This window comes from Amblyomma maculatum, chromosome 10, assembly GCF_055883805.1.
Source record: "Amblyomma maculatum isolate TAMU_Amacu chromosome 10, ASM5588380v1, whole genome shotgun sequence".
Taxonomy (NCBI): Eukaryota; Metazoa; Arthropoda; class Arachnida; order Ixodida; family Ixodidae; genus Amblyomma; species Amblyomma maculatum.
In genome coordinates, this window is record NC_139353.1 from 121,625,605 (window position 1) to 121,697,693 (window position 72,089).

At 47.2% G+C, this 72,089-nt stretch overlaps 1 protein-coding gene across 1 annotated transcript; it reads left to right on the forward strand.

Moving 5' to 3' along the window:
• Positions 1 to 6,393: 6,393 nt before the first annotated feature.
• On the forward strand, positions 6,394 to 37,378 carry LOC146177379 (endothelin-converting enzyme 2-like). The gene is made up of 6 exons (XM_084581539.1): positions 6,394 to 6,468; positions 10,507 to 10,682; positions 13,054 to 14,119; positions 21,256 to 21,687; positions 26,149 to 26,334; positions 37,183 to 37,378. Exons 1-6 carry the CDS (start codon positions 6,394 to 6,396, stop codon positions 37,369 to 37,371), a joined length of 2,124 nt encoding a protein of 707 aa, XP_084437665.1. The 3' UTR covers positions 37,372 to 37,378.
• The last annotated feature ends 34,711 nt before the right edge of the window (positions 37,379 to 72,089 follow it).

A 72,089-nucleotide genomic window follows, 5' to 3' on the forward strand; every position in this document is an offset into this window, starting at 1 on the left:
AAAATACTTCAAGTTAGGTCTTTAAAATATCTAGGAATCATTTGTGATAATCTTACATGGCAGCCGCCCATTAGCCGTATCCGCACAAAAGGGGCTCGCGCCTTGGGCTTTTTGCGTCGAATAAGTCGTCCTCGGTCGAAGAAATGCGTTTTAATGGTTTTTGTAATGAACGTCCGTCGAAGTTTATAGTTTGGGTCAGTGTTGTTTTCTGGGTCGCCAGCTGATAAAATTTGCCTGCTTGTTTTCTTGCTTCGTTTATGCCTTGGGCTTCTCAAATTTGTGGTCAACAACGTGGTTTTCCTTGACACGCGCGCAGCACCTTCGAAATGTAGATTACAATTGTTAACTGTTCACAGGTATCTAGGCTATGTGGATCTGATTTTCATCGATGTACATCTGTTTTTTGCTGTCAACCAACCTCCTTTTTCGGTGTCGATTGGCCTAAACTTCACACCCCGCAGGTACTTTTGCCCACAGGTTGACAGATCCTTTAAACGTTACCCTTCCAGAGATTGTTGCCTTGCACTCCGGGTCTTTTCTTGAAATTGTCTTCGTCGACATTTTCCCGAATAATGCTAAATATTATTCATCCTTTATTCTAAATGGATTATTAAATCTTTTAGGAAGCCTTCCTACTAGGTTAACAATAGCAACCGATGCATCATAGCGTATTAAAAAGCAGGTGTGGGTATATATTGTCCTCATCTAGGCTGTTTCCTTTCTGTGCCTCTTCCGGACTTCTCGCCAATTTTTGAAGCGAAGTTTCTGGCCAAGGTACTGGCTTCACGGAAATTAGACTCTTCTTTTTATGCAGTGCCTGTCATTATTGAATCTCTCTCCTTGTGGCCGTCCCTTTTTTTTTATAAGTGGATTCGGCGATCGTAAAAGTATTCCTATCCATGATTCCTCGACATTTGAGACTTTTACACATCATATATGGTACCAGGTGAGAGAAATGAGACTTAAAATGAATTTGCTGATGGCGTAGCAAGAACATCTCTTAATTACCGTTGTGTTACCTATCCTTTCGGCGACGACGTACATCACCGCAGAGAGGTTTCGATGAAGCATTTTATTAAACATGCAAACAGCAGATATTTTAAGATCTGATGAATACCTGCTCCTGAAAGTTCTTTAAGCAGGAAATTATGCCACTCACGGCAACTTGAGATTTTTCTAACAAGACTGCGCTGCCGTATCCTACTTCTAAATGTTTATCTTGACAGGCTAGTTTTGAACTTTCTCCAGCCTGCGCATTTAGTGGTGAAAAGGAATCATTAGATCATTTTTTACTATTGTGCCGTCGCTTCGCTGCGTTGAGAAGACGATTGATGGACAAGCCATTGAAACAGTTTAGCCTCTGTTCAAGTATAACGATATTTTTATCATTTGGCGCTGCCATCCTTGGCCATTCACAGGTATGTTTTCACCGGCACGCAAAAAATTTTACAGAAATTAAATTGTTTGCCTCGCTAAATTTTTGTAATATCACTTGTTCTGCAAACCCTAGTGGGCGTAATGAATTTTCATTTATTTAATTTTTTTTCACATTTTTGTTTCTTTTCCTCTACTCCCGCATTCAGTTTCTTTTTAGAAATGTATACATCAATGGCCTGCCGTACAGACGTTCTGTATTATTTTACTTACTTGTTCTCTCTGAGTACTTCGTCGTTATCACAGTTAACACAACATTGGCATGTGCGCTCGAGCCGCAGGCACAGAAGAAGAAGAAGAAAGCACCCTTCGCCACGTCACCATCGCTCTTTTCGCTCGTCCCAAGGAATACATCAAGCTTACAGCTTTCCGCAGCCCAATGTCGTACAAGGCGTCGAGGAACGCAAGGAGTGCAAGGCTGAACTCTCCCGTCGCGGAAGGTGTGGGAAGCGACAAGCCCCCCACAGTCATTGCGACTGACGCTTCACCCGGAGAAGCGCCTCCAGCCTCGCAATTGTCCTCCCCGCCTGGGCCGCAGAAGAAGGAGGTCACAAAGGATAGCCAGAAGCGAGGCGGCAGACAAAAGGACCCCAAATCCCTGCCGACGGCTTTTCAGATAAAGGGTGCGCCGGCGGCGATATCTACGCAGAAGTCCCCAACCGTTTCTCTGCCCTCGGCTTCAACGCCCGCAGCGGTACGTGTGGTGCATCCACGCGCCTTGTTTCCTTTAAATCGCTGTGTTACGATTCATTAACGTTTTAGCTTGTTTTACATTTCGATGTTTCATCGCGTGGTGTCTGCCAATGCTCTCGTTCCATACAATCAAACACTATAACGACTTTAAAGCCATGGCAGTCGAGGCCATGGATGAGTTCCAATGCTTATGATGTTCAGCAGCTGTGGTAGAACTCCAGAGATCGCGACCGCCGTAGAGAACGGTTCAAAAGGCCCGAAGAAACATTTACTTCAATCATACGATCTGCCTTCAGTATAACGCCTTCCTGGGCAAGCTGGTGCACGTTGAGCATTAAAAATTTAGAGCTTGTGCTATCTTGGCCGACGCACACGTCCGTCCGGGTACGGTTGTTTTTCGTGCTCTAAGTTTATAATGCTGAACATGATCAGCCACTTGTTTAGTCCCGCGTGCACATTCAACACAATGCCTTATGTTTGATCTACGCATCCACCACAAGATGCCCGTCGTTGAATAGGCCCAGCCTCAGATAGTTCCGGTTGGACATAAAAACAGGGATGAATGGAGCTCTTAGTGCGCGCTGAAGAACATTACGAGTGCTAGGCTAACCTGTAGCCGTGTATTATGTTGCTCATTTTAGGCAATAGGTATGCTATTTCACGTAAACTTTAATTTGCCAAGCAGCTACTTTACTGCTTAACATTCTGATATCCCAGTGCTACACGTGACCTTACGATACGCTTAGGTAAGCTTCGGCGTAAACGCGGTATCATTTGTTGAGCTCTTTGCAGTGAATAAAACCGTAGACTTTAGAACTATGGTTACCACCCACCGAAATCCTGCAATCTTTATCTTGCGTAGAGTAAGCGTCGTATTGCATGTACAAACAGAACCTTAACGCAATTAGCCAGCTCACACGAAGACAAAAGACAGTACACAACTTTGATGTAGAACTTCCGTCAGGAGCTGCCGACTCGGGTAGGTAGTTTCCACAGGATGGCCATTTTTATTCACACTCGGTAGCTTAGATGCCTCAGAATACATGAAAGCGCAACATTTTAGGCTCTATGCGTACAGATAATTTCCCCAGGCATTCAAAGCACAATCAACTCATCTCAGTCAGAATTATTGAAACCACTTGGCCACCTCAGATGTTTACGGAATCTTTATTAGAGCCAATACCTTCTTCACACACAAACACGAAAAGATTTACCCCGTTAGTGTGAGGAGAGTGTGTTTTCCTGCTCAGGGGTCAAATAAAGCCGTCGAGCTGGAATTCCAACCAGACGCCTCCGCCTCTGCTCGCGGAGGGTCCTCAAATATGACTTCTATGGCCCCCTGAGCAAATGTGGCGCCGAAGTACTGCGACGCGTCCGAGGCACCAAAGCAGGGGACAACCAGAGAACCTATGAACGCGCTAAATGGCCTGGTGAACACCGGCCTGGATGCACCCTCGGTGGGCTGTTCTTGGCTGCTTGGGACCAGCAGGGCGGCGTAACTAGGCTGCATATCCTTACTTTCGTGATATTAGCGATATCATTAAAAGTACGCCTGGGAATCGACCATATTGCCGATATTCTTGGAGTTGTGCTCTACCCAGTGAGTGTAATTTACTCGGTGTGCAATTTTTCGGGTGTGCCAGAGTTTTACCGTATTTAATGACACTGGTTTCACCCTGCGTAAGCTTTACTGCAATGCTGGAGTTCTTCTACGCTCCAAATAGGATCGAAGTCATTGTCACTTACAGCTGCGTTATACGGCTTACCATTCCAATGCGATAGCGCTATGAGGGACGTCTCAGGGAAGGGCTCCGGAAATGTCTACCTACGCGTGCGTAGCGCACTGGACAGACGCTTTGCTTTTCGCCCTCAATCTAATGTGACTGCCGTGGTCGGGATTGATCCCTCATCTTTGAATTACAGCCGAGCGCTCTAACCACTAAGTCACCGCGGGCGGGGGCCGTTGAAGGCATCGATTTATACATATACCACAGTACAAATTCTTACCTCGTCATATATCCACCGCCTTGAAGGTAAAACGAAATTTATGAGATGATTTCTTGCTTCTCTTCCTTTGATGAACTTCAGGATATTTACCCAATGTGCTCTTTTACTAGTTTTGCATTCTCTTTACCCTTTTTGGAAAGTTATAGTTGACCACCTCTCCAAATGCAGCCGCTTGAAGATTTTAGTGTCTCAACGCACCTTGTCGGCTATTCTGGGAACCTGATTTTCATGCACCCCTAGATTTCTCAGTTCGTTTTGAGGCAGCCTAGTGTTTTAGATCTCTATATTTCCGTGTCTTTCAGTAACCTTATCCTTAAACTTTAACAGTTGCTTCTATATATTCGCAGTGCTCGAGAATACAAGAGGGAGAGGCGTTTTTAATAATATTGTTTTTCACACGTAATAAAAAGTATCGCGCACTCTTCAATATTTTGGCGTGCAAGAAGCTTGCATGTTAAACCACCGTTACAAAAATGTTCCTGTTGCTAGATCGATCTGTAATTGGGCGCAATTCACTCTTCGGCCTTTATCACAGGGCGATAGACATTTTCTTGAATCGGCACTCTCCGATCAATTTCGTAGTTGAATAGCATACTTTGCGTTAAATGCAGAGTGCACGTTTTTATGGGCACAATTGTTCTCTTTCACGCTGCATGCACAACAAGAAGTAATGTACACTGACATCACGAAATAGGCTATCCATATGTCTTCGTTATGTCTGAAAACGCCATAAACTTCATGCGATAATGTGCAACGTCGCATAGTATTGATGCCGCTACACAGACAGCGGAGTGTTTGGTATATCATACCGCCCTTCGAGAAAATACGGCTTCGCCTCCTGCCTCGCGGCATTAGTTTTCACGCGCAAACAACTCTGACAATCGTTATCGCATGTGGCGCATGTTTTATGTATAAGGGCAGCACGTTACCATTTCATAAGCACGGCCCTCGATATAGCCATGTCCGCAAAGCAAGTATTTAAGTTTGAGAGGAAGAATTAGCTTTTTGCATCTGTATTGCTGCAACTAGGTTTCTGCGATGCATGACGTGCCCAACTGTCTTTCCTGGTAGCTCATATCAAATCATTCTAAAACAGCCCAGTTAGGATAGGGAGTAAACCAATTGTCCCCAAATTCAAGGAGAGCAAAGGGAATCTATTAGTTTGGTTTGGTTTGTGGGGTTTAACGTCCCAAAGCGATTCAGGCTATGAGAGACGCCGTAGTGGAGGACTCCGGAGATTGCGACCACCTGGGCATCTTTAACGTGCGCTGAATTAATTAATTTTTGCTATCGATCAATGAAATATTTGAAATATAATCGCTTTGTGCTATAGATAATTGAATACGCAGCAGAAGACGATATGCTTGCACGCGGCCAGTATAGGCTCCGCTCGCCCGGCATCCGTATGCCACATACGAAACTCCACCAATAAAGCTATGTTGGCGACAACCCAACCTCGTGTTTTCGTCGATATTTACGTTGCATGGCATCTAATATTTAAAATATTCACCAGTAAAAGCATCACCCGTGGCGGTGGTGATAGGGCGCCATGTAATCTCTCAAGTGCATCTGCGAACGTGATCATTAAGCGCAGCCATCTGATGTGCTGAAGCCCTCTAATACTACGTATGTATTACGACAGCCAGAATCATGCCGCTATTGAAACGATTAACGACACGAGGGAAAGGAAACTGAAAACTTGTTATATCGATTCCTGTGCATTATAACGAACCCCTAATTTTTCTTTACCGCAGTCTCGGTGGGTGAGCCTAATATCGCGATGAGATGCTTAGGCAACCTTTTTAACCTAAATTCCTGTACCAGGCACAGCTGCCTTAGCGCTTTACTTAATCACATGCTCTATGATTACCAAAGCTACAATTCACTGTTTTTTCACTGAGGTGGCTAGTATTAAACGAATTACCGAATGCGAGATTCTGAAATCCTACAATTTTTAATCTTTGCAACTAAGTTGTAAGAACCATTCTGGATGCTTAAGACTCAAGGTCGCTATTGTATGCATAGGCTGCGAGCACGAGTTAGGTCCCCTGCTTCCATGATTGCGGCATCATCCTGTGTGTACAGAGAACGCTCACCATCAGCTTGTTTTTGCAGGAGGCCAATAATGCCGACCAGCAAGAGCAGCCTGCGGATCCGGGTGCCTGCGCTTCCGCAGGGACGTCCCCACAGCGCAAGCAGTCTACGGCCCGTCGGTCACGTGCGACATCAGTACAGTCCACTGCGTCGAAGGCAGCCAGCATGCAGATGAAGGAGGATTCCATAAAGGCACTGAACGAGCTGCTGACCGCAGGCAAAGAACCCGCATCCAACAAGGTTAGCTGATTTTGTTTGTGGAATAGCGTGAATAGGACGAGGGACAGAAGAAAGAGTAGACGACGCGGGCACTTGCTACCAACTGAAGGTTTACTTGAAAACTTATGAAGTATATAAGGAGAAAACGCGCGAAACAATACATCAAGGATTAGGCTGCAAATAAAGGCACTTATCAATGAACGCTATCTTATTATTCTGTAACGTAACGGGCGATTTCGTCACACTCGTGTAAGGGTTCTTAGCTATGCAGTAAGTTTCAAAAATCTTCCTTTCTGCCTGGTTGTTGCGGTAATATTGGATTGTTTGGTTCTTGGGTGGAAACGTGTGGTCTGCAGTGCATTAGAAACTGGAGACAGCCTCGTTCAGGAGAGAAAGGTGGCATTGCAGTGTGTAACACGCAGATAAGTTCACGGACTGCAAAAAAGGTGTCGTTTACAGGGTTCCTTTGGCTTGTGGAAAGATATATTATGTTCAAACCGGGAGGTGTATCAATATCAGACTGAAAGTGCACGAAACTTCTCTTGCTGTGAAACAATCCACCTCTTATAACCTCTTAGTGCACTGTCGTGACTGCAGTGCAGTGGTAGGCGAATATGTCTACCTAGGACAGGTAGTAACCGCAGATCCGGACCATGAAAAGGAAATAACAAGAAGAATAAGATTGGGATGGAGCGCATTTGGCAACCACTCACAGATTATGACTAGCAGCTTACCGGTATCGCTAAAGAGGAAAGTATACAACAGTTGCATCTTGCCTGTACTCACCTATGGGGCTCGAACGTGGAGGCTAACGAAGAGAGTTCTATTTAAGTTGAGGACAACTCAGAGGGCTATGGAACGAAAAGTGGTAGGGGCAACATTAAGAGATAAGAAGCGTGCAGAATGGGTCAGAGAAATAACTCAAGTTACCGACGTTCTAGTGGAAATTAAGAAGAAGAAATGGGCATGGGCAGGACATGTAGTGCTAAGAGAGGATAACCGGTGGTCGCTAAGGGTAACAAACTGGATTTCAAGGGAAGGAAAGCGTAGCAGGGGGCGGCAGAAAGTTAGGTGGGTGGATGAGGTTAGGAAGTTTGCAGGGGTGATGTGGATACAGCTAGCACAGAACCGGCTTAAGTGGAGAAATATTGGAGAGGCCTTCGCCCTGCAGTGGGAGTGGGTATAGTCAGGCTGATGATGATGATGATGACTGCAATGATCTTAAAGATAAGCCTTGCATGCCTGACTTTCATAACACAATTCAATACTGCAGGAACAACCAGGTAGGCGGAGAGATTGTCGAAGCTTCATCATCATCAGCCTTAATATATCCACTGCCTGGCGAAGGCCTCTCCTATATTTCTCCAATTGAAGCTTACTGCAAAGCTAAGAACCGGGACACGTGTGTAGCAAAAGCATCCGATAGGTTAAAGGATAATGAGATAGCCTTCACCGATAAGTGCCTTTTTTTGCAGCGTAATCATTGATGTTTTGTTCTGCGCGTTTTCTCCTTATATCGTTAATGTGTTTTTCAATAAATCTACAGTTCTTAGAAAGCGCCCTGTGTTGTCTACTCTTCTGTCCGTTGTCTTGTTAGCGCTATTCCACAAAGAGAACTACTTCCAACTCGCCCAATACTGCTACTGTTGAAGGTGAGCTGACATTTGGCCGGTCGGGCACTTTGGAGCACCAAAACTGCGCCAAGAGTTTTTATTACCATGGGTTGATGAAGAACTTCGCTAATGCAGTCGAAAAGCAGAAAGGAGGGAAGCGACAGTTTTTTTTTTCGGGATCTATGGGTAAAATTCCGGGCCTGGCGAGTCGCTTGATTGGACCTAGTTGTATGGCCTAACTAGAGTAACAAAGTTTGCAATGTCTAACTGCGACTATCTGCGTTATTCGGACAGGCCACCACAAACACTGGCGCCTCAGCCACAAATGGCAAGCTAACAGTGATGTAGCAGCAGATCACATGGAAAGCAGTAAATCTTGATTAGCGAGGCTTCATGTAAGCACTGCCATCGTGCTGTTCAAGCAAGTAGCAGAAAACGGTTTTACAAACACGGTTGAAACGCGATGACTCTAGCATTTATCCTTTCGCAAAAAAAGTAATACCTGGCTGAAAGAAAGCTGTGCATGATGGCCAGTGATCAACGAGGATCCCGTATATGGCATGAGCCTGGAAAATCAGGCTCAACACAATCATTTACATTTTTGTTTAGAAAACCCCCAGGCTATCAGGATGCCATTTTCACCTGCTGTGACAGTTTTCGTGGTGGTAATTCACTGCCTCGCAGCCACAACTTAAGACAGGCAGGAGCGCCAGATATTTTACGATGAAGTTGTAAGAACATGAAGTTGTAATGGTTAATGATAGTGCCATGTGGTGGTGACCAGGGTCGATGTCACAAACGAAGAGTCGGTGATTGCACTGAAGAAACTCTTTATTGGGCTGACTTGCGCACCCAAAAGAACTAAGCAACTCGGCGGCGGCGATCGCAACAAACGTGCTCGTCGATCGTCGAACAAAGAATGTCTGTCACTCTCGTCAACGCTCAATTTAAAGGCTGCTCAGAACAATCTAGATAACGTCGCAAACAGCTACCAGCACAGGCTGGAACATTGTAGAAAGACACACGAGTGTCGGGATAGATCTCGGTGCATCTTACGCTACAACGAAAACTGATAAAGGTGTGACTCGCGGCATCGAGCATTAACAAACAATGATTACTGAACTGATACGCGATCCAGAATCAGAGTGATAAGGCCGTATGCCGGCGGCTGTGAAGAACAACAAATACAGTTTTCGAGGTTTCGCGGCAATAGTAATGATGTTAAGATTTCGTAAGTTATTCTTTCGAGTTTTCAAGTGCAAACAATTTGAAGTTGCTAGTAAGAAGCCAGTATTATTTCCAGCACCCTGACATTTATGACAATTTGTCATAAATCTTGAGCCATAATTGACGATTCCGTAAATGAGTTCATAAACTCTCATAACGGAATGTAAAAATTGGTTATTTTCCTCTCTCAGTGATACCTAAATTTTCATTCGGGACCTGTCAGTTGTCTCTCAACTTTTGCTTAACTGATATTTCGAGAGGCAGAAAACATAAATGTTCCACGTTTTTTTCCAGCATTTACCTTTGCCGGTGAGCAGAAAGCAATGAAATAGAACGTGCAACTAATATTTTGCTTCTTTTTCTGTTTTTTTCCATCTTTTGATGATGTAGTGTATTTTTGTTCACTGTCTCATGAGACACCGTGAATGAATAATATTGTATTATTAGATCTTGCCATACTTTGTTTTTGCACCTGAGTGGCAATCGTACTAATGGGGTTGTCAGCAAATAATACGCGACAGCCTGCAAGGCTAGCTGAGACGAAAAGTCAGAAAAATGCGTAATTGAATAAAATAATTTTAATACTAAGGGTCCGCACCAAAGCCCTCTACATTGCGTGGGAAGGGATACACAGGAAGAAATTTATTCTTTATTGCCTGGTTCAACACATTTGCAGTACGTGCTTTTCGGGCAGGTAAGATTGTTTAGTGGTTAGTACCTTGCGTTGTTGCAACGGAGGGCCGTTGGTAACAAGCGTACTAGATAGCAGGTCGTACACGCGTTCGACTGCGCATGGCTAGCCAATGTGTTTTAATGCGTTTGCTGATGTTACAGTGATTATAGTATAAAAACCTAATTATTATGTCAGACTGCAAAATATGGCAACCAAGATGCGGTGATGAGTGAAATCGTGTCTGATCTTAAGGAAAAGACTAAGCGTTCTCCTAATTTTTGCTCTGACTATTCCCTGTATTTCACAAGCCGCAGTATTGTGTACTTTTCAATTTGTATAAATAGTTAGCTTGAAGATAAATAATATTTGCAATATTACTGGTCCGTGGTGCTGATACAGGCCTTGTTTAAAGAAAAAGAAATAAACAAGCGAGGCATTCTGTATGTATTATCCGTCAAATGTCTCTGTCGAATAACTTGTCTTCCATGTCTAATTCAATCCGTGTCACATGGTTCTCGTTCTGAGATCTCTCAAACTCTACCGCAGAACGCGCCCTCGCCATCGGCAGCTTCTAAACGCCACTTAAAAGCGTCGATGGAGGCCAAGATATTCGTCACCATTTTGGTTGTGGGCGCCGTGGTGGCATTCACGTTAATCCTGCGGCGTAGACCAGTCCCAATCTCAACTCTGCTCTGCACGACAGAGTCCTGCGCCCGGCACTGGTGAGCGAGGGTCAACTTCATTCAATCCTAGTTTTCCCGACTTACAGCTTGGCACACAAACTCTGGTCGATGAACAAGCAGGTAGAAAGAGTATATAAAATATCGTTAGCACAGATGAGGTTCATGCAATGCTAATTGCGGGCACATGTTACACTGTCTTTGTTCAGAGACCCGGTTATAGTTAGCTATGAAATTGCAGATCAATGAGAATAGAGCTGGCAGCATTGAAAGGTTCCGAACCCTCACGACGAGGAATGGTAGCTTTCACAATAAAATGGGAGGGCTTCAAAGCTGCTCAACACTGCTATGACATTTATGTATCGGCTAATGCCTGAAACATCGCATGAGGCGATAACCTAGGGCACTTAAAAAGCCAATGCAAGTTATTGGATTGGAAGCGTTATAATATTTCGGCTCTGCACCAGCGACATAGGCACACATGAGTAAATGAGGCAAGATTTTTGAGAAATCGCCTCCCAACTACCTCCGCCATCTATCGATTTCTTCCGACCTTACTCAAACTCGCGACTCCAGGCTTTGAAAAATATCCGACGTAATATCAGCGCCTGTCTCATTCCTCAAGTTTGAGGTCGCGTTGCAGTCTGAGGTGACCGCAAAGCATTCTAGTATTTTGCACTTCTCGGTACAGTCAGTGTTGAGTCCTCAGGCAACGGGCAAGAACATAGGCTTGGCTCTCAAAGCAATAAAGTAAAGCAAAACATTCCAAGGTTATGTTTTGAATTGCAGAGCGCGTGTGAAATATATTGATATAACGGTAGGAAGCGCGAACCGTAGAAAGGGGCAGACTCATGCTAAAGGAAAATGAATTATGCACTGAGCAGTAGACATCGTGGGCTATATCGATGGCCACCACTGGATACGCTGCCGCGAGAGCAACGTGTGTAAACACGGTGTTTGTCGTCATTACTACCTTCCGTGTAAAGCTTTGTGCTATTTCAACGGTAGTCCTTCCGAGGCAATGTAGCGTGCGTATCACTGTGTCACACTGTACGAAGAGCTCGCTAAATTCTGAGAGGCGCACAGAAAATCGACCCTTTAGATGTACATCTCTTTTTACACTTTCTCATGGCCTTTTGATAGCAAGCTATTATGCCGTAAAACATGTGGGTGAAATTACAGATATCTTTAAAGAAAATTTCTGTACCAGTACAGAGAAAATCTGTTCTACTTCATTGACCGAAATACGTTCACGAAAAGACATTAATTTTCTGTTATCCAGCCGAAACCTTGAATCGAAGGCAAATAATTCGATATATTTTTGCCATCTGTTCTATTTTTTACCGTAAACTTATTTTTACTTATATAATAGATAATGTTTTAGTAGAAAGCGAAATGGTATGACAGCACCGAAGACGCAGTCCGATGATCGCATGCGCAACAAGTTCGATTCAAAAGAAGATAACTAGGGGTTGTACATTGAGGTCAGTTGTTGTTTGGCTTTCCAGTTTCGGTGGCTAGACAAGGGCTTTTGCGAGGCCAGCCGTATGGGTGCCATCGAGTATTACCAGCGCCGAGAGATATTCGTGAAATGTAGGTGGCCGGGCGTTCGCCTTAAAATAGTGTTCATTGAAAAACTTGGCGCTTAAAGAAATTTTATTGTTGTTAGAGGCAGAAAACGTGGGATGAAAGACAATTAAATTGTATTTGCATCATTATATTCACTGCCACAGGAAGAAAAACAGAAAAAAGAAACAAAAAAACGCCATATAACAGAAACGTTTTGTCAATTTACTAAGATATTCTATCAGTAGCAAAAGAAAAACTGTAAAATCACAGAAAAGTTAAAAAACAGAAAACGTAGCAGAGCAGAACATTTCTGGCAGGGTAGCTGACAGAAAATATCTGTATTTTTCAACAAAACCTTTTTACAGTGGTGCTCTGACATATGGAAAACGTTTCGGTATGTTTCCTTACATGTTGTTCTAGGGTTCCTGCTTACAACTTGTTTCCAATGCATCTTGTGCTCTTATCTACTTCCCTTTAAAGTTACGTTCCATAGTTTTGATATCTTTCTTGGATTATTGGTGGTGTGTCTGCGCCAGGGGAGTACATGGGGCATTCTGAAGATCCAAAACTATGTTGAAACTTTGTGATTTTGTATATTCCTCGAGGGCACTAAGCCAAAGTTTGCCCCACTTAGGCGGTAGAAGTAACACAGAATTTTACTTACGTCATGAATTCGTATTCCCCTTTAAGCAGAGTAGCTAAATTACACCTTTCCTGTACATTTCTTTAACTTATCGAAGCTATTCTTCCTTTTTCTGGGAAGGGAAGCGCTCGAGAAAGATAGTGCTTCTCAGCACAGGGAAAGATGCCCGAGTTGAGACGCAGAGCTTTGTGTTTTTGGCAGGGCGCTAATCGAAAGCCAGCTGGACAAAAACATGGATCCATGTAAAGATTTTGCTGCCTACGTCTGCGGCCACTGGACACCCCGTAAGCAGTTCGCAGAGCTGTCCCGCTCTGCTCTGACAGACATGGTGATGACGTGGCAGGCAAATCTACCAGACACGCTACTCGGAGGTGTTGCCCGACTTCCAGCAGGGAGGAAAGCGCTTGCCATGTTCAACAGCTGCGTTGCGCAGTCGGGCTCGCAAGTTGGCGTCTTCAAGGACTTCATGAGCAAGCGCGGTCTCACATGGCCGGAGGATCTAGAAGATGTCGAAGGATTCTCTCCACTGGAAATTCTGTTTGACCTTGCCTTCAACTGGAACGTCAACCTTTGGTTTTCGCTGAACCTGCTTCCACCGGCGGCGGATGACAGCCAGAAGCGACGTCTATTCTTCGCCCCGAACAACTTCATGTTGGAGTGGAGGACTGTCTTTAAACAAATACCCAGGCAGTTCTTTGACAAGGTCTACCGAGCAATGTTCAAGCTTTACGCTAACGACGCACATGCAACGCCTTCTGCTGATGAAATCACTGAAGCCTATAACATGCTTGGCTACATCTTCGACTTGTTTATTTCATCTAGTTCAGGCAAGGCTAGAGTGCCTGCGGTATTGCCACTACAGAAATTGGACGACATCACGCAACTCACCAACACGACCTATTTAAAATGTGTCATCGACATCAAGCTTGCGATTAATCCGCCTTTCACAATGGAAGATCTGTGGCTCATGACTGACGTGACCGTGATGAATGCGACACTGCAAATTTTTGGATCATTCAACGACAGCCGTATTCGCCGAAATTTGGCATGGCTGTTTCTGGAGGCATATGGAGCAGTAGCCAACCCTGATACCATCCTGCTTGTCCTGCATGGAAGTCAGAGTCACGCTCAAGACATGCGGCCTTTGTTCTGCGCCAGCCAGGTTGAGGCCAGCTACAAGCTTCTGGTGACCGCTATGGTTGCAGTGATGCATTTCACTGATGAACAGCGTCGGAACATTGACTCCCAGTTGGTCAGCATTGTAGAGGTAAGGTTGGATACTTGTGAAATTTCAAGGTTGAATTGACAAATTTGCCGCGGAACGAAAAAGAACCAAAGTACGTGCTACAGTTGCTCAAGAGTGCCTTTTGTGCACACACGAAGTTGCCAATAGTGTCTATGCCACTAAGGTTCTTATCACTAATTTCATTATAAGCGATTTCATATTGAGATTTGTTACCATTATTGTCCTTATCACCAATTTCTTATTTAAAATCTTTATCACAAAATTCTTTGCCGCTAATGATCTAATCACTGCACATATTTTTGTTTCCTCTCTGGACAATTTATGCCCTCCGTTTTTGGCGACATAACATAACCTATTAAGGCTTTCGCTTTAAAATAATTATCAGTTGTGACAAGCACCTTGCGCATTGCTCCAATGGTAAGGTTAAGCTTATTGAAAATGGGCCTTGTATAGTGGAGGACCAGGTGCAGATGTGTCAAAAAGGCTAAAGTATGCACGTGAAGCCAGGAGTAAAGTAACCTTCTTTTTTAAATTGCACACCGAAATCTTTCTGGTTAAAACATTTTTGAAGGTAAAGGATTTTTACCCTGGGAATCGCACTGTTTGATATGCAGGTAGCCAGGAACAATTCAGTTCAGTTCAGAATTGAAGGAACAATAGACAATGTTTTTTACACTGTTCGGAAGGGGTATATTTTTGGGATGACTGCAATAAATGCTAATGAAAGATTTTCCACTTTACCCACATGGTATTCGGTAGTTAAGCGTAGAAAATGAGAATGGGGTACCTGTTGATTTAATTATGCTCTTGGGCCTGCACTGTAATGGCGTTCAAGAATGGCTGGTTGCCATTGTGATAAATACGCATGGCCTTCCCTAATTTATTTTCTGGAAAGCGTGGACAGGGTTTTGGCAATACAGAAAGCTGCTGCAGAATCTCCCAAGTGGATCTCAAGACTACAGCCATTGTTCTGTATGCGTGAATTAAGGCGAAAGCATTTTATGGCTAATGCTGCTGTCGTGGCCGCAGAAAAAAGGAAAAGAAAATGCATGGGCCTGCTATCGGCTCTGTAGCAGAGCCACCTCCTCTGCCGTGTGCGGACAGAAGAGAGAAAGTAGAGAAGGGAGAAAAAGAAGAGAAGTATGCTAGCCGCAACAGCCGCCGTCCACCACCTTAACGGTGGCGGGTGCAATGATGGCCTACAGCAGATAACGTCCTTCCGAGGCGGGATGACGTCATAGAGGTCTCGATCAATCACAGAGTGTGCGCGAATGTGTGCCTTATATGGCCACATGTCAACTAATGATCAAATACTAATAGTGAATGAATATTTATTGAAACACATAATTTATTACTAAATAATGGCTAATTAGGTATTTCGTTGATGAACTGAATTATGAATAGTTGTTTATTTACAAAGTTAGCAATCTATTATTTTGTCGAATAACGACTACTGATTAATTAATCAATAATTCATACCAGTTGCGTAGCAGAATGCGGCACTTTGGCTTTCGCATTTCGTTAGTAGCTAAAGTTCATCGTAATTTTTTAGTGAGTCATATGTAAATAGCGCATGTAATTGGGGTTTCTGTTAGTTTTGTTGATTCTGTTCTCCTGAAAGGCAATGTGTCATGACCAGGCATTAAAGAAAAATTTGGGCGTGGTGCAGTTGCTAAAGCACTGGACGGGTGATCCAAAGGATTTAGGTTCGATTAACAGTGCAGACAGGGTTTATCAATTTATTTTTAACTCTCGCTGTGGAAAGCATGGCACCTCTGCTGCCAACCTTTTACTGACAACCTTCTGCCTACAATGATGACGAATTACCTTATACTCTGCAGTAGTGAAATGCGACAGCCTGACTATTGTTGCTTCACATGCATCGCGCGCCCCCTCATGAACACAACGAACGTTCGTTGAACGCATCAAACTTCACCGGTGTTTTTTCTTTCACATGAGAGGACAGGCGAAAAATCTGTCACTCGCGGATTTCCGCTACTATCACCCTTACAGTAAACTATCATCCTTACAGTAAACTATCATCCTTACAGTAAACTATCACCCATACAGTAAACTATCATCCTTACAGTAAACTATCATCCTTACAGTAAACTATCACCCTTACAGTAAACTATCACCCTTACAGTAAACTATCATCCTTACAGTAAACTATCACTCTTGCAGTAAAGTATCATTCTTGCAGTAAACTATCATTCTTACAGTAAAATATTTCCCTTGCAGTAAACTATCAACCTTACAGTAAACTATCACCATTACAGTAAACTATCATCCTTACAGTAAACAAAGAGAACTATGACATGCGTTTCATGATCCCGGGCATCGCGCTGCTGGTTAAAGCGCTCGGCTGGGGATCCGATGGATGGAGGTTCGATTCCCGGTGGAGGTAGGGTTTTTTCTGAACACGCAGTCAGGATGGATTTACAAGTGTAATCCCGGGATATGCCGCGGAATCTCGCAAAAGAGTGGGACACTTCTCGCGGATGCACGGACGTACGCGCTGACGAGTAACTAGCCATAAAAAGGTTTCGCCCTAAAAACCGTGGCACCGCCAATACTGATCAGAGCGTCACAGAAAGAGTGACAAGCCCGCATGCCAGCGTTGGCCCTAGGCAACAATTACTAAAACAATGGGCTGCATCTTTCCGCATTGGATATTTGCTTTGATTACTTTAGAGGGAACTCATAACCGCAAAAATAAATAGGAATTTTAGCATCAACACAACACGCGTAATGGGACTTGAGGCACACAACAAGCAATATGTCTGGAACGGGCGGCACCGCTGCGATTCTTCCACGCCGTCGAAGATGACTTTGTGGTCGTTTTTCAACACGGCAGACATCGGCGGAACAGTTTTTCGCTCTCACGGCGACGCCATATCTGCGTCGAATCGGAGACTTATCTTCGGTTTGTCATCTGCGTGGGTTCGTCGTAAGTTGTAGCATAGCTCATCGGTGCGTTGTTAATCTTTAATGAGAAACCAGGCGAGCCGCCAGGCTTTGCGGCTCAGGTATATAGCTTTGTCATGTATTTCGGTGTAAAAGACGTGAGACAGCACTGCTGAGAGTGTCATAGTGATCTCTAAACAAGCCGGAATGGAATTAACCGGGTGAGCGTCTGACGCCGGAGCTATAGGCAAAGGCCATGTACATAGGGATAATATCGCTTGTCTTGTCGGCATCGAGGAATAGAAACTCTGTCCACGATAGTTAATGGAGACAAATCTTAAGTCCTTTTGTCTGGAAATGGTAAAGTGTTGCTCAAGTGTGGCTTGGATGACCGCAGTCTAAGAATGGATGAGCCTAGTCATTGAAGGTTAGGTTTGGTTTTCGGTAGTCTAACGTCTGGGCGACTAAGGCTATGAGAGACACCGCATTGGAGAGCTGCAGATATGAAGACCACCCGATGTTCTGTAATGTGCAATGAAATCACACGTTAGGCTCCAGTTGGTCGAAATTTTCGAAGCCCTCCACTATGGCCTCTGATAGGCTGAGTCGCTTTCGGACATTAAACCCCCCTTCCAAACCAAACAATTTACGGGTAGGCTCAAATTTTATTGGTCTGTCCGTGATTAGAATTTCTTGTATGTCGAGACTCAAAGCGAAATGTTCAACGAAGAATGTTGTCTCTCTTCCTCAAGTACCATAGAAAGCACTTTTGCGTCCGCATACCAGGTCGATGACTACAGTGATCCGCTTGTTTTACGTTGACGAAGTTGGGAATGGGCCGATGACATCCACCCCGTTTAGTTGCAAGGGCATAGTTTAGTGGTTCAACTTGTCAATTCGTGGCCGTCTTACGTCTCTAAACCATGGCACGATTACGCATAACATCTCACGTAGATGGCTAATCGTGACTGATGAAACGTTTTCAGAATCTGTGCAACGTTCGTGGTAACCAGAGCCTGTTTGAGCTCTTCATGGAAAACCTGCAGAATATGCGTGTAGATGCTTTATCGCCTGACGACTCACCATCACGTTGGGCCCGAGCTTTTTCACGAGTACTTCGTATTTTAAGGAGAATGTGTACAACTGATGATGTTCGAACACTGCAGAAGGCGAACGGCTTAGTATTTCAGGAAATGAACTGGATGTCGCAAGTCGCTGTGTGAGCACTGCAGGTATGCGAAAGGAATGGTGGTTTCAATTCCGAGAGGTATCGTTGTTGTCTTCGTTCGGCGGTGCATCCACAGGACATTAAAAATAGCAATCTGCTTTGGATAGCTCGCGGAGGTGTAGACCAAAGTGGCGTCGAATTACTGAAGATTCAGGGTTCTTTGAGCAAGCTGGGCTTGGGAGTTTTCAAATTGGCGACCAAGTAGGGCGTATGACGTTCGCTTACCACCTTGAATGGTCGCCCGCATAGGCATGGACTTCAACGTCGAAATGAGATTTTTTCTCGGTTTTCAAATAGTTGGTTTTGGCCGTCGTACATGATAACATAGTGCAGTCTACCACTATTCTGTACGAGGGATGTAGTACCTAGGTTCAAGATTCTCGCGTCGGCAGTAGTTTCCCGAGAGCGCGAGGGGGGGGGGGGGGGGGGGGGAGGGGGAGGTCGTGGCAGCGGGGATTTGGTTCTTGAAGTCTTTCGGTTGCAGCGGTTCAAAGTTAAATGAATCTCCTGACTGTTTAGGGGGCAGAGGTTCAACCATGCGTCAGCAATTTAGTTTCTTACAAAGCGCTTGGAATAGGAACACTATCCGATGATCTGCCAACGGCGTGTCGTTAGGGCGGGGGAACTCGACTACAGTGGCTGTATTCAGGGGATCGGGATAGATACCGTCTTTGCTAATGATGTTAACAAAGGATAGCAGATGTTGGTAAGCAAACTAAGGTTGTTTAGGCCTCAGGTTGAGCCCGCACGGCTTTGCTGCGTTAAGTAGGGCCCTCAGCCTACGGAAGTAATTATCGAAAGTCGTGGTGAAGAAAACAAAGTCTTCTAGATACTCTGCACAGCTTTGCCATTTTATGCCCGACGAAATACGCACATTATTCAGTGACCCTCGTGCAGACCAAAGACAAAATTGCATTACCTAAAAATCCTAGATTTCATCAGGCTTGATAAATGCTTTCTTTTTTCGATCTCTTCATCGATGGAAAAGAACGCAAAGAAGAGTTTTCTATCATGAATAACCAATAAGCCCAGACTGCGCGAGTATTGCTACTCGTCGAGTTCTAATTACTATATAGTAGCCGCTAGTTCGGTCCGCCGCTGAGGATTACTGCCTTTGTAGAGTCGGCCCGGCATACCATCATCGCGGAATATCGGGCGAATTGATTCTTCCTATCGTTGCTCGATTAGCTGTAATCCACACTGTACCGAAGTATGCCGTCATTCTTCTTCACCGAAGTGACTGACGCACAAGGACTTTTCGATGTAAGGATGCGTATGTAACGAAGCATATTTTCCTATTCAATTTCAATTTCTTTGCGTTCTTGCGATGCAAAGTGGTTACAGCCTTTTGCCCAGTGTCCTGCTCTTCTCATCTGTTCACGTTCGATGTTGTTTAGTATTTCGGCTTGAGATTGTACAAAGTATAGAAGATCATCGCGGCATTAAAAAGATTGCTCAGCTTGTTAAATCATTATTAAGCCGCACCCATGCTCCTTTCTGCAGCAACTAATAGATTGCAATAATATATGTCAAAATGAAGCGCCGCCTTAACAAATTCAATTGGTCTTACCTGTTTGGGTTGGGAGTAGCAAGCTTCCAAATACGCCTTCCAAATTTGTCATATGATGTGATGTCGTTATATAACATAACAAATTGAAGATTCTGCGCTCAATCTTGTAACTTGTCAGTACCCGCTTGCCAGAGCCATTCGACAGGTATCCTGAGAGCTTAAGTATAACAGGCGAGGACTCTTTAAGAGATGCGTGAACGCATTGGGGTCAAACCACTCTTCACAAACATGTAAGCAGATCGCCACGAAATTAGGGGGAGGGCCAGAGCGAAGACGTTAGGCAAAAAGTATCAGGGGGATGATATTGCCGCCTAAGTTTGTGCAGCAAAATGCAACATTATGAAAGGAGGCTTTCGTGCTGACCGCGATGAGCATCTACCACAGGGTAGCTGCTACGGTGGCCGCGGGCTGAGTGGAGGAGGCAGAAGAGGCCGCAACACTCCTAGGAATTGTTTGAAACAAAACCAGCTCCATTCTCAGTGATTCCAAAATGGCCCTCCGAAACTTCACTAGGGGTCGTATCTCCGCCACTGCATTCAAAAGTGTTATCGCGTCGCCAAAAGATAGAAACGTAGTGGATCTAGTGTGGGTCCCGCTGACTGGGGCGTCCCGGTGAACGAGGCCGCTCAATAATGTGCTCGAGGTTTTGTCAGCCGTGCTGGTGAGGAGACCTCAAACGCGGATGTCCGACGGGGTGAGCCACTTGATAAAAATCAGGCCATTACGACTTATTACAAAAAGCTCAGGGCGAGCCTGTCTCCTCTGCATGCTCGGCTTAGCCGAGAGCACGCTACCACGTGGCGGCGGCTGCAAACGTGGTAGCCACCAAACCACTAGATGTATGCCAAAATCTTTCCCGACACAGTAAATTCGTGCTGCCAACTGTGCGGCGTGCCTGCCACCTTAGGCCATATCATCTGGGACTGTGCGGAGGATGCGCCTCCGGCAGACCTTGTATCATCTCCCTCGCTGGAACACTGGCAAGCTGTTCTCGGAAGCTGGGACTCAGACGCCTAGTCCTGGGGCTCGACAAGAACGCAAGAGGTCGCTGATAGACTTAAACTGCGAATCATGAGGAGGAGCTGAATGCAACTCAAGGCAAAATTCATCTAAACTGCTGACAAATAAAGTGTCTCTCTCTTTCTCTACAGCGGCAACGCCGGAATTTCGACAGGGCACGGATTTCAACGTTATCGCGTAAGAAATAAAATTCATCATTTGGTTTTACGTGATGCCGGAGCGCGTACAAGAGGCTATACGGAAGCTCTGGCGAAGATATCTGTCTCCTTTGCAGTCGTTGTGTAGGAGTCATCCTCGTCTATTGAGATTCTAGATAGTTTCACACGTGTAGAGTAGACTGCACATCAAGAACTTTGTTTGGACTACACGTTATTGCGTTCTGCCACCTCGTACATGCAGTAAATCATACATGTGTGCTTTGTTTTTCCGCAGATAGCTGCCGAGAAGGCATCGGCCGCACCATGGCTGGACAATAGAACCCAACATGTCGCGGCCGCGAAGCTCCGGACTGTGCACAGCGTGCTATGGCCGGACAAAAAATTTCTCACCGCTGAGGGTCTCGAGAAGGCGTACGCCAAGTTTCCCGAGAGGGCCCCATCCTTCGCCCATTTCTGGATCGAGACTCGTCGGAGCCTACGCGGCCTCATTGGCTCTGACGCCGGCTTGGAGCAGCTGAGAATCGCGGAAGGTGTAGCCCAGCCATACGTCCAGTACGTGCATGTCCTGAACCAGCTGTCCCTGTCCTTGGGAGCTCTGGCCCCGCCTTTCTATTACAAGAACGGCACAAAGGCAATGTTCTACGGTGGCCTGGGCTATCTCTACGCGAAGGAGCTGGTCCGTGCTGTGGACAGAGAAGGCGTAAAAGTAAGTCAGCCAGCAAATGCTTCCTGGTGTTTCTTTTCGTGATGTATCTGATTCCGCCCTCTGTGTCATTTTCTATTAATATTTTGCATAAAATGTTATCGTAAAGTTTTGTAAATTCTTTTTCGCCATATACGTGACCACTTATTAACGCATAGACTTGTAAAGCCATCATATTGACGGGCAAATACTTTCAAAGCATTGATGCTATGTGACAGCTGTCGTAACGGCGTCACAAGGTTTTCCATTGCAAGAGGAAGTAATTTGATTATTTTAGTTCTATTTGTGGCATTTTTTGCATGTTTGGCGCATACTGCACGAGACATGTGCGGTCATCTCGGATGGGAAGCTCCGCCGCGCCCTAGAACGATGTTACTGGCCTAACATGCGATCACCTTTTGACACATACGCGACCAGTTGCACACAATGCCAGGGCCACAACTGCACTAAAGTTGCTCCCACTGGGCAGTCGCTCCCTGTACAACTCCCCAGCGTGCTGTATGGTCAGTCAGCATCGACCTAATCATCATCATCATCAGCCCGATTATACCCACTGCAGGGCGAAGGCCTCTCCCATATTTCTCCACTTAACCCGGTTCTGTGCTACCTGCATCCACTTGACCCCTGCGAACTTCTTAATCTCATCCGCCCACCTAACTTTCTGCCGCCCCCTGCTACGCTTTCCTTCCCTTAGAATCCAGTTTGTTACCCTCAGCGACCATCGGTTATCCTCTCTTCGCACTACATGTCCTGCCCATGTCCATTTCTTCTTAATTTCTACTAGAATGTCGGTAACTTGAGTTATTTCTCTGACCCACTCTGCACGCTTTCTATCTCTTAATGTTACCCCTACCATTTTTCGTTCCATAGCCCTCTGGGTTGTCCTCAACTTAAGTAGAACTCTCTTGGTTAGCCTCCACGTTTCAGCCCCATAGGTGAGTACAGGCAAGATGCAACTGTTGTATACTTTCCTCTTGAGCGATACCGGTAAGCTGCTAGTCATAATCTGCGAGTGCTTGCCAAATGCGCTCCATCCCAATCGTATTCTTCTTGTTATTTTCTTTTCGTGGTCCGGGTCTGCGGTTACTACCTGTCCTAAGTAGACATATTCGCCTACTACTTCCAGTATTTCGCTACCTAATGCAAACTGCTGTTCCTTCCCAAGGCTGTTGAACATTACCTTAGTCTTCTGCATATTGATTTTCAAGCCTACCTTTCTACTTTTCCTGTCTAGGTCATCAATCATTATTTGCAGTTCATCCCCCGAGTTGCTTAGCAAGGCAATGTCATCAGCAAATCGCAGATTACATAGGTATTCTCCATCTACCCTTATCCCTAACTGCTCCAATTCCAAGTCTCTGAATACTTCCTCTAAACAAGCTGTGAATAGTACTGGGGAGATTGTGTCTCCTTGCATAACACCTCTCTTTATGGGAATTTTGTTACTTTCTTTATGCATAACTATGGTTGCTGTGCAGCCACTATATATATCTTCCAGCACTTTCACGTACGGCTCGTCTACCCCCTGATTTCGCAATGCCTGCATCACCGCCGAGGTTTCAACTGAGTCAAATGCTGAGACAAAAGCATCGACCTATTAGGTCCATTTCCAAAACCTTGCTTTGAAAACCGCTGGATTGTCGTTTGAGCATATCCTCTTGCTCGGGCCTGCGAAACAGCCGCTACCACATCGGTTACAGCTTATCAAGTGCCCCTATTTCTGCTCCGCTCTGTCATCTCACGCCATGAACCCCTTCGAATCAAATAGGTGACTGGGGATATCAGTTTCCTGCGGATGTAGCTGAGGAGTTTTGGGTCTATGTGCGACGAAGTTTTGCCACTTCACACCCTAGCACCCGCAACAAATGACTTGACGGAGCGCATAAATATCACGTATACCAATATGTCTTCAGTGTACGTAACTGCAGACCACAACTGAGACATCATGTTGCTTTTTACTTAAGCTTTTATTACTGTGAAGCATGAGACACGAGCTGCAGCCCTTTCTTTTGTATGTCAATCCACCTTTATACATCCTGCACAACTTGCCGTTTTCATCAAGCGATGATGTTTCCGTTCCGGAGACCCTGCACCTTGTCAAAGAAGCAGCGGACAATTGCTTCGCATGGAAGCTTTAAGACATGCTGCGATGAGCGCCGTCGGCACGTCACCTTTGCTTGGGGAGAAGTTCCATGGATTTGGCGACTGCTGCGGCGACGTTGCCTCCTCGAGCTGATTGCTGAATGCATCTGACTTCAATTACTCAGTTATGGAAAAAGAGTGTTTGGCCATTGTGGTGGGCACTAACAAATTGCCGGCCCTGCCTGCATGGTTATTAGTTTGACGTCGTCACGGATCACAACGTGTTATGTTGGCTTTCCTCTCTTAAAGACCCGTCCTGTTGCCTCGCACAATTGGCTCTCCGCTTTCAGCCATTTCACATCCGCTTATATATTGCTCTGGTCGTAAAAACATGGACGCCGACACTCTGTATTGTTCTTCCCTATCTAGTGACACTGCTTGCTCCACGGTGACTGATTCCGCCCTCTCATATCTAACCATCGCTGATATGCCTGCGGGGCAGCGCAAGGACCTCTGCCTCGCAGCTCTTATCGACATCGTGTCCTCCTCTCCCAACGCTGCGCCTTCTCGGCTTTACGCCATCAAGCACCACACTTTGTCATACGAGACGGCCTTCTCTATCGCCTAATCTATATGCCTGATGACCGACAGTGGCTTTTCGTTATTCCCGACATTTACGATCTGAAATTAGGGCCTCTTCGTGCCGATTTTCAGTGGGCCAATCCTGGTAGGGTCAAAACGTTTCGAAGAATTTCTCACCGTTGCAATTGGCGTGACGTGCATAATTATACTCGTAAACACGTCCGCTCCTGCATCGCCTGTCAGCGCCACAGGCCATCCACATCCCCTGCTTCTGGCCAGTTGCAACCACTTTCACACCCGGCCAATACGTTTGATCGTCTTGTCGTTGACTTGTACGGGTAACTTCCCTGCATGGCCTCTGGGAACCGCTGGATTGTTGTCAGCATCGACCACCCCACCCGGTATGCCGAGCCCGGCGCCCAATCCTCCTATACTGCCCGTGATGTTGCCCTTTTCTTGCTACATCATTTTGTTCTTCGTCACGGCGCGCCGCATGAGCTGCTGAGTGACAGAAGCCGCTCCTTCCTTTCCAACGTCGTTGAAATTCTACTGACTGAATGTGGCATCATACATCAATCCACCAAAGCCTATCACACTGAAACTAACGGGCTGACTGAGTGCTTTAATCGCACTGTCGAAAATATGCTCACGACGTAAGTTGCCGCTGATCAGACCAACTGGGACGCTGTTCTTCCTTTCGGGACGTACGCACACAATACTGCCACTCTGTCAACAACCGTCTTTAGCCCTTTTTTTCTCCTTTATGGATACGAGGTGTTCACGATGGACACTATCTTACTATATAGTACTAACTCCTCCGAGTGGACTCCCTTTTCAGACATTGCAAAGAATGCGGATGAAATGTCGCCAGTTGACCCAGACTTTTACATTGGATTCTCAAGACCACCAAAAACGTCGTCACGATATAAGGCGCCACACGTTTTTCCTACAGGATCTCTCGTTTGGCTCTGGGTTCCTGTAGCCCCACCAGGATTGTCATCAAAGTTTCGAACCGAGTACCACTGACCCGTACGGCATTATTACCAAACCTCCCCTGTAAATTATATCATGGAGCCACTCACTCCCTTTTCGGACATGCTTCACCGAGGTCGCGGAGCTGTGCACGTGAGCAACCTCAAAACGTACTGCCACCTGCTCTTCTTGCGCTCCCCATAGGTCGCCAGGGTGGCGCCTCTTCGCTCTTGCGAAATTGTAGTGAACTATGTGAGGATATCACGAAGACAATGATGAGAACGAAAGTGCCCCTGCTCGAGCTCGTATGTGTGTGCCTAGACTTACTTTGTTCTTTTGTTCGCCATGCAGTTTACGGAGGGTTATAATCCCTGCTAAAGCATTGAGTAAAAGCTCACTACAAACGACATAATTGCGCAGCGCTACATAGAAATAATACTTAGTGAAAATGCGTATGTTTTATAAGGTTATACTGTTGTATAAACTCCTAATTGCTTCCACCTCCGTTACTAAGACTGCAGGCACAACCTGTCATCTGCTCGATTTTATTTGGCATTGCTTGCAAATGTTTCTCGATAGCTTGTTTGGCTCCAATTCTTAGATGACGCTACTCTTCTTATTATCAATACCATCATTTCACACACTGCGCCAATACGTATAGCTATCTTACGTGAATCTGGAAGTCAGTTTTCTCTTTCTAATCGCTAAAAAACTTAAGTTGTGCTAAATAGGCTACGTGTGATAGTGCGTAACATTGTATTACCACCAATCAGGCGGTAATAAGGGCCAGTGATTGGGGATAAAATGAAACCATACATTCTCTTGCAGGTGGACCATAAGGGCAACATTGTGTCATCGTGGTTAAGCGAAGCCGTGAAGGTTATTTTTGAAGATCGCGTGCTGGGCTGCCTCCCCGGTGGCAATCCCGACTTGTTTCCAGAAATTCCCGCGATGGAGGTGGCGTTCGCCGCTTGGAAGCGGAACCTCAAACATGATGACGTCCGCCTATCCGAAGTAAGTAGCTTCCAGTATTGGACTCACAAGGGGGCTGGAAAGCATTGTAAGAGATTGTACATGATCTGCTCGTGCATGATTTTATGAATCCTTGTGAAGTGAGGAATTTTGGAATCAGTTATTCTGAAAAGTGGCTTTGCTTTGTCACCGTACAAAAACGAGAGGAGAATATTGGCCGTCTAAAAAATAGAAATTATTTATATTGTAAGGTGAACCAGTACTTGTATACTGTGAGTGCATTTTGTTTCTAAACTGTAAAGGCCATCATCGAACCACAGCAAGCAGAAAATGGAGTGCGTGGCGTACTCTTTGCCGATTCGAAAATCGAATATCGGCTACATTGATCTATAAATTTTTACTTCGCAGTACGCCATTTTCTTCCGCAGGCAAATGCTTTGGCAATGATGCAAATTGATTTACTTTCCTGTTCTTACTACTCTTCTGAAGCGTAAAATCTACTGCATCAATTGAAAATATCAGGTGCATTGGTATAGCCGGCTACTAATTCGTTCCTTCGACAGTAACAATTGACCGATCCCAATTGCCGGTTTCACGATGCCACCACTGTCGCCGTGCATGCTGGTACATTTAGTCAACCGGTCGCTCCAGCCGCCTGGAAAGCCTGCGCGCCGTGTTTCCGAACTATTTTAGCTCGTGTGTATGCCGGAGCTGATAGGGAAAATTCGCCTGTCTTGATCCTAGGCACTATAACAGCACATAGGACATACATTACTCTAGCTTTATGTATTTAGGGGATAGCCTATACAGCGCGTTCATCCGAAAAGCCGTCGACGTTGTTGAAGTATAGTCGAAGTAACAGTTGTCTGCACCGCTTGTTGGAAATAAGGGGAGTGCGTAAAAAAACCATACCATGGTAACTTTTTGTACTCGTTGTTGTGTGATAGGCGATGACGAACTAATTGGAATCAATGTGATTATTTTAATAAATAAGTAAATAAAAATTTTGAAAATGGGTGGTTCAATAGCATGAAAACCCACAGAATGAAAAGCCAATTTGGTGGTGCTCACTTAGAAAATAAAGCGTAATTAACCACATAATAGGTTGAAACAACTGAAAATTGAAAACTTGTGTGTCCTAATCTTTGAATGAAAAGCCAGTGCGTGATGTTGAAAATTTGAAAATGAACATTCAGAATGTGTAATTAAATGGAGATGAAAAGTGAAAATTCAAAAAAGGGGGCTTCAAAGGCACAAAAATTGTCAGAATGAAAAGTCAATGCTTGATCATGCTAATTAATAACATGTAGTGTGCGATTAAAATTTTTAACAGTTGAAAAGAGTTCAAAATTAAAAAAAAAAAAAACGGAGTTATTTTCATTTTCAAGGGGCTCAAATTCTGTACCTTTTTTGCTTGACCATGCTAAGGAAGAAAATTGAGAGTGTAATTGGTATATTCAGGGACTGAAATAATTCAAAGTTCATGAATTTGAAAAAGTGGCTTGAAAGGTGTCAAAAACTCGGAATGAAAAGCCAACGCTGATTGTGCTAATTAAGAAATTTAATGTCTGTAATTAGTTAATACAGTGAAATAAATAAAAAGTAAACATCCTGAAAAGAGGGTCAAGTGTTAAAATGTGGTGATTTCTTAACGGCGCTAAATACAAAATTAGAGTGTGTAATTGGTAAAATAATTATTTAAATAATTGAAAATATTGTGGTATTAGAAAAGGCGGTGCAGTGATGTCAAAATCAGTTTGACACCGTTGAATGCGCGTTTTCCTTTCATACAGTTATTAAAATTTTTAGTTGATCGCTTACACTTTAATTTTCTCATTATCGTCATCAAGCATTGACCTTTCCTAAGTGTATTTAACCTTTTTCATACTTTTTTCAGTTTTTCTTTTATTTCGAATACTAAGCATTGAATTTTGGTTTGAGCACGTTTGAACACCATTTTTATATTTTTAATTTTTATTTCAATTATTTGGCCAATTACGCACATTAAATTTGTGTTATTTGATCATCAGGCATTGGATTTTTATTGTGAGTTTTTTACAAATTTTCAACCCTTTTTTCCAGTTGCTCATTTTATAATTGGTTGTTGCAATTATTTGATCAGTGACATAATCTAAATTTTTTATTAGCATTCTCATGCATCGAATTTCATTCTGAGCATTTTGACACCTATGAACTCCTCTTTATCCAATTGGTTCATTTTGTTTCTTTTTTTCATCATATAACAACAATAACTAAATAAATAATTTCTTTAACTCGACATCGCCTATCATACACCAATCAACCACCAATCACGAGAACCACAAATTACGATCATACGATTTTTTCCACGTAGCCATCGATTATTTCAGACACACGCTTCACAAATGAACGAGGCCATTGGTTAAAAAACTCAGAAAAAAGGACCCTTAAAATGCTTGCTTTGCATGTACCAGTCACTGTAAATTGGTGAAATAAAGACAATAAATTTTTCCCGGTGGTGAGGTATGAGAAATGTGCTTTGAATGCCTGTGGAGCGGTGATTGCAATAGTGCATTTGCACGTGGGCGCGCTGACCAGCCGACAGCCGACAACAAACATGGCGGTGGTGCAATTTCCGGAAAATTGGGGCATGCGCAGATCGATCAGTGGGATCGGTCAGTTGAATATATCAGGTATTTCGGAACAGTCGGCTCTTCTTATTTAGGAACATACATTTATGGTGTGGGGATTACTCAGCACCATATTTCCAGTACTCGTGGAGAGCAGACAATGGATGATGTTGAATAGTGAACGTTTAAGCTAATATTCAAAATTTCCAGCAATCTGCTGGCAACATGCATAACAGTGATACACATTTACATTTAACGGACGACTTAAATATCTGTACATTAAACTGTGACTCGACCAGCTATGCATAGATTGACTTACTGAAAAACCATAGCCTTCAGAAGGTGAGTAATGCTCCCAGGCATTGTTCAGTGACTAGCAAAAGAAAATTAGGTCATATTATTACTAATTCCCAAAGCTTTTAATTCATAACCGGAACCGTAGCATGTGACATTTGAGGTCTCCTGGCTATTTTTGTTCTTGAACTAAGGTCACGCCCACAGGTCAAAGCAGATGGCCATCTATGTATTGTCCTTATCACAGTATTACTGGGAAGATATTGATACTCTTAAATCAGTCAGTACCAAATGCATATCATTCGCATATGCCCTGGTAGAGCTTATTAAAGCAGGAAAAGCTCATTGCGTTTTACTTAAAAGGGACTAAAATCAAGCTGTGAATAATCAATAGTCTTTTGGAGTCATTCCGGCACAAGAACATTATATTTATGAAAACAAAACAACTCATAACAATGCTTTGCTGGAGGGATACATAGCGTAGAAAAACATCAGCTAAGCTTTTATTCCAACTCAAGAAATGTTATTTTGAAGCTAAGGTAACACACTCCGCGAATAAGAGCGCTACGACGGGGAAAGTTATCAGGCAGTCTTCAGATAATGACTCCCGACCAAAAAATATATACTGGAAGTAGTCTTCTGAGCACCGAAACAAACCATGGTAATAATAAGCTACATTTCCCATAAAATGAGTGCAGTTCATCTTCATTGTTTCTCAGCCTCATCAATGAAGCAGCTGTAGCCTCGATGTTAACACTACAACACACTTAATTACTCGATCATGCTATTTTAGTTAAAATTCTCGATACAATTTTAGGTCACGTAACGCCACCAATGTGCCATATAAATAATGTTTTCTTCTAGACAGGCGACTTCCATTCAGCCCTAAACATTTCGAAATAGTACCGACATTTCATAAGTATGATAAGCTAAATGTAGAGAATTACCATCCAGTATCTAATATATCACCTACGTTTAATGTTGTGGAAAAGTTTCTTTAGAGACGTCTAAACATTTTTTTCTGAAGAATAATATATTAAATGGCTCTCAATATGGGTACACATAGGGAAGATCGACTGAACCCGTTTTAGTAAAAGTCACATAAAATAACCCTTAAAATGCGGAACAATTCTTTCCACCATTGGCATATTCATTGATTTTACCAAAAATTTGAATAGTCAAGTCACATGAATGTATTAAGATATGATGAAAGAGTTGTCCCACTGAACCTACTAAGAGTTTCTTGACTGACAATAGGATGCGGTCTTCAACGGAAATGCATCAGAACGATTGAGCGCCAATACTGGAGCGCCCTAGGATCAATAATAGACCCGCTTCTTTTCTTGACATATATTAATGACTTTTCTATGATATCTCATGTAATATTTAACTGTATACTCCTGAAAATGAAACTGTGCTTGTTGAAATGGCTGAAGAAGCATTGGCCAAATTGTCTTCATGATTATATGCCAAATCCAACAAACAGCAATTGTATGATCTTTTGTGCAAACAATACTCGTCTGTCTAAAAGGTGCAACCTTTTCTAAATACCTCCTGTCCAAAAAAGGTAATGAAACAAATTTTGTTGGAGCTACCATCGACCACCAGTTAACATGGCACTCACATGTGCAGCAAGTATACTGAGAAGTTTATAGAAATTTACCAGTTCTAACGTCTTTGTTCATTCATTTATCGTTTATGCACTTGCTGTTAGTTTAACGTACGGAAATAAGCCTTTTCCACTAAACGTTGTGCAGTACACTGCACTGCTTATGATATTTTTGAATGAACGCCCATTCGTTCATTTCGCATATCCACTACTGAATGTTCGACCCATTGAACACAGCACTCATCACCGCGTTCCCTGTTTAATGTTTCAAAATGCCGAGAAATATATTCAATTTTCTGTCAGTAGCAATTCAGCAGCATAGTATTATTTAGACTACACGCTCATTGGCAGCTGCGTTACTATCACAGATTAGAACTAATTACAGTGCGTTCCCATTTACATATACTGCTCTTAAACATTGTAATACTCTGCGGCCAAGCATAGAAATAATCAATATTATTGTTGGCTCGCGCAAGGAACACCGAGACGAGCTGGGAGTCTCGTTGCCAACTGATTTATTTTTTTTTATGCACCGACCCCTTCAAGAATGGCCGGTCGTCTTCGGTCGGCCACAGTTGGCTATGTTCCACTTACAGCGCAATGGGCTAGCTGGGGCCTACTGCGGGAACACTAAGCTATCAAGGTTTTAAAGGCGCATTTAAACATAATCTTGTTATTAACATGATTCTATAACTTCTACTTTGTTAATGCATAATTTCTACTCTCGAAGTCCATTCCCATTCACTGCTGACAGCTTGCATTTATTTATGGAAACAATAATAATCCGAGCCCCTCTCACATGTATGAGTTGAGTTATGGGGGTCCAATAGACTATCAACCATGTTTTATATTGCTACGAAGATGACGAAGCAGGCAGTGGCGCGGGGCAGAGCGCTTACGCCAGGCCCGATGGCCATTAAAGCATAATTCATCGTCTTGTCATCATGTCGTTCTGTTTCTGTTGTGTCGCCATGTTACATCGCTTGTAATGCCACCTCGTAACATTTGGTTGGAGGTGCGGTTCATCCCCATCCTCGCCTTGGACCGTCTAAGCCAACCGTACGCCGGGTCCATCTGCCAAAAGCTTATGGAGATCGCCGCCCAGCTCTGCCCCATCCCATTTTGCTCAGACCCGACCAGCCGCTGTCCCCAACCTCGTCCCCAGCCGTGACCACAACACACGACGACCAGGAAGAGCCCAAAACCGACTCTACCGACCCTACCGACCCTACCGACCCTACCAACCCCACGACGAAGCGACTTCACGACCACTCGAGCGAAGACAGCACCTCCGCTCAAGCCGTTCGGAGCGTCCATGAGCCTTGGTTTCGGCAAACGGTGAAGATTGGACTTGATGCTCCAGTGCAGGCATTCTTCCCATCTTCGCATTCATTGTGTTGTCTAGCGTTTCATGTCCCAATCCTGTGTCTTTGTTCATCGTCACGTCATGCATTGGATTTCTAGCAATCGATGGGGATGATCGGTCGGTGGCCCCGGGTAGTGCTACGAAGATGACGAAGAGGCCAGTGGCGCGGGGCGAAGCGCTCGCGCCAGGCCCGCTGGCCATTAAAGCATAATTCATCGACATGTCATCATGTCGTTCTGTTTCTGTTGTGTCGCCGTGTTACACCCCTTGTCATGTCACCTCGTAACAATATATACGTGTAGTTTGTAGAATTATGAAAACGTAATTTCCTTCGGAGCTATGGCTGAATGAATTACGACTATCTTTCACTAGAAAATATATATTAGAAAAACCCCTGCTCTAAACAGCGCCGCTGCGCCCCAAGCACACGGAAGTTTCTCTGTCAGGATGGTCTGCAGCAGTGTACAGAGACGAGCGCTACGGCGCTCGTCGCTGCACGCTGGAGCTCACAACAGCTCGCAGGAGACACGTGGAGCTCACAACAGCCATGTGATTGCGAAATTAATAAAATTCGTGTTCGACAAACACTATCGTACCGGTCGCATTTCAGTGCAAGAAACACGACAGGTTCGTGTGTGCTGTGTTATTTAGTGCGCGCTAACACCCGCAGTGGTCGTAAATACGCAAAGCTCATCACTACGTTATTCTTCATAGCCCGTGTTAAATTCGGACGTTGGCAGAAAAAACATGTTTTACGAGGTGCATTTATGTTAACCAGACCGCTAGCGCCCCGGAAAAAAATGTGCATGCGATCATGGATATGCGCGTGGCCATTGTACTTGAATCTCAATTTGGTTCAATTTTTACTAGGTTAAATTTTGCGTGTCACGGGCTATTTTCATTGAGACCATCGATCTGGGCACGATCTCTTCTGTTGAGCAAGAAAAACCGACACACAGGAGTTCGAGCTGCCATGCATCTTTCGCGCAAACAAGCCAGCTGCTGCAGAGAGGCGCGCGGCATTGCGCATCACGAAACCTACAGCGCTGTCAACGAAGGCGCATTCTTCTGACAGTATGCTCCAACACGGCACCTGAAGTGCTCTTTTCACACTCCCGTTTTCGTTTGGTCTCCCCGTCTCTCTCTCCCTGTCAAATGCTTTCTTATGCCTCTCGGCTGAACGCACGGCAATTTTGCTAACCCTTGCATTTCAAGATTGAGCCTCTTTGTTTACGTCTGCTTACTTTCGTCATAACAGTGCCTGTAGTTGAGTGGTTATGATGTGAAATATTTGCGCCTTTTTGCAAAGTGCATATATTAGGAACTCTTACCAATGAGCTAAACTGTGACCTATGTTTTAGTATTTGCTATTCGCATATTTTGAAGGGGTAAAACAACCACACGGAAAAACACACACGGAAGCAAGTAAACGACAGGACAAGCGATAACGCATGTATTTTATTGCATTCACACCAGCAAATATATATGTAAACGAACACATGCACAGAAAAAAAAGACGTCAAACACAGCAGTTTTTCGGAAAACACGTTGAAGATAATCAATTTTTTCCTTAAAACGTTTTATTGACGTATCACTATCATACTTTTTCCTCCTCTTCGGGCCAGATTTTGTGGTACTTTGCTATCCAGGCTACTGAATTCAAAAATAGCACATGTACTGCATACGATGAAATCTCGGGTATCCTGTATATGATATGGAACTGCAAACAGCACTCAGCCAAACGGAGTGGGAGGCAGAGCTGGCCCACACGGGTCTCTCTGAGCAGCGCAGCCTGTACACCAGGGCCCGGGAGGCAGCCCAAGCAAATGGTATCCTGGACTGAGGAAATCGCCTGCGCAATTCCATTAACGAATCAAAGTTTACTCTCTCTCTCTCTCTCCCCCCCCCCCCCCCTCTTCCTCATGTAATACCCTTCTACTAGTTTTCGCTCCGTCTTGACACGACCCCTGTACAGTATCTTAATCTTATTCAGCCATGGCTCACACGCCCCGCAGTTTGCGCGACGATCAGCTAAATTGGTTCCTCCAGCTAATAGCACCCGCAAATTATTTCCTACTTTGTGGGTGATGCAACAAGCAGTTTGTCCTATATAGGCCTTCCTGCACGTCAATGAAATCGCATGAATAATTCGTACACCTGTTGACAAAGTAGTTAGCATGCTTCTCACTGCAGGCACACCTTTTTGGTTCCCATACGAACTCGGTAACCAAAGTCGGGAAAGCTTCTTTGGTACTGAAAATGGTAATGGAACGCCATGTCGGCTTGCTACCTTCTTCACATTATGAGCAACCACAGCAGGCTTGAACGGGTGCCTTCTGGTGAGCTCGCTCTCAAACCCACGGCGTGCCTCGTTTTTCGAAGATGGTCCTCCGTCAGAGATAATATGACCTCTCAGTGCTGCCCGGTTTACGTGCATATCAAAACTAGACTCCAGAACATTCGAGCACCACTTCGTAAGAGGATATCCTCTTCACAGACTCGCGATAGGTCTCTTCAGGGTTTTGAGTGCGGAGACTCGTAGCACATAAAGTCTTTCTTTTCTAGCCGAACCTTCTCCCAACATACATGTGCCTCCTTAAAACATCTAAAACTGCATCGAACCCTGTTGAAAGAGTTCGTGCCTAAAATACAGTCCCTTCCCTCACTGCGTATAACTGTCCGAAATTCTATCCACGGTGTCCAAGTACCTAATGCGGTCAAGGCTTCCACGTAATAAACGTTTTCAACACGTCCTTTAGAGAAAACCAATGAAGAAGTCTACGAGCCGCCCTACCATTTGGCGCTCCAAAGATGGGTTGGAAAAGAGCGCTACCTTTTCTAACATAACCTACGACTGCTTCATTACTACAAGGAAGGATGCTACGTCATGCTGGCGTGAGGGAATTCCAGAGAAGGGCGGAAGATGCTATCCACAGAAATATTAGGGCAGTGAAAACTAGTGCAGAGTGAAATACCTAAGTTTGCTACAGGCCCATGACCTTTTCAAAGGCAATAATTCAAAAAGATCGTGTGTATCGTCTGTGGCGATGCTCCAGTGGGATATATATTCTATGTTGATGTAAATTTGTTTTGCTCTCTGCCTAAATGTGAACTACTGATTGTAGTCAGGTGTGCTATAGGAGAAGGCAGAGCGGTAAATTTTACGAATTTGTTGGGGTTTACTTACTAAATATTCTTTAATTGCACCTTGGAGCTACTTTTATCTTTTTTCGAGATAAAACTTGTCTGCGGAGACAGAGTATATGTATTGGATCCTGCGTAGCATATATTTTAGTAATCTTATTTTAGCTTCTGTTGACCATGCGCTGAAATAATGTCTTATTGGCATGGTAGTGTTGAACGGATTTACTTGGCTGAAAGATTTTGTTGTTCTTCTGAACAAACTAAAGTGGCTCACGTACATTCATGCAGTGGGCAGTATTTTTACACCTTCCAGCAGAGAGGGAAGGAAATGGCTTCTACGCACTCACTCTCTTTACACGGGTCGATGCAGTTTTTAGAAGTTGTTTTACTTTTGTGTTGTAATACCTATTTCGTGAATAAGGTCCACGGCCAAAAAAGGGCTTATTATCTACGAGTCTGTGGCGGCAAAAACAGTGAAGAGGTCTGTCGCGAGCCTGTCTGAGATCCGCTCTCAGGAATTCGTGCCTCTATACTATGCAGTCTAGTTTTGATAAGCAAGTGGACCTCGTAGTTACGGCCGGGGACTCCTGCGCGTTCACTGTGTCTGTGACGGAGGCCCTCTTTTGAGAAACAAAGCAAGCCATGGATGGGAAAGAGCTCGCTGGAAAGAAACACGTTCAAACTTGTTTCCGTAGATCACAAGGTTGCTCACAATGTGAAGGTGCCAAGCCGACATGGCATTGCATTTGTGATTTTAGCACCAAAGAAGTCATTCTGACTTTGCTCACACATTTTGTTTGCAGAAAAAAAAAAGAATCGCTGCATAAGAAGCAGGCTAAGCAGTTTGTCAGCTCCTGTACGGAAGATGCCTTTGAGATTCCATTTGCATGCGGGAGGGCCTATATAGGCCTAACTGGGTGTTGTGTTAATGAACGGGCAGGGGTCATTTGCAGGCGCTACGGGAGAGAGGGGCCAATTTAGCGGAGCATAACGAAAACTGCGGGGCGTGTTAGCCACGGCTGAACATGATTAAGATACTGAGCAGGGGTTGTGGCACGTGAGAATTGTTAGAGCAAATGGGGAAAATGTGTCGCGGAGACATCTATTAGCTGCTGAGGGCAGCAATTGATTATCGTTTGTTTTTGCCCAGGAATCCAGACAAGAGGAGGTATTGAACCTCTTGAGGGAGTCTTAATCTCGCAGTGGCACACACATCGTTAGATTGCGCTTTATTAAAAGCAGATGGATTCGACGTTTTTTTCCTCGCATCAGTTTACCAATATATTTGCTGTCGTGGCGACAATTAAATAACCTGATATTTGGCACTTGTCCAGTCGTTTCCTTCCATGTGTGTTTTACAGTGTACTTGTTTTTCTCTCTCCAAATAAATTTTCCGTCTAGCCCAGATACAAATTTTGCTAAGTTACTATTCACGAAGGTAGGACGCTGTAGTATATGTTCTATCTGTGGAGTCAACACAACGTATGTCGTTGTGACCTCGGGTCAGGAAACGCTTGCACCAAAGCGGGGTTTTACCCCATAGCTTAAATTTTGTTTCCTATCTCAAATTCGCTTCCATTCTTGATTGAGACAGAAATTCAGGCGCCGGAATGTTGCGATCTCTGTAACGCTCTCACAGAAAACTATGTCTGCAGATATCGCTGTAGCGTAGCCAAAGCACGAACAATTGATTCTAGAGGGCTATACAAAGCATATTCTTTGTTATTCGGATTGACAGAATAAAGACAAAATACAGCTAGAAACGACTAAGCGGTTGGCATATTATGAGCATATGCCTGAACTTTTTATCTACCTTTACTCCAGCTGAGTACCTGAGTGTAGCTGAGTGTACTTCCTGTCTGTCGCAGACCATGACCGAAGAGCAGGTCTTCTTCATCACCGCGTGCCTCCTAAGCTGTTCGCAGACGCCCGCTGACAACCTGTACGGCGGCGACTGCAACAAAGCGGTGGCCAATTTCGCGCCATTCGCGGAAGCCTTCCAGTGCCGTCCAGGATCCATCATGAACCCAATTACCAAGTGCACCTTTTTTGACTAATCGCCAAGCTGCCAGCGTCATCTAGCGCTTCATCTCTTTTTTTTTCTTCCTGCATGGTTTGATACAATAGTGGCAACGTAGCGTGTTTTTGAGGTTGTGAATGTCACGCGTACATTTAAGTTTTTACAATCTTTTTGATATGAACCGTCATAACCTCAACAGACATCGTCATATAACGCTGAATCTTCATGAAGTGTTGTTTCTCAGCCACTTCGCACTACGCGGATTTCCGATGTTCATTTTAGGATCGTTTTCGGAGCACGTGGCGTTGGGTTAGCAACGCATTTTTATTGTCTATACTTTCTACGCAGCGGCCGCATCTGACTTTACGTGAATGGCTGTACGCACGAACTGGTGTGTTTTTCATGAATTTCTCTTATACCATTTATTGCAAAGCTTTCCAGGTCGCTTCTATATGCAGGTATTGAAGTGTGAAAGTGCCAACGTGTTGACCAGCCTGTAGTTGAACCTTTAATGAAGAGGGGGCGCGGATTTATGATGTTATTGCATTCCAGGCACATGTTCTGCTTCTCATATATTGCATGTGTAGCGAATACGCGTTTTGTACAAAGGCTGCTCCCCTGAGTCGAAACAATGTTAGCAACTTCTTGTGAAACATTCATACCAGACCCGATGTAGCTGGACGTTTGAAGGAATGATACCCGTTCTCTTGGACTATTCGTGCTGCTGCGGTTAGGGTTGAGAACATTGCTATCTGTTCATTGGTGAGACTTCAACGCGGACTGCGATCAAGACAATGCAGGAGTGAATGCAGCTTTGTGAGAAGCCTGCACAGGATGATAGAGCTTATCAGCTGCTTCCGCTTTGAAGCCTGATAAAAACAGTTGCGTGCCGCACTACTGACAGTCGCTTTACGGGGGAGCCTCTTTTGCCCTTACACTGAAGATTGTTTCATCCTCTTAAATGCATTAAATTTGTCTTCATATTTCACTTGCTTCTTTACGTAATGAAATATTATGAAAAAATAGTGAGATGCACAAATTGTTCGGAAGTAAGTTCAATAAACAGCAGCTCGCATTACACTCTTTCCTGTAGGCCCATTGTCACTGTGGTAATACGGGATACACAGTAGCTACGACGTGGTGCTGGCAATCGATGACGTACTTGTACTAGCCTTGGCGTCACTCTCTTTTGTTAATGACGTCATTGAGGTCGCATGACGCATTAATCGCGTGAGGGAAGTCATGATAAACCATCGTTGAATATTGTTTTTGTTTGCGCGGTATTTGCCATGAGATCCAGCATAGGAGCCATCTTTCGGAGTAGCCGCGTATCCTACTGAGTGTCGATGCGCGTTCTCGTCAGCTAACCAGAAGATCTACGTGTGTGCGTACGGTCTGCTGCCCGCTGTTAATAATAATAGTTGGTTCGCAGGAAGGGAAAGGCGCAGTATCTGTTACACTTGTTTCTGTGGACACCTGAACTGTGCCATAAGGGAAGGACGGAAGGTGGGAGTGAAAGTTGAAAGAGGAGCCGTAGTGGAGGGCTACGGAGTAACGTCGACCACCTGGGAATCTTTAACGTGCGCTGTCAACGCAGAGCACACGGAGGCCTCTTCGTTTCGCCTCCATCGGAACTCAGCCGCCGAGGTCGGGTTCGAATCCGGTCACTCCGGACAGTAGCTGAGCGTTTTACCACTGCACCACCCCGGCGGGGTCTGCCTGGTGTTTGTTTCACGATTCTGCTGCGTTATAATGCGAAAACATTGCTTCGCTATGTTTACAGATTTAAGTGCGCAAAATCGTGTCCGCAGCAGTTGTGAGTAATTGAGAAGTGGTAGAGGTTAATGAGGGGTGTCAATCGATAGAGGGTGACGTATTGTTGTGTCCGAAAAATAATTAGGCGAATAACTTATTTAGGTAATTAGAATAACTGGTTTACAGAAAAGGAAAGGCGCAGTATCTGTCACACCTCTTCTGTGGACACCTGAACCGCGCTGTAAGGGAAGGAAGGTGGGAGTGAAAGTGGAAAAAGAGAAAGTGCGCTGCAGTGGATGTGACTACAAGGATGCGAACTCGTGCAACCAGAAGTGGAGCCGGAAAGGGGCACAGGAAGGAATCGGCGCGCGATTTGATAGTACCAAAGACTGAAATGGGTAAACAAGAAGTGAATTAATGTGACCTAGAGAGGATGACGTCAGGCAACCTGTAGTATAGCTGAAAAAGGGCATAGGAAGGGATAGGCGCGTAATTTCAAAGTACCAGACTAACATGGGTAAACATGAAGTGAATTAAGCAGCTAGAACCAACCAGAAGCAACCAACAACGGCATGCGTGCTTTCGCATTATTCAAGTGCAGATTCTGCAGTGCTCATTAATTGTTTTTTTCCATATCTGCTTCTTACAAAAGAATTATGAGCCAGCTATCATTCCATTCTGGAATAAATGAAAATATGACATTGTCCGTCGGCCTTCGATGGTTGAGAATTTTTGCCGTGCGGTGTTTATAAAACAGCGATATAATATTGTTAGCCCCCGTGTCAAAGTTAAACATGTCGACGGCTTTGATACAACTTAAAGCGACTGGGTACAAATTGTATATTCTCGTTTATGTTCATAACCTGACAGGTATTCCTAACCATGAGCAGAATTCAGACTGACAGGCCATTTTGTGCCGTCGGCAACAAGCACAGTGAGCTAATAAGTGGAGGCCCGTGCTAGGTCCATGTAGGCAGCCCATGGAGGCCCCATCTGGGCAACTCATGCGTGATTTGTAACTCGTACCAAGAAGGTCCCCTTCTGGACTCCCCATATGACCCGGTTTGTTCCAATTCATACTGATAGGCGCAGCCCAAACTAAGCCGCTCACATGCGACACAGAGAGCCGAAAGTGGGCAGCATACCAAGATCACTAATGGATCACTAACTTGGCTTGTGTTCCTACGCAACAGAAGCCAAGTTCATAATTAGCGACAGCAAAAAAAAGGAGCTCTCCGTCGCCCATAAGGTGATGTAATCGGTGTACAGCGCATGCAGCATGTTGGCTATAGCCCCGAGCTGGGCTGGCAGGTGCATCATGGCCCCATTGAATAACTGAGGAGAGAGCACCACGCCCTGCTCCGTATCCTGGATTCGAATGTGAGGTTGCCGGGAGATGAAAAATTGCTGAACGTATTGAAACACGTTTTTGCCGCAGTTAGTTTGAGAGAGGTGGGTCAGAATGATCTCGTGTGTGACATTGTGGAAATTTTGGGAAGGGGAGGATGTCGCCGGAGGCGGCCAAAATCCTCACCCAAAGAACGGTAAATAGGAAAAATCAGTTAATTTGGACACCCGCTCGCTCTGCCGTCCCAGGTAACGAGGCAGCTCACGAGCTAGCCCGAGCTCAATACTTCCGGGTAGCCGTCGAGACCCCCGAACACTGGGCATACGACGAGCGTCTGCAAAATTACGGGGAAATCATCGACCATTATAAATTGGGACGTAGACTGGTACCCCCGCCAGATGTTAGACTAAATAATAGAGAAGCTGTCGCGTGGAGGCGGCTACAAACTAATACGTTCATGAACCCGGTCTGGGCGTTTCACGCGCTACCACACTTTAGGGACAATGATCTCTGCAAACACTGTGGGGCAAGAGGGACCCTCGACCACATAATTTGGGAGTGCCCACAATCTCCAGGGATAGGGCAAAATATTAAAAGTAGAGAAGCCTGGGATACCCTGCTGCGAAGCGCGGACCCTGCGATCCAGCACCGCACCGTCCATCTTGAGGAAGAGGCCGCAACAAACCAAGGGCTACCTGCCAGCCTCTAATCCGCGGGCGCACGACTCCCCGTTTCCGATGGAATTAAAAGTTTTACAACCAACCAACGGAGAGCTCCCTCAGAGACATTGAGGCCGACCTGGAACCGGCGGGAACATAGTGGACCGTTATGCTCGCACTGCGGCCTCCGATGCTCCGCACAAATGTCTGAATTTGTGCTCATATGCCCATAATAATAGTGCGCTGTCAAAATGACATTGTCCCTTAAGACAGGACCAATCTGCGAACATGTGTAAGTCCGGCTTCTTGGGCTCTTTATACGTCACCACAGACGGTCAGAAACAACATTGACCAAACTCCGTAAGGTGGGGGACTAGGTAGGCCGTATCGTTCCTAGGGTTTCTAACAAGCGCGGGGGGTTACGATTGGCGCACGCCTCTGTAATCAGTCGAATTCTTTATTTGACGTTGTACCTCCACCTACAGACTCAAAACGACCATGCACACGAAGTCGCGTAATTCTATCTCCTCAACGGTAGGGTCCCGCAACTTCTTTCTCGTCATTGGTTGCCTCTCAGCGGGTTGAACGATTGTTACCGAAAGGAGTCTGAACGCAACCTAAAGGTAACATATACTCTCTAAAGGCAGGAAATGATTATAGTGAAAATAAATAGTGTTAGCGTTGTCATGCTGTTGTCTCGTTGCTGTGTTCACGGCTGGTTTTGTGGCTATTAAGAAATAAAAACATATGATGCAACCTAAAGGGGAACACCCCCCAGGAAAGATATCGGTAGCTTATTTTAATGTTGCAATTTGAAAAACAAATTCAGAAAAAGTTAGCACAGGATTCTAACATATTTCATTCACTAAGTGCTCAGGTAAGTAATCTTGATCCATTGCGCCACTGAGGGAACGAGTACAGCATGCTTTAAATGCGCTTATTCATTTTTACAATATTCCCGCTATCTGCCGCCAGGTGACACTACTCAGAGGACCCTACTAAACATGGAGGAGCCTTAGACCCTACCGTTGAGACATTTAGTTGAGAGAACGGAATCACGCCTCGAAGTCATCCTCTGCAAAATCAGAAAACGAGCTCTCGGCCTCCCCGTAAACACCTCTAATCAGCGTCTCCTGGGGCTGACCATGGTGAACGCGTTTCGGAAGTGGCGGGAAGCCCACTTGACCAACATTGTCTGTCGGCGCCTCCTTGCCCGACTACATATCCAGCATAACACTCATGGAAGAGCGCGTTCGCATTCCATCCCAGTAGAAACGTGCCCTTCACGTATGCCCTCTTCCCGCGAACTTGACCCGAGAGGACCTTAATGGCCGGTGCCTGGCGCGGACGGAAGCACGGGCTGGTCACTATGGATTAAAACCCGGCGGATTTTGCGTGAACGCCCCCGCCGCAGTCTTCCGTCAGGCAAAGGCAGTAAACGGGCTTGCTTTTTTGAGCCCGGCACATAACACACGCTGAGGAGGTTGAAACTGTGTTGGCTGCATCTTATCCCACTTCCAAAACAAGATATTTCCGTTTCGCGAAGGACCTGTCGGAACGTCGAGCAAAGCTGGTTACCATTCCTAGCCTTTCACCCTCTACATTACTAAAAAATACCGGGGATGCGAGGGAATATTGTTTGGGCTCCTGCACACATGGGACGTGAGGGAAATGAGGCAGCTGAGGCCACCACCCGCGCACTCTCTCACCGGGCATTCCCCTCCGACCCCGAAAATCGAGAATTACAATTCTCTCCTGCCTATGCTTTCAAAGATAGTTATTCACTACTAACTTGCCATAGTCTTTATCCTCACCATATAAAGGCCTCTAAAAGGCAGAGAAGCGGCTTCTGCTCCGTCTTTATACTAACACCTTGCTGTGCTCGGTAGCTCTAAAACACTGTGACTCTTCTTTCTCGGTCAGCTGCTTGCACTGTGCGTAGAAGGTTTCAGACATCTAACACATGTTGTGGGCCTACCCATCCAATCCTTCTATCTCTCCTAACCCCAACTCCACCCGGGAGGACTGGGAGGCGACCCTGCTCGGTTGCTCTGACTTACAGGCCCAAACGTCCTTGGTGGAGCGCGCCCGGGCAGCGGCCGACGCAACTGGGGTCCCGTATAATGGACTCCGCCTAGTGCTTCTGTTTACCAGCCCCTTAGAGGTTACCCAGTCAAACCTCATGTGCATATTCATCTAGTTATTGTCTTTCCCCTTCTCCTCTGCTCAGTGCTCAACTCCGAAGGAATGAGCTGCGATGGCAGGAGAGTCAAGGCTGCGGTCATGCCATCGTTGTGCAGAGCGGTGCCGTCTTCCAGCTCGTGTGTGCCATATTCGTCGTTAGGGTTAGCGCTGTGGCGATCGATAACAACTTCGAAGTCTCGTGAAATGGAAAAAAAAAATCTGCTATCTTTATTGGTGTTGCTGTCTACGGAAGGCGGAATCAGGTAAATGTAGTGAGGGCTCGCAGTTATCAAAACTGATGGACCGGACAAATGCATGAGTTTTCACGGAGCGCACGCGGAGAGCGTCCGCTCAGCTCCGATGCGTGTTCGGTCACAACTAATTTATTTTAGATGGTGTTGGTTGGCTCTAGCGCTCTAGGCTAAAAGGAGCGTTGCACTCGCCTAGTCAGTGTGAGCTTGTCCAATACGATAGTGCAAGGCCGGGTCAAGGTTTTGGCATGTTGAGACTTGCACGTTCGCATCCAAGGCGTATCCGCTAATTTTGCTAACGCACCATAGGTGCTACAAGACAAGAACTGATACACACGAGAGCTTGTGCTCACCAAATTATGTGCAAGAGCTGCTCGATTGCAGCAAGCGAAAAAAAAAAGGTATCAAAATACGAGCCGCAGGTATCAGCAGCGGTACAAGTACGGTAGGCGCTCCAGACGCGCGCGCTGCGATAACGGATTGAATTGGTTTGTGGCAGCAAGAGTAGTTTGAACAATTTTGAAGTTAGCATCAATGCATTTGAATTGGCAGCAAATTTTGAGGTTTTAAAAGTCTTACATTATTTCAGTGCTGATAATCGCAAAACATAGACATTTAATACAATAAATATCTTGTTTTACTGTCGGGTAGGTACGAATGAATTTTAGCAATCCGAGATTTTACCGCAAAAAAAAACAAAAAAAAAACATGAGCTGCCAGTGTCCCCAGCGACAGTGCCCTATTGCTTTCCGCCCTATTGCTTTTACAAGCGACATCCTGGCCGGGCCTTCTCTGAGCATTGCGCAAGAGCGGGAAACTTTGAGCCTCTCTCGGCAAGCTACGCTTGACCATCCCTCAGATATTGCCCAGTGAACTGGATCACAGGAGAGCATCCGGAATGCGAAGCACACGAAGCTAGTGTCGGAAAATGAGCAAAGCGAGCCGTTAGCTAGAAAAGCACCAACATCGGGACCACAACTCTAGGGAACGATAATAGCCCCGACGTTTTATACTAGAATGCGGAATACTGAACTAGAACACTGGTCTAGTAGCGCGAAAGGAGGCACGCGGCAGCGGAGCGGCTGAAGCAAAACACCTCTCCAGCCCGTAAGGGGAGCTGCTGCACCTTTTACTTGTACAGCACACTGCCTTCGGGGTGCTGATTGTACTGTCGTGGCCGAGGAAGACACGAATACAGGAAGTTGAACAGGAAAGCTAGCGAGCTTTCTTATGGTATGATGATACAGGTACGATCTGGATCAAATTCCATCAGAATTTGCTTTGCAAATGAGGAATCGATTTCAAGAATTAGATCTAGAAGACAGAGAGCCTGAAGAGATGTGGAATGATGTTCGTGATATAATACAAGAAGTTGCTACTTAGGTAGTTCCAAAGCAAAAGAAATGCAAGAAAGCAAACTGGTTATCTGAAGAGGCTTTGCAAATAGCTGAGGACAGGAGGATGGGAAAAGTCATGGAGGAAAGAGAAAGATACAAGGTTCTGAATGCGGATTTTCAGACAATAGCAAGGAGAGATAAGAATGCCTTCCTAAACATACAGTGCCAAGCAGTTGTGGACAAAAGCCAATTGAAGCTGGGCGTGATAAAGGTCTAACGAGGCAGAGACCTCACTGAAGCCTCAGAGATGAGAAGAGGTATCAGGAATACACACAAAAATTGTACAAGAAGAACCCGGATGTTCAAACCCAACATAAGACTGTTGTGATTACTGATCTCGAGCCGGGCATCCTGAAGAGTGAAGCTGAATGGGCCTTAGCCAACCTTGCTAAGAACAAAGCTAGCGGTATTGATGGCATTCCAGCTGAGTTGCTTCAAAACCTCAACCATGACGACGCTGTTAACATTCTGTATACATCATGTCAGCAAATTTGGACAACCTTGCGGTGGCCACAGGATTGGAAGAGGTCAGTTTACATCCCCATTCCAAGGAAAGGCAGTGCCAAAGAATGTTCCAACTACCTTACGATCGCGCTTATTTCGCATGCTAGCAAGGTGATGTTGAAAATCCTCCAAGGCAGGCGGCAGCAGTATGTGGATCGGGAGCTTCCGGACGTGCAACCTGGGTTTCGCAAGGGCAGAGGAACTAGAGACCAGATTGCCAACCTTCGCTGGATCATGGAAAATGCAAGAGACTTTCAGAAACCCATCTACTTTTGCTTTATTGATTATTCAAAAGCGTTTGACTGCGTAGATCACAGCAGATTGTGGCAAGTTCTCCAAGAGATGGGAGTTCCAATTCACCTCATCTGTCTTCTCAGGAACCTGTATGAAGGGCAAGAGACCCCAGTCAGAACTGGGCATGGTCTTACTTATTAGTTTCCGATTGAGAAAGGAGTGAGACAAGGCTGCATAAATGAAAGCGCTGATATATGCGCTGCACAAGCTCGATATATAGAAATGAAGAAAGTGCACGTTCCCTACAATGAAGCAGTCAAGTTAATACAGTCAAAGCTGAGAGATAGATGGCAGTCTAAATGGAATAATGAAGAAAATAATAAGCTACACCTAGTTAAACCTGTCATATCTGAATGGAAGTCATGCACACACCAAGAACGATTCACTAGTCATTTATGTCGCCTCCGTATTGGACATGCACACCTACACATGGTTTTATTCTTAGAAAAGAGGAAATACCAACATGCGACCTTTGCGGAGAAACTATCACAATTAATCCCATTTTATATTCCTGTACAAAGCTAGAAGAACTAAGAAAGAAGCATTTTCCAATATTTTATTCAGAATATATTCCTCTTCACCCTAGCTTACTCATAGGAGAAAATGCTCTTGTTAATATATCATGCGTTTTTATGTTCTTAAAAGATGCCAACCTTCTTAACAAATTATGAGTTTTAATTACCATATTACCATCTGCTGCATGGACAGCAGATCTCATCATGTGTTTGGCGCATGATAGCCTTAGATGCTTATGCGCCATAAAACACAACACACAACACAACACAACAGCATATTGTCGCCCTACCTATTTACCCTATATGCTGAGTCCATCATGAAGAAGGCCGGTCTGGAGGAGTCTTCAGCTGGAGTGAAGATTGCTGGGAAAGGTATCAACAACCTTACATATGCGGATGATACCACTTTAATGGCAAAAAGTGAAGTGGAACTCAAGATACTTCTGATGTGCGTAAAAGAAGACAGTGACAAGTTTGGGCCTAAACTGAACATTAAAACGACAAAAATCATGGCGCCTCGCCCTATCAAGTCCTGGAGCATCAAGGGACAAGAAGTGGAAGCTGTGACAGATTGTCTCTTTTTGGGCTCCAAGATTACCTCCGAAGGAGATTGCAGCCATAAAATTAGGAGATGCCTGCTTCTGCGAAAAAGAGCCATGGCTAGCCTTGACCGCCTAGTAAAGAGCAGAGACATTAGTCTGCCAACCAAGATCCGTATAACTCGCGCTATGGTCTTTCCAGTTGTGATGTATGGATGCGAGATTAGGACTGGGAAGAAGGCTGACCGCCGAAGAATTGACGCTTTTGATTTGTGGTGCTCAAGGAACTCTTGAGAGTTCCTTGGACGGCCAGATTAAATCAGTCAATATTGTCGACCATAAATCCTGACTGCTCATTGGAGCGTCAAATTCTAAAGTTAAAGCTCAGCTACTTTGGTCATCTGATGAGAAGTGAGGAGCCACTAGAGAAAGATTTGATGTTGGGAAAGGTTGAGGGTAACTGCAGAAGGGGTAGGCAGCGAACGCGATGGTTAGATGGCATCCTCGATGCGCTGCAGACGAAGTTATGTGATTTTAGGAGGATAGTGAGAGACCGGAAAGCGTGGCGTGATATGGTCCATTGGGTCATGAAGAGTCGGGCACGACTGAACGTCTGAACTGAACTGAACTAAAACTGAACCGTTGTATGGCTATGTAGGCGGCTTTTGTGTTAGCGTGCCGTTGTCGGAAGTGTAAAAGACGAACTAGTTAATATATTGCAGAATGAATCGTACCAACGAACAGAGTGGCAGGGAAAGGTATGCAAGTAACAAGAGGGTTGAGGTGCTAATCAGGTGATCAATTAGATCCATTTTAGCGTGCAACTGGGAGCCAAAATGGCCTCCAGCCAAGTTATGATGTGGTTTTAGCTTCCAAGTCTCTTGCCTCAGTGGAGGTGAAGTGGTACATGGTTACGAATACCATGATGTGCCCGGCGTCACTTGAACCCTTTGACAATGCCTTTTCCGGGGAGTGCCCGCACTGTGGTGGAATGTCCTCCGACCTCTTCCACATGGTGTGGGCGTGCCCCATCAACCCTGCCTTTGCACCTAATCTAAACCTCACCCGAGTGGACTGGGAGGCAACCCTACTCGTCTGCCCCGACCTAGAAGACAAAAAGGTGTTGGTCAAGGAGCAATGGCGGCAGCGGAAACCACTGGGGTCCTGTACTAGGCACTCCATCTAGTGTTTGTGAGGGGAAGGGCACTAAGCCTGGCCCCAGAGCAACCTCCATGTCAGTCTGTAATAAACGTTTTTCCCCACCACCAGCACCACCACCACCGCCACCGGCGTTCTATGATTGGTTTACAGGAAAAGAATGGCGCAGTATCAGTCACTCGCCGACGCGAATGACTTATACTATACTACGAGAGCTGCTTTACGACAAGAGCGAATCCCTGATACGACTGATATATACACCGACGCATCGATTACAAGCGAATTTTTATCTATGGGCTGGGTATGCGATGACAACCCTTCCCTTTCAGGCGCTTATGCCTGCTACCTACCTCAAGGTACTGCTCTTGATGCTGAACGCCTCTCGATTTGGGGAGCCTTGTCAGGAGTGCCTTGCACCGGGTCTGGTTCATTATGTATTCTTACTAATTCCTATGTAGCTTACAAGGAAATCGCTACTCAGGGTCCACAAGATGCAACAGCTACGGCCATACAGCGCCTCCTCAAACGCCACCAATTCGCGACCAGAACTATTGCTATTCACTGGACCCCAGGTCACTCGTATGAATCAGGGAGCAATGCGGCGGCACACGCCGCGGCTGCCTTGGCAGGTGGGATGTCCACATTTACTTCCCCATCCCCCTTGCTTCATCCTTACTCGACCTTGGGCGGGCAACTCACCTCTTCTCTTGCCCTGGTGCTCTATACTCGGGCCAGTCTTGGTAGCCTTAGTCAGCATCGCATGCAGGTGGCCACACTAGGTCCACCTATTGCGAGAAAAACCCACCTCACCCGAAGTCACGAAGTCTTTTTGAATAAGCTCATTGCCCATGCGCGTTACACGCCACGTATTATGGCACGCTGGCGTCAATATAGAGAGAAAATGATTACTGCCCCCACTGTACGACTCTAACTCGCGGCGGCATATCTCATCTACTCTCGTATTTCCCTGCTTTTTCTACTGGAAGCTCCAAGATCAAACCCTACCGCCTGAACTACCGTTCCTTTCTAGAAATTGATGCTAACACACATATGATATTGTCACGGGTTCTATCGCTACCCGGACGGCAGTCCAGAAGGACAGGGTCAAAAGACGGGGTTGAGGCACAGGAGGCAGAGAGCAGGCGCTTCACCAGGCAAAAGCAGCGGCGTCCCAGAACCACGCGCACTCCGCTGAACTTCGTCTTCTTCTCCCTCCAGAACTGACACGGTTAGCGCGGGTTACACTACTCCTCCCCCTGAAAGGCGCATTGTCCCGATGCGCGCTCCAGCGTTACTGAAACGTTAAATCGAGCAGAGCTCAGAGTCAGAATACGTGGTTCTAGCGTTCACAGTAAGTTTTGAGGCGAACCACATGCACCACTTCAGGATGAGGGGGCCGACGAGATGTGCTCGGAACAATCGGAATCACCTCGTAATTCACGTCGCTTATACGGCGAACGACCTCGTATGGGCCAAAGTAACGTTTTAGCAGCTTCTCGCTGAGACCGCGACGGCGAATGGGAGTCCACACCCACACTTTATCACCAGGTGCAAAATTAACTTCACGATGCCGGAGGTTGTACCTGCGTGCATCGACGTGCTGGCGGTCTTGGATGCGTAGTCGTGCCAACTGTCGGGCTTCTTCTGCGTGCTGGGTTACCAGTTGGACATCGTCGTAAGAGTAGGCCTCCGGCTCATGGGGAAGCATGGCGTCAAGCATGGTAATCACCTCTCGGCCATGCACCAGGCGGAACGGCGAAAACCCGGTTGTTTCCTGAGTTGCGGTGTTATAAGCGAAAGTTACGTAGGGAAGAATATCGCCCCATGTACGGTGCTCGACGTCCACATACATAGATATCATGTCGGCCATAGTCTTATTAGGCGCTCTGTGAGCCCATTCGTTTGGGGGTGGTATGCGGTAGTTTTGCGGTGGTGCGTGTTGCTTAAACGCAAGATCTCTGCCATTAGCTGGGACACGAACGCGGCACCGCGATCTGTGATCAAGACTTCGGGAGCACCGTGACGGAGGACGATGGACTCGACGAAAAACTTCGCTACATCAGCCGCTGTTGCAGAAGGTAAAGCTCGCGATTCGGCATACCGTGTGAGGTAATCCGTAGCAACAGCAATCGAGCGGTGTCCCGAGTTGGACGTAGGAAAAGGTCCGAGCAGGTCCATGCCTACCTGCTGGAACGGAGTCATAGGCGGCGGAATGGGGTGAAGATGTCCTGCGGGTTGTACGGGCGGAGTCTTACGTCTTTGACATTCGCGGCAGGTCCTGGTATAGTGACGAACAGTCTTAGCAAGTTGAGGCCAGTAATACTTGGAACGAATTCGTGCGAGTGTTCGGCTGTATCCCAAATGCCCGGAAGTTGGGTCGTCATGACAGGCGTCCATAATTTCATTACGCAGGTCAGCCGGAATAACCAGTAGCCAAGACCTCGCACTCGCTGCGAAGCTCTTTTTGTATAGCACATTGTTGCAAAGACGTAATGCGGGCAGAACGCGCAAGAAGACGCGTGGAATGGTGCCTTCTTGACCTTCCAGATGGACGATTACTTCACGGAGTTCAGTGTCGTGTCGCTGCCGCGCTGCCATATCGACCGTGCTTATGGTACCTATAAAAGCATCTTCATACTCGTCGTCTTGACCGTCAGATACTGATTCTATAGGGGCTCTGGAGAGGCAGTCAGCATCTGTGTGCCTGCGACCGGACTTTTAAACTATTGTAGCATCGAATTCTTGCAACCGAAGGGCCCACCGTGCAAGTCGTCCTGAAGGGTCTCTCAGAGTGCTGAGCCAACACAGAGAGTGATGGTCGGTAACCACCTGAAATGGGCGTCCGTACAAGTAGGGTCTGAACTTATTAATCGCCCAAACTACCGCGAGGCATTCTTTTTCAGTGGTCGAGTAGTTAGTCTCCGCCTTCGATAATGTTCGACTTGCGTAAGCGATTACACGCTCGGTCCCGTTCTGTTTTTGAATGAGCACGGCTCCGAGGCCCTTGTTGCTGGCGTCTGTATGAACTTCAGTCTCGGCGTCCTGGTCAAAATGCCCGAGTACAGGGGAGGTCTGTAAGCTTTGTTTAAGGCGGTCGAATGCACGCTGCTGCTCATCCGACCACTGGAAGGCGACGTTCTCTTTCGTGAGATGAGTAAGCGGTGCAGCGACATGAGAAAAATTGGGAACAAAGCGCCTATAGTAAGCACAGAGGCCCAGAAACCTCCGTACGGCGTTCTTGTCCGATGGTGTAGGAAAGGAGGCGACGGCGGCTGTTTTATCAGGATTTGGACGAACACCCGCGCTACTGACGACGTGGCCAAGAAATTTTATTTCATCGTAGACAAACTTGCACTTTGTTGGCTTCAGAGTGAGGCCTGCGCTTCTCATAGCTTGTAGTACTGCTCTCAGGCGAAGAAGATGATCGGAGAACGTGCTTGAGAAGATTACAACATCGTCAAGGTAGACCAGACAAGTTTACCACTTCAGTCCGGCCAAGACGGTGCCCATAACGCGCTGAAAGGTTGCTGGGGCGGTACAGAGGCCGAACGGCATCACTTTAAACTCATATAGACCATCCGGGGTGATAAAAGCAGTCTTCATCCCTTCTTCATCCCCGCTCATCCACTTCGATTTGCCAGTAACCACTTTTCAGATCTATGGATGAAAAGTAACGGGCATGTCGTAGATGATCAAGTGCGTCATCAATGCGAGGAAGGGGATAAACATCCTTCTTGGTGACGTTGTTGAGACGGCGATAGTCAACACAGAATCGAAGAGTGCCATCCTTTTTCTTTACTAGTACCACTGGAGCTGCCCATGGGCTGTGCGAGGGTTGGATTATATCGTCGGCCAGCATTTCTTGCACTTGGTTCTGAATAACTTCACGTTCTTTGAAAGAAACTCGGTAAGGCGACTGACGAACAGGGTGAGCAGCGTCATCGGTAATTATTCTGTGTTTGGCAATGGTCGTCTGGCGAACTCCGGATGACGTAGAGAAGCAGTCTTGGAATTCTGCAAGCAGCGCTATCAATTTGGCCCTCTCGCTCACAGAGAGATTAGGTGCAATGTTTACACCCAAAGGTGCATCGTTCTGCTGCGAAGAGGAGGAGAAAGCACCTTCGGACAGGGCAACAACTTGAATAGGGGCGGTAATGCTCTCCATGGTACCGAGAGCCGTGCCTTTCGTAAGGCGCTGTGGAGTGCCACAAAAGTTGGTGACTAGGACGTGTACGCAGCCAGTATCCAGCTGCGCGATACCTCGAGCAACACCAAGACCCCGTTCAAGAAGCAGCTGAGCACTTCCTTCCAGCAGAACTTCGCCAGAAGCAACGTGGTCGGACGTGACAGGGAGAAATACGCTAGACTGGGGCGGTACGGTTACGTGCTCCGCCAAGACGCGTGACGTGCAAACTTGGGGCTTTGTTTGCGCCGAGGTATATCGAGGTTGACGAAGCGTGAGGCGGCGGTCGGTAAAGTCGATTACAGCGCTGCAATCACTCAAAAAATCCATTCCGAGAATAATGTCTCTGGAACATTTCGATAGTACAACAAAGGTAACCGGGCACCTGAGACCGTTAATCTCAATACGAGCAGTGCATCTGCCGATTGGTCTCACGAGGTGGCCTCCAGCGGTTCTGATATCGGGGCCATCCCACTGCGTCGTTACCTTGTGAAGTCGGCGGCATAGCTCCCCACTCATAACAGAATAGTCTGCACCAGTGTCAACGAGTGCCGTCACGTCGTATCCGTCGATCACAACATCGAGGTTATTGTACACTGTGGCGCGACAGTCGTCGGAAGCTCCGTCGGGGAGTTCGTCGTGAAGTTCGTCAGAAAGCTCGTCGGAAATCTCGGCGGGAAGCTCGGCGGGAAGTTCGGCGAGAAGTTCGGCGCGAAGTTCGTCGGGAAGGTCGTCGGGTTGATCGTCGGGTCGCGTGGGGGAGCGGGGCGAAAAACGTGGAGGCTCTTTAACAGGAACGGGTTCGGCAACGTCACCTCCAGACGTCGCCGGGCTTAGTTTTCCCGATGAGGGGACAGGCTTTGCCGTCGATTGCTGCGAAGGGGAGAATCGTATCGGCGGGACGGTGTCGAGCGAAGGTCGCGACGTGAAGACCGGTCTGGTGGTGGTGAACGGCGCAGATAATCCGCGATGTCGCGGGGTTGCTCGCCGAACTCCGGGCGGGGAGCATTCCGCTGGAAACCGCGAAGACCAAGCTCGCGGTAAGGGCAGCGACGGTAAGTGGCCTGCTTCTCCGCAGTGGAAGCATAGTGGGCGTTGGTCGGTTGTCCTCCACACGTCAGCCTTGCTCATCCATTGCTGCTGCGGACGAAGATCGTACACAGGGGTACGGGGTTGTGCAGGCAAGTACTGTCGACGAGCAGGCGGCGGTGGTGGCTGCTGCGGCGGCGGGCGACTAGCAACGGACGCGTAAGTCTCAATGGGCTGAGTAGGGGGCTGAGTAGGTGAAGAAGCAACGGAGCACTGTGGATAAAGGGCACGCTGTACTTCACGGACAGCATCCGTGAGGGCGCAGGATGCCGTACCATCAGCAGGTGGAAGCAGCTGCCGTATTTCCTCGCGTACAACTTCGCGGATGATCTCGCGTAGGCTTGCGGTGTCGAGGGAACCAACAGGGAAACGAGCAGCCGAAAGGTTCGAAACTCTGGGACCTCCAGCAAGGCGACGATAATGGTCCGCTCGCGTAACCAAGGCTCGCTCGATGTTCGTCGCCTCATTTACAAATTGTGCCACTGTAGTCGGCGGATCACGAATAAGCCCGCCGAAAATGTCACTCTTGACTCCCCGCATGAGTGCACGCACCTTGTTTTCCTCGGTGGCACGGGGGTCGGCACGGGAGCTAAGTCGTAGGACGTCTTGAACAAAACTCGTTACAGTTTCGTCGGGTCGTTGTACTCGTGTTTGCAGAAGGTCTTCTGCTCGCTGTCGCCGATACTGATTGGCAACGTCCGTCGCAGCTCTTCCTTACAGGTGTCCCAGGATGTAAGGGAGGCCTCGTGGTTTTCGAACCAGTGCCGAGCCGTACTGTCCAGGCAGAAATACAAATTCTGAAGACAGTTTTCGGCATTCCAGCCATTGTGGCGGGCCACACGTTCGTACTGCTCCAGCCAATCCTCCACATCTTCGGAGGCATCGCCATGGAACGTGGCAGCCGCTCGAGGAGCCATCGGTAGGTTCACCACGGACGGTGCGTAGAAACGAGTCCGTCTGTTGACATTGGGTCGTGGTACTCCGGGCCATTGTAAGTTGTGGAGAGCCGGAGTTCGGCAACAGACCAAATTCAGGAGCAAGTCCTTGAAGTCGCCGGCTGGCACGTATCTCGGCCTCCTCGTCGAAGAGGCGGCGGCTGAGACTTGGGGGCGAACTCAGAGTAGCGGGTTTTGAGGGGCTCTGCTGCATTTACCCCGCGTCTCTACCAGAATGTCACGGGTTCTATCGCTACCCGGATGGCAGTCCAGAAGGACAGGGTCAAAAGACAGGGTTGAGGCACAGGAGGCAGAGAGCAGGCGCTTCACCAGGCAAAAGCAGCGGCGTCCCAGAACCACGCGCACTCCGCAGAACTTCGTCTTCTTCTCCCTCCAGAGCTGACACGGTTAGCGCGGGTTACAATATTTGCCAAGTATGGCTCGCTTAGTAGCCTGGTTAGAGCACGGTGATTTGAGTGACGACCTAAACAATGAAGATTCTGTCTACTCCCATTTATTCCCATCCATAGCCGTTGGCCTTCCCATTCAAAAATGGACATTCAATCAATCAATCAATCAATCTACGCTATCCCGCCGAGCATTTCGCAGCGTTTGGGAGAGGTCACTAATGCGCATGCGCGAAAACCAGAGAGGAGTTACGGGTGCGCTGCGCATGACGTCAGAGCTCTCGGCCGCGCGCCCGATGTACTGTCGACGGATCAAAGGCGCCGGAACAAAATGAAGGACGTATTGCCAAGTAGTGACGCCAAGATGCAGAGTGTAAAAAGCAGCGCATAGCAGACGCAAAGAGGGAATGAGCGCATGGAGGTGAAGAGAGAAGCGGAGACGCCCGAACGGAGGGAGGAATGGCTTGCGAAATTATGCAAGACTGCCGAGCGTAATAGACGGCTCATAGCCGCCGAGATAGGGCCAATGGAAGATTTCACTCAACGGTAAACAACAGAAAAGGATGTCAAGGCACATCGTGTCACTGATCACTCTATTCAATTTCACGAATGTGCATCTGCAATCCCGACATTTCAAGCCGACTTTTTTAACCATCCGCTAGGACACATGTATAGTGTGTGCGAGAGCAGGAGTATAAAAATTTATTTGATGAGGAAGAAGTCAGGCAGCAGGGGCTACCGCTCTAGGTGGCCAGGAGTCCTTGGGGTCTGGCTACCTGGGTTGTATGCTCAATGACCCGGAGTTGGATTTGTGGGTCAGAGCTGAGCATAGCGGCCTCCCACTGCCCGCATGTGGAAAGCTGCAGATCCCGCGAAGGGCTATCTCGTGGACAGGCCCACAGTATGTGGTCTAGGTTGGCCTTCTGTTGGCATAATTTACAATTTGGGGTGTATAATGCAGGATATGCATGGGCGTAGGTGACAGGATTTGGGAAGGAATGTGTCTAATTTTCGCCAGGTGACCTCCTGCGCCTTCGAGAGCGATTGGTGTCCCGGAGGGTATAATCTACGTGTTTGTCGAAAGTATTGGGCAGCATTGATATGATATCTTGATATGAAGCTATACGGTCTCTCACCGACCTCACGAGGGGTTGCCCCACTGCCAGGCTGACGAGTCCTCGGGCGAAATTGTGGGCAGCCTCAATTCCCGGAAGGCAGGAATGTGCTGGTGTCCAGATCAGCGGAATGGGACGGTTTGTTGTCTGAGAGGCAAGAAGCAATTTAGTGATGAAGGGAAGATTCTGACTGTTGTAGTTCCTTGTTGCGGTTTTCGAGTCGCTAATAACATGTAGGGTTGAGGTCGAGCTTACCGCAAGGGCGATTGCCGCTTCTTCCGCTTCCTCCGTGTCATTTGTAACGACCGAGCCGGCCGTGAGCAGTTGACCTTGAAAATTTACAGCCACAATCGTGAATGCACTGCGGTCCGCATGTTCGGCTGCATAGACATAGACAGTGTCTTGTTTGGAGTGATATTGCTTGTGTAGGTTTTTAGCTCTCTGTACTCGCCTGTCTGAATGAAATTCAGGGTGCATATTCTTCGGGAGAGGTGGAATCTTCAATTGAGCTCGCAGGTTCTTGGGCAGGGCTATGTTTTCCTGCTTTGCTGCGGGGTAACCAATTGAGAGGGTGTCAAGAATAAAGCGTCCTGACGGTGTGTGGGTTAGCCGTTCGTACTGAGAAGTGAGGTGGGCCTCTACTGGCTCACTGAGAGTGTTGCGTACTCCCAGTGCGTTGAAGCGCTCCGTTGGTGTATTTATGGGGAGGCCGAGTGCGGACTTTTACGCCTGTATGATTAAGGAATTGACACGTTATGTTTCTGCTGCGCTAACTTTAAGGTAGGGTAGTGTGTAAGTTATTCTACTAATGACGAATGCCTGGACCAGACGAAGGAGATCTGTTTCTTTCATGCCCGAGTATCGGTTGGCGATTCGGCGTATAAAGCGCCATTGAGGCGATTGAGGGAGTCTGTGTTTCGGCCGTTATTCTGGATGTTAATTCCAAGAACCCGTATAGAAGATACCTCTGGTATAGGTTGTCCCTAGAGTACACCCGATTTGGGGATGACCCCCAGCGCCTGGTTTGCCACGCTTGAGAAGAAGTTCAGATTTTGTGGGGGATCAGGAGAGGCCCGCACTCTCGTCATTCCGTAACAGTGTCCACAGCTAGTTGTAAAGTTTCTTCAATTTCTTCGTCATTACCGGATGACACCCAGAGTGTTATATCATCGGCGTGTAACATATGGGACAGATTTGGTATACGGTCGAGTTTATCTGGGAATGGTAAGAGTGACAAGTTAAAGACAAAGGGAGACAGCACGGACCCCTGTGGGGGGCCGCGGCTGCCAAGTGTTATAGTGTAAGATCTAATGGCTCCAAAATTTAGTTCGGCCGTTCGGCTCGTAAGAAAATCCCGAATGTAGTTGAAGGTCCTAGGACCGGGATTTATTGAGTGGAGGTTGCTAAGTATAGCCTCATGTGCTACATTGCCAAACGCCTTGGCTAAATCTAGACCTAAAATAGCCTTGGTACCTGAGCCAATTGGGGGTTGTATAACATGATGGGAAAGTTTTAGCATCACATCCTGCGCTGAGAGTCGAGAACGGAAGCCTAGCATAGTGGGTGGCATGATGTGGCTATCCTCCACATAGGCGTGGAGTCGGTTGAGGACAACATGCTCCATTAATTTTCCCATGCATGATGTTAAAGAAATGGGCCGTAGGTTTTCAATGGATAGCCGTTTACCCGGTTTAGGTATGAATGTGACCTTCGCATGCTTCCATGCTTCCGAGATTCGGCCTTCCACCCAACATTCATTCATAAAAGCTGTAAGTGCTGTGATGGATATATCGTCTAAGTTTCGGAGATATTTGTTGGTGACACCATCTGCTCCAGGGGCGGAGTTTACGCGAAGCTGCGTCATGGATAGTCGTAATTCGGCCTCCGTTATGTTGGCATAGAGTTCGGGATTCGCAGGCCCAGCATACGTCGGAAGGGTGGTCGATGGATGGTAGCTGATATAAAACGTTTGTAAATCTCGTAGGAGGTCTGCGTCAGTTCCCGCGTATTTGTGTATTACCTTTGCCAGACAATCAAATTGGGTAGCTTTGCAGTTGGCTGGGTCTAGGAGGTACCGCAGGAAGTTGCAAGTGCGGGAAATACATAATTGTCCTTGCATGTTATCGCACACCTGTCCCATTGACGTTAAACACCCCAAACCAAACAACCATTGCTGGTGAGCTAGTTTCAGGGTGTAATCCTCAATGCGTTGATCAAGTTGCGCAATTTTCAGTTTCAGCGTGCGGTTATGCCTTTGTGATTTCCAACGTGACTTTCGGGCCTGCCACAGATGCAGGGGGTGTTTGTCTGGCGTTGTGTGGTTTATTTCTTCTGGAATGTGGCACCAAATGGACTTGACACCGGTGAGCTATTCAATGTATGAAACTTTCCGTTTGGACACTCTACCAAATCTAGATTTGAGACCGCTGCATGCTTCTTCACAGTCTTTGTCTGTCAAGCAAAATAAATAAAAGATCTATATACCCAATGTCTCTCATTGCTAAACATACATGAGCACAACAAGTTCAGCCAGGGTAAAGTACCTCTCACTACGTAAATCCTTGCTTAGTCCAGGTAAGCCACTGCCATAATTTCACTATGAGCTTCGAAATACTTCCTCCCTAATAATTGGTTCACGGGAAGGGAAAGGCACTGTATCTGTAGCACTTCTTCGGCGGCCACCCGTACCATGGGGTCCACACGCGTATAATCGGATTTTCGTGTTATGGTTTCTTAAACCTTGCTCTAATAATACACACAAATAGTACTTATTGTGTACATACACACATACCAAAACGAACATTACTCATTAAATGGATGAATCGTGTTCGAAGCGGATATGTTGTTGACCAAGACACTTTCTTGGGCGAGTTGATACAAGATAAAAGAAAGCCACAGTACAAGCACAGCGCTTATACTGTGGTTTTCTTTTATCCTGTCCTTTGTCTTCGTGTTCACGCTGTTTACATTATTAATGGATATGTTGTTGTTGTGGCTGTAGGAAGAAAGAAAAGAAAATCCACGGGCCCGCTACTGGCTCTGTAGCTGAGCCATCTTCGCTGCCTCGTGGGGACCGAAGAGAAAATAGACAAGAAAAACGAAAGAGGGAGAGAAAGACGCGCGCCGCAACAGCCGTCGTCCACCGCCACTGAAGCGGTGCGGGTGCAATGGCGGTCTATAACAGATTATAATTCAGTGTTAGGCTAGAGCCCGCCGCAAGCGGCTGTGACCTACCTGTCCCAGCCCCATCACGGCCAGGAATAGCCCCCATTCACCCCCTCTGCGGATATGTTGTTGTTGTTATTGTGGCTGTAGGAAGAAAGAAAAGAAAATGCACGGGCCTGCTACTGGCTCTGTAGCTGAGCCACCTCCGCTGCCCCGTGCAGACAGAAGAAAAAATAGACACGAAAAAAAAAAGAAGAGGCAGAGAAAGATGCGTGCCGCATCACAGCTGTTCACCACCACAAGCTTGTGGCCACAGTTCATTTCTCGAAATATCCTTGAGTGCACAAGATAATTCTGAGGTTTATGATGGCGCAGTAGTAATGCAGTAATTTTCTAGGTAAGTAAACGTGTCCTCCATTTTTTTTCCCACAGCTTGTACTCCTTTTATTCGCAATGAGAGGTATAATTATATAAAATTATTTTTGCGAGACGGGTTTAACTATAAGAAAATGATATAGAGATGCACTGATCAAATTTGGAGAAAAGGCTTAGTAGCTGTTAGCCTTTTTGAGCAGGGACTCAAATCATCCACGGACGAAGACAGATGTTTGTGGGGGACATTTAAATTCCGCATTTTAGGGTCTGAAAGATGCACCGTCGCGGTAACGCAGGGGTTAGATGCTCGACTACTGTGCCGGAGCACCAAGGCTCAATCCCGACAGCGTGGCGGCGTTGCGATTCAGACGAAGTAACAAATGAACATGTTTTCAACTGCGGTTCAACCGCGTTAGATGGGCGAAAGTACGGTATAAATCGGTTCAGTTCTTCATCAGTATTTGCTTTGTAGCGTGAACTACAATGACTGCACTCTCGCTGGCTTCGCGTGGCTCGCCGACGACCGTACTAAACACAACTGACAGCCACCTCTTCTTTTACGAACTGCTTAATCTGCTGAAGAAGCGTTGCCTCTTCGCGAGGAGAGGCAGGAAGATACAGAGTCTGATGCTTTTGCCTGATGTCTGATTAGAAGCATGCGAATATTTCTGAGAGAACGGCATGCTTTCCTGGGAAATTCGCTTGCTTTCTGGTGACGATATCTCAAAACCATAAAAAAGTCATTTACTATAATGAATTGTTTCGACACAGCTGAAGCGTCGTCTTTGCAATACCCAAATTTACAAGAATTAATATTTTTATGGAAGCCGGTTGGCTCAACGGCATTGCACGAAGTTTTACTTGGTACAAGAAGCAAAACAATGGCATCGGAATCACATGTGACGCACGTGCGAAATATGCGGCTAGCTTCATGGATGGATGGATGGAAACAACTTTATTTAATAAAAAAAAAGTCTTCCAGGTTGGTCCCCTACTAGTCCAGGAGTCCACGGGTTTTGCCTCACATGAATATAGGCAGCCATGTGGCAAGATTCAACTATCGGCTTACCTCGCTCCATGTGGTAGCTCATTCTACATTCTTGCATTTTGTGATGAGGTGTTTTCATTCTTGCAGCCATTTACAATGCTGCGAATTCCTTTTTCCTGTATAAAATATGCTTTTGCGGCATCTTATATATTTCCAAATGCATTTAGGCTTGCTCTTTTCAGGTGTTTTGGCTTTAATATGGTGAATTTATTAAAAAAAACATACGATAGTTTCCAGTTGCATCATAACGGTTTCAGTCTCATTTTTTTTCTTTAACGAAGTTGCAATGCAAATGTATTCGAGACAATAACTTGATTGTTCAGCGCTTCACCGTCTCCGAGCTAGTTTATCCGCACATATGCACTGTGCAATACGTTTTCTGGGAAACAGTACAGAGGTATATTTCATCCACAAGGAAAAAAAATGGTAGGATGATTGATGCTGGTTGCTTTTGGTACCTCAGTTAGCGAAAAGCATGCATTCTGTGTAAATATTGTGAAAGACGGCCAGGTCCAGGCGGCAAGGTCGTGAAGGCAAGGAAAGGTGTGCCGTGTGAGCGTTTAATCTGACGGAGAAAACCCAAGCGCGCGCCAGAGCCGGCGCCGCGGGACGATGATGATGGTATCTACAAGAGGAAGATCATGGTATGTACAAATGGAAGAAGATCCGTGGAGAGCTCACACAATCTGCCCGGGGGGTCGGAAGCGGCCAGCCTGGCCGCTCCTAACCAACCGATGTACCGCGGCGCACAAACGGCTTCCAGCGAGATACATGCACAATTTCAGTTCCACGGTGCCGTCGGTCAGCTGGGGGATCAACAGGTGTGACTTGGTAGTTTACTGGGGAAGTTTGGTTGATTACCTTGTAGGGACCAAGATAGCGGCGCTGAAATTTATCACTAAGGCCAGAGGTGCGCAGTGGTGTATAGAGCAGTACTTCGTTACCAGGACGAAAAGAGACCACGCGATGCTTCGAATCGTAGCAACTCTTGCGGTCTTGCTAGCACGCTTCTGTGTTGAGGCGGGCAAGACGACGGCATCTGGGCACACGGGATAAAAACTGGGCTGGTAATGATGAGGTGTACCGAAAATGAGGAGGAGGAGGAAAAACATTTATTATATAAACTTCCTTTTCTTCCTAAGTGGAGCCCTCAGTCCAGGGCTCCATGTGCCGCTTCAATCCTGCAGGCCCGCCAGAACAGCTGTCGCTGGTCATGCGGGTTGTTGCGAATAAAACGTTCTCAGAAATAATAAATACGAATCAGGATTGCCGTGCCTATTAGCCACGGCAATCCTCTCGGCCCGCTCGTTTAGCCGGCGTTGTTCGGTCAGCTTCGTGTGGGACAAGGCATCTTCGCAAGATGAGAGGGTGGGGTGAGGTACAGGTGGAATGCCGCCGGGTGGTTTTAGGCAGGCCCAAACAGAATGATATAGTGTACGTTGGTGTTGTTGGCAGGTGGGCGTTTATCTGGGTAGCGGGCGGGGAAGAACAAATGTTTGTGGTAGAAATTTGTATACGTGTGGGTCTGCAGTTGTCGCCATGCCGCAGCTTCGGCCTTGGTGAGTGTTGGGTGCGGCGGTGGCAGAGTTCTTCTTTGTGTACGGTAATATAGTGTAATGTAGGTGTAAGACTGTAGAACTGTGCTGGCATCCCCTGTGTCTACTTCCCCCTCCGCTTCCTTCGACAGCGCTCGGAAGGTTGCTGCTCGGGCGAGCGCGTGCACACTCTCGTTGCCAGGAAGGGAGGAGTGACCAGGAGTCCAAACAATTTTAACAATGGGAAAGGTATCATAGTTTATAGGTGAGAGCACGCGTGAAGCCTCGAAAGATAATGTATTCTTCGCGAAGGCGCGACCCGCAGCTTGTGAATCTGTGATTATTGTGTATGTGGGACTGGTGGGATGTTTGTAACATGTGTCCATGTGGTGTATGAAGGCGAGTGCAACCGCTATGGCAGTCTCCTCAGCCGTCGTGCTCGAGTTCCTACCACGAACGGAGCCCGTAATCTTAATTGAGCCGTTGGCGTCCGTAACAGCTAGTGCCATAGCGTCTGTGCCCGGTGGATATCTCGCAGCGTCGACATATAAAACAGTTTGGACCCCTCTGTACTAGCGCAGGAGTGCCTTGACTCTAGCGGTCCTACGACCAGTGGGAGGGCGGGGTCCATATTCCTTGGGACTGGTGCGACCCTAATCTTAGATGCCAGTTTGGGCGAGATGGCGTGGTACCTATGTTGCAGCGGTGTTGTCGGCTCCGGGTAGCCTAGTCTACGGAGAACAGCCAGGCCCACTCTAGTGTCCCGAAGGCGCGTGAGTTGGCCATTCCTTTGGGCTTCTATCAGCTCTTCTGTGGTGTTGTGGAGGCCAAGCTGAAGCGGGCGATGCGTCGAGGTGTACGGGGGAAGTCCAAGGGCTGTCTTTTCTGCCGATCGTAGAAAGATGTTCAGATGATTGAGTTCAGTTCGATTGAACTTGTGATAAGGGGCGTGAAACGCATACGGCTGATTAATAGCGTATGCACGATTCGCATGGTATCCCATTCCTTGAACACCCCACGTCTGCTGGAAATACGGCGGATCAAGTGCGCCACCTGCACGAATTGCTTCTTCAGCAGCTGTATATTGTAGGTCGTTCTGCCGTTGCTCTGCAGATACAGGCCCAGTATCCTTAGTCGACCCACTAAGGATGGGAATTCCTACGAGATGCAAGTCGATTTCCCGGCCGACTACTTGGGTCCTCGCTCGTAGACGAATCACAAGCAGTTCTGATTTCTCAGGCGCGCATGTAAGCCCGCGCTCAGTTTCGTATAGCTGTGTCGTCTCAGTTGCTTCTTGAAGGCTGTCTTCGATGTGGCCGTCAGAGCCTTTGGTGATCCGTAACGTGATGTCGTCAGCATAGAGCGCATGATGCAGATCAGGAATTCTTGACAGCAGCGGAGGAGGTCCTGCCATCGCCACGTTGAACAATGTGGGCGACAACACCGAACCCTGTGGGGTGCCTCGGTCAGTGAGACGTATCGGTTCAGAGCGTACGTCTCCGATACCCAGGGTAGCAGTTCGATCCATGAGGAAAGCCCTAACGTAATCATAAGGTCGTTGACCACAATGTGCACTCGCTAGGCCCTCCAAGATGGCATCGTGCTACACATTGTCAAAGGCCCCCTTCAGGGCTAGGGCCAGGACAGCACGGGCCTGGGTCCTGCCGGGATGATCTATCACTTCCTCTTTAAGCTGAAGGTGAACATCCTGAGTAGAGAGATGCGGCCGGAACCCGAACATGGTGTCAGGGAAGAAGATGTTGGTTTCCAAGTGTGAGTGCAGCCGCCGGAGCACTACATGCTCCATCAGTTTCCCAACACACGACGTCAAGGATATGGGTCCAAGATTCTGTAGGGCGAGCTGCTTGCCTGGTTTCGGAATTAAATTTATGTCAGCATGACGCCATTCTTGCGGGAGTGTACCGGTCTTCCATACGTCATTTTAATAACTGGTCAAGGCAGTTATTGATTCGTCGTCAAGGTTCTAGAGCATGCTATATGTAATACCGTCCGCCCCAGGGGCAGTGCTCCTTCTCAGGCTCGAGAGTACTGCTCGAACCTCTGATTCCGTGATGTCCTCGTTCACGGGTGAATACTCATTTTGATGGGGGTAGTCTCTATATTGCGGTCTGGGACCCGTCAGTATATAGCTCTCCTCCAGGGCATGCAGTTCTATCTTTCGCTTCCTTATGGAGGAGTTTGGCAACCAATTTAGAGGTTTCCTCTCTGGTCTTGGATGGGTCGAGAAGGCCTCGGAGGAGTAACCATCTTTTGGCCGTTCCGAGTGTTCCCTGCAGCCTTTCGCAGAGCCTGTGCCAGTTGGAACTCGTGAGCTGTTCCGCATAGCGTTCTGCCGCAATTGTAAGTTCCGCTATACGTTTTCGTAGCTTGCGATTGTGTCGCTGCTTCCGCCATCTTCGGACAAGTCCTCTTCGAGCTTCCCACAGATGGAGGAGGTGCGGGTCGATCTCAGGTGCCTTTTCTGTGGCCTCCACTACGGAGGTGGCGTTCTTTAAATCCATCTGAAGCTGTCTCACCCATTCAGCCAAAGAGAGTCGCTCGCCTTCTTTCAAAGCAAGTCTGTTTTCGGAAGGCGTCCCAGTTCGTGAGGCGCAGCTGATGACCAGACACGCGGCCCACTCGCACTTGCATCGCCGTCTCAAGGATAAAATGGTCACTGCCCAGAGACTCTTCTAGGTTGGTCCCCGTGCACGGACGTTGCGTGCGAACTAGTGTCAGGTACGGGCTAGTGTCCCGGTTCACGCTGTTGCCCATACGGGTGGGATGGTCGGTTTCAGTCAAAAGAGTCAGTTGGGTGCGGGCAATAGCTAGGGATGGGATGGTCGGTATCAGTCAAAAGAGTAAGTTGGGTGCGGGCAATAGCTAGGGCCAACTTACGGCCTTTGGGAGTTTCGGTTTTGTAGCCCCATGAAGGATGGAACGCGTTGAAATCACCCATAATTAGTAAACAGTTCTCACGTGGCTTCACAATCTTGAGGGCGTCATGAAAGAGCTCTTCAAATACGCCCCTCTTGCCCTTTTTGGGAGGACTGCACTTTTTGACTGTCGTTTGTGCTTAAGGTGTCCCGCCATAATTAGCTCGGGCGCGAACACGGGCTACCATATCCTTTAATACTGAGCACGTTCCGTGGCCAGCAGGATGGTTCGAAATTTGTCCGGCTTCACAGCATGCGGCGCAACAAACAGCGGAGTCCCGCACACGTACACTGCAAGCTGTGACGCGGTGAGGTCCAGCACAGCGTGTGCAGACAGCTTTTGAGTGGTCGGCCGCATGCGGGCAGCGGCTCAGCCCATGACCATACACTGAGCAGTGCGTGCAAAGTGGAACGTGCAACTCCTCAAAGACTGCGATTACGTCCAGCCTACAATGTCACTTCTGGCTGCCATCAGGCGGCGAAACGCAGCCGGGTCCACTTCAATAATATGTGCATAAGTTCCGCCTCTTTATTTATACGGAACACGCACCTTACAAGTGGCAGGGTCCAGCTGCAGCGATGGGTTCCGGCGGTTTAGGGCACCAATCAGGTTGTCCGTGCTAACGCTCGCGTCCACTACGGCAAGTTTCACATAAGGATTTCTCTGCTGCGGCACTCGATCAGTTATCGAAGTGCGGGTCGCCTCAGTACGGTTGATCGCCTCCTTAATGCGTTCGAGGTCTGAGCGATCCTTGGAAATGACTGTGACCCCGCGCCGGGTGCGTCGCAAAGTGACTGCTCCGATGCCTTCAGCCTCAGGATCGATGTTAGCCTTGAGCACGGTGTCCACATCACGGCATGCAGAGTCGGAGGGCTGGATGGGTGACAAAAACGTGACGTGGTCAGGACTGGGGATCACAGAGGACAAGGTGCCCAAAGAGTCAATAGGACCAGCAGACGGAGTTACAGGGACGCAGCTGGCGGCATCCGAAGTATCCTGAGTAGGCTGCTCGTGCACCACGGACGCAAAGGATCGAGGAGCCACTGTTCTACTTCGGAGGGCCCGCAAATCTTCCACAGCCTCCATGAGCCGCACTTGCTGCTCAGCAACCAATGATTTGAGAGCCTCAACTTCGCGGTCTCTTTCGCGTAAAGTGGCGAAAAGGACATCTGAACGTCCACACTCGCCAACTGCAACAGCGAAGAACCTTGATAATTCTCGGCATAGCTCGCTGACGGCCGTGATAAGCTCTGCACGAACAGTGGCCTGTACTTTGTGCAGTCGGTTCAGGACCGTTGCTAATATACCCTCGTGGAGGGCCATGGCCTTCGCAGAACTGCCGAGTTCAATACGGTCCGGGAGAACAGACGCCGAGTCCGGAGAAGACTGTTTTGTGTTACCGGCAAGTGCATCATCCGATAGAGCCCGCAGCTCAGAGTTCAGGGAAGAATGAGCGTCGTGATGATGCGCCTTGAGTTGTCCAGGTGGTAGAGGTCCGTCCCGAGAGCCAGAGCTCCCCGCCATGGCTAGGCTATCAGAGGCGTCTGCAGGGCTTGGTGACCGGCCGTGGATTTCGTTCGAGGCGGCCATGCTAGGCCTCGCTGGAAAGAGGCCCTGTGGCCTGCGGCCACCGGGGACGAGCTGCCCTTCAACGAAGCTAGGGCCGAGCCAGGGTGAGCCCTACAAAAGGTTCTTGTTCAGCGACAAAAGCGGCCCAAGGCGAATAATCAGTTAAACACAGCGAATAAATCCTGTCACTGCACGAACAGACAGCGGGCTACTGTGCTGCAGTATTATAGGCGAATGTGACGATTGGTGGGACAGTATCTCAATTTCGATGATCCGGTGTGATGTACATAGATATCATATCCGATAGGGTGAGGTGAAATCGCTCAGTCAGACCGTTAGTCTGGGTATGGTAGTTTGAGGTTGTCTTATGGAGGGTGGGTGATGCACGAAGAACTTCCAATAGGACTGTCGATAAGAAGGCCGTCCCGCGGTCAGAAGCACCCGAGGAGCGCCATGACGCAATACAACTGACCGCAAAAAGAAATTAGCTACCTCTTCAGCAGAATCAGTCGGTACAGGGGCCGTCTCAGCAGAGTGTGTAAGGTGGTCGACAGCTGTTATAATCTAATGGTTACCCCCACTGGAGAGCGGTAGGGGACCATATAAGTTGATGCCGACTACGTCGAATGGTTTGGCGGGACAGGGAAGGGGCTGTAGGAGACCAGCGGGGGAAGTCTGCCGCTTGCGACGTTGGCACAGGTGGCAGGAAGCAACTTATTTAGCTACAGTGGTAGACAGGCCAGGCCAAAAAAATCGTCTTTTCACGCGGTCGTATGTTTTGTTAAAACCAAGGTGACCTGCAGTAGCGTCATCGTGGAACGCCGCTAGTATACGTGGGCGAAGAACACGTGGTATGACTGGGAGCCAGCGAGTTCCATCAGGATAATACACGTAGCGGCGTAGTATGCCATCTTCAAGCTTGAAATTGCGAAGCTGTCGGCGGAGCCTAGCGTTGGGTGGGCTCGAAGCGCCGACAAGGCGGTCGATGATGGGCCGACAGTAGGAATCAGCTAATTGCTGTGAGCGGAGAACGTGCTTGTTCTCAGAGCCGCCAAAAGAAACTGCAGTGATATGCGTCGGTGGAAGCGCATGATCGGCTGTGGTCAGAGGTGGAAATGCATTGTGAAGAAAAACAGCAGATTGATTCCGAAACCGGACAGAGAGAAAGAGCGTTTAATAATAATATCGCTACGATGCGCAAGGATGCGGCGATGTGCAACACTAGTCCGTCCAAGTGGTGGGGAAGTGGCATCAAAAATGGCTTGGTGGGCTTGAAGCAATTGCAGCAATTCTTGACGTCGGTGCGGCATGAGGTTCGGATTGATTGTCTTGGACAGCATGGAAAGAGAGACTTGCGATGAATGTCGTTGCGGAGGTAGCGGGGCAGTGAGCACCATAATGGATATAGGGTGAGCATCCACTATGCATGGCAGGGAAGTTCCTTTAGTCAGCACGATGGATTCACGGGAAGTCTTCATGGCAGCTGCTATCGCTGAGCTGCAGCGGAATCGTACAAGACTTGATGGGAAGGTGATTCCACGTGCAAGATGACGATGAGATTGTGCGATGAGTACATCCCCGTCACTGATGTGTTCAGAAAAAACGGTAATAACTATTTCGCACTATGGAGGCAATACATTATCAGCGCGGCAATGAGGGAATGATGCCGTGCAGAAATGTCAGATGAAAAATCACTGTCTGTCATATGGATAACACTGTTGCCACAAGAAATTAACGCTGAAGTGGTTGACAAAAAATCCCATCCAAAAATCATCAAATGCGCACACGGTGAAACACAGCAAACTGCACATGGTGGCGGACGCCGCCTATAACAACTCGAACTGTACACTTTGCTGAAGAGTGCAGAGGGACGCCATTTGCTCCACGAAGTTCAGGTCCATCATATGGTGTCGTTACTTTCCGCGAACGGTGGCACAACTAAGCATGAATAACAGAAAGCGCAGCTCCTGTGTCAATCAAAGCTTCGACCGGTAATCCTTCAGCTAAAACGGAAATCATATTATACGGGCAATGAGGAGGACTTTTTTTAAGTTCGCAAAGTGCAGTTTCAGCTCCGGAAACTACATCGCCTAGTCTTCCGAATTACGGACAGGAACAGTTGTTGCTGGTCGAAGTGGCGAAACAGAGTGGCGGTGTGGGGAAGAAGACCGGCATCGGGATACATGAGCGCCACTTGGTTCAGACGAGGATACCGGCGGTGGAGAGAATCGACGAGGTTGGCTTGGAATTGGTCGTCGCTGATAATATGCAGGTATGTCACTTTATAAGGCGTGATAACCCCGTCGCTCGTTCTGAATGCGTCGGCGACAAAAGCGAGATATATGTTCTCGAATTCCACAATAATAGCACACTGGGCGAAAGGGGCGCCAAGATGCGTAATAGGGTGGCGTTGGTTGAGCCGTTGTCATGGCGTTGATGTGGTTGTAGGGAGGTGCTTGGGGTGAAGGAATAAAAGGAGGAAGGGATGGAGCGACGTGAGCGTAAGTCGGTGCTGGGAGAGGTGCAGGAGGATCAGTTGTGACAGGGTGGTTGATAGTGGCCAACTCTTCTTTAATGATGTGGCGGAGGCCGACGTCGTTAGAAGGAGGAGCCGAATTATCGCACCCTGTGCCGGAAGAAAGGGCTGAGAGCTTGGAACTCCTCGCGGATTATTGCTCGAATCGTGGCTCGTAGATCGAGGTCAGTAGAGGTCGGGGCAGTAGTGAAGCCGGGCTGCAATCGGGAGGACTGTAGCTGGTCGAGGTGTTGGCAGGTCGTTATAATGGAATCCACACTTGACGGATTCTGGGCAACTAGGGTGTTATAAGCCATTGAATTGATTCCTTTCAAGACATGGTGTACACGTTCAGATTCCGGCATGGTTTGACTGATACGCCGACAGAGTGCCAGCACGGCCTCTATGTATGACGCATAGGACTCATCGGGACATTGACGGCGGGTAGCGAGCTTTTTCCTGGCGATCTCCGTCCGAACAACGGGGCCGGCGAAGTACTGTTGGAACTGCTGCTTGAAGGTGGGCCAGTTTGTGGTGCGGGGCTCGCAGTTAATACACCAATTTCTGGCGACATCAATAAGGTAGAAAGATACGTTCAGAAATTTCAAAGCATCAGCCCACCGGTTGTAGGCACTGCAGCGTTCATAAGTGTAAAGCCAGTCATCTACGTCTTCGTCGCGACGACCAGCAAACAGCGGCGGGTCGCGTTGTCATGTGGGAACCATCGGAGGCGGCGGTGTAGCTGACGTAGAGGGTCCGGCCGGGTCGGGACTGCTCTCGGTTGACATGACGATGGTAGTCGTTAAGCGGCGACCGGATGTAAGCTCCGGGAAGAGGCAGGACACAAGGCAGCAAGGGGATCGAATTTTGCCTCCACCACTTGTGAAAGACGGCCAGGTCCAGACGGCAAGGACGAGAAGGGAAGGGAAGGTATGCCGTGTCACCGTTTAATCTGATGGAGAAAACCCAAGCGCGCGCCGGAGCCGTCGCCGCAGGACGATGATGATGATATGTACAAGAGAAAGAAGAAGATTATGGTATGTACAATTGAAAGACCCCGTCATCAGCATTGTCTATTCTCTCAGCTGTTCTTGCGTCCCACGCGATTACCACCACTGTAAATGAAGACGAGCTAAACCCGGACATCCACCTCCTGAATCTTTGGGCTCTGCGTCGCCAGGCAGATCATTATGCTGCTCGTAACCCCGATGACCCATCGGCTATCCCCGCTCTTCACCGGGCTACCGCGCGTGCGAGACGGTATTAAAAGCGTCTAGGAAGGCAACGTTTGGCTTCATGGTGTGAGCGCCTGTCCTCCAAGCAGAGTAATCGACAACTTTGGAGAGTGTTTCACGCCATGGAGCGCTCTTGTCAAGTTTCTGGTTACACAGAGAGCATTCGGCTTGCGATGAATGTAGATGAGGACACATTTGCAAAACAGGCGGCCAGACAGGTATTTCCCCACTATGATTCCACCTCAACTTCTTCACCTTGCTTACTGGTTACCGAACCCCCGATGCGATTACTTCTGACCTAACCATGAGAGAGCTGCTGGCCTCCATTGAACGCCTCAAATCTAACTCTGCTCGTGGACACGACGGCATACCTAACTCCTTATTCCGCAACTTGAAAGGGACTGCTTTGCAGGCCCTGCTTGATGCATTCAATGACGTGTGGCATTCTGCTGTCATGCCGAACGAGTGGAAGCATTCTATTGTTGTTCCAATACCGAAGTCAGGTCATCCTCCAGTATCTCTCTCGGCCCTTCGTCCAATTTCCCTGATGCCAACAATCTGCAAGTTTTACGAAATCATTCTCGCCACTCGCTTATCGTGGTGGATGGAATCCCATGATTGTTATCCAGAATCCCAAATTGGCTTCCGTCCGCGAATAGGAACGAAGGACGGTCTTGCTAATTTGGCTGCTGATGTGCTTCACCATTCTCCACACAGTCATCTTGTTAGAACTGTGATCGCTACAGATAAAACAAAGGCATATGATAACATCCTTCACTCAGCCATTCTCGCGTCCCTGCAAACTCTTGGTCTTCCTAACAGGTTTCTCCTCGCCATTCACGCCTTTCTAACAAATAGAACATTCAGTGTGCGTGTCCATGGAAAGCCCTTTGGTCACTTCCCCTGAAACAGAGGAGTGCCCCAGGGCTTCGTTCTCGCCCCTAGATGATTTAATGTGACCTTCATTCCACTTGTTCGAGCCCTAGAGCCCATCCCTTCTATATGCGTGCTTGCGTATGTCGATGATATAACCTTATGGTGCTGTCACCCAGATACGTCTGTCCATCGGCGGCCCTCCAGCATGCACTGGATGTATTGACATTTCGCCTCCCTCCTTTGGGTCTAACTCTTTCGCACACAAAATCCTGTTTCATTCGCATTGGAAATAAAGCTGGATTACGGAAAGCTCCCACTATAAATTTTATGATAGACAATACCACAATTCCTCAGGTACAAACCGTTCGCATTCTTGGTCTTCTTCATTCCTCTGGGACTGGCACCCCGTGGTTGACAGCCATCCGTAAGACCGCTCACGCTACTCTAGGTCTCATTCGTCGCATAGCTATGTGCTCTGGCGGCGCGAGTGCTCACACGGCCCACCAGCTTGTTCGCTCTGTCCTCCAGCCGCGTATAATCTACCAGGCACAGTTTCAACGTCTTACCCGCAGACAGTGGGACTCCCTTGATGCCATCAAGCGTGAGGCTATGCGTGCAATAACATATCTACCCCACCTAACACCCATACAAGTACTTCAGGAGTATGCCCAGCTAAATACGCTCACTGAACTCTTTGATCAGCGGATGGCAAACAGAGCTCGCAAACAGTCTTTACAACTACCTCATTTAAAGACACTACCTCCATGGTCGTACTGCCAGCTCACGGACAATCTCCCTACTGCTTCCCTGTAGGTATCATCCGCACATCCGCCTGAAGGGTGCATATTATATACCGATGCATCACATACTGCACAGCGAGGAGTTACTTCTGTGTATATTCCCTCTCATCCGCATCTCAACACTCACGTGACATATACCGCAGATACGTGCACCCCTCTGGCACTGGAACTTCAAGCAATTTACAATGCCATACATTCCCTTTCACCAGTTCCTATTAATGCAGTTCATCTTTACACAGACTCTCTCACTGCCCTTAAACAGCTTAAGGCCGTTCAACGCACATTCCAAATAACACAGTCCATACATTTGCTCTGTTCAAAGTACCCATGTCTTGTGCGCATACACTGGATTCGCGGCCATGCTCGC

Coding starts and splice junctions, on each gene's coding strand:
- LOC146177379 (XM_084581539.1), top strand. CDS start 6,394: ATGCAGATGAAGGAGGATTCCATAAAGGCACTGAACGAGCTGCTGACC. Junction 10,683..13,053: donor GAGTCCTGCGCCCGGCACTG/GTGAGCGAGGGT, acceptor TGTTTTTGGCAG/GGCGCTAATCGAAAGCCAGC. Junction 14,120..21,255: donor AGTTGGTCAGCATTGTAGAG/GTAAGGTTGGAT, acceptor GTTTTTCCGCAG/ATAGCTGCCGAGAAGGCATC.